Raw genomic sequence first — 72089 nt, forward strand, 5'->3', positions numbered from 1 at the left:
TGCCTTGGGTTTTTGTAAATTTTTATTTATTTTTTTTTTTTTTTTTTTTTTAGACAGAGTCTCTCTTAATCTAGCCCTGGCCTGGAATTCTTTAGTAGACCAGGCGGGCTTCAGACTCAGAGATCCTCCTGCTTCTGTCACCCAAGGACTGTGATAAAAGGTGTGTAATATCACATCTGGAAGTTTTCTGTACTTTTTAATGAAAAGTGTACATTTTCACTGCTGCTGCTTACATGTAATACTAGTTCATGAGGCCAAGGCAAGAGGATGTCCCTGAATTTGAGACTAGCCTAGACTCCATAATGATTCCCATGTGGGGCTCAAGAGTGAAACCCCCACTCCCAGCCCCACCAACTCAGAAAACAAAGGTCAAAATTCCATGTTAGAAGTCTCTCAATGACTGGGTTTCTGTCCTCATTGAACTTTGAACTCTATAGCTGTAGCTCCCCAACCCTAAACAGCCTCCTTCTACAAACTTGCAAAGTCATTACCCCCTTCCTTTCTAGTGTTTCTCTCTTGAAAATAAGTGTACTAAGGTAATGCTATCTTATCCCCAGGAATCTACCAAACATGAACCAAATGCTGCCCAACTCCATGACACTAGTCCTAAGACTAAGATGAAGCTTGCTTCCTGCTGCAGAGGACCCGGGATTGATGCCCAACACTTACATAGATCGCCCAGTCATTTGTAACCCCAGTTCCAATGGATGCAGGGCTCTCTTCTGGCATCTCTGAGCAGTGCATGAACATTATGATATAAATAAGCAAGTTAGGCTGGGAATGTGACTCAGTGATGGAGCAATTGCCTACTGTGTCAACCCAACTTTATGAACAATCCCTGGGTAGATGTGAACTAATAAGTTGTCACCCCAGGTAAACCACCAATGGTGACATGGGAGCTTCCCTCTGAAGTTCAACTTGGCCAGCCAATGAACTTATCAGATTTTTATACAAGATCCTGGGTGAGGTTATATACAGAAGCCTAAGTGACCCCCAAATAGTGACAACACAGTCCCACCCCAACATGACATCCCCATAGCTGCAAAGATGGAACCCTTCCTTCAGTGAACCATCTGCTCCAACATACTCAGCCCCCTGATAGCAGGAACAGTTAGGGCAGAAATGCATACAGCTGGCATGGGTGCACCACAGGTGAGGGGCTAGTGTCCCTCCCAGAATGGAAGGTCAATAGACATGATCAAGTAACCACAGCTGATATGATAAAGAGGTTAATGGCTCGTGGGCACCAGGGCAGCATTTCACAACATACCTCTACTATTTTTTTTTCTAACATGAGAGTCTCCCTATTTACTTTGTGCTGGCCTCTAACCCATATTTTTCCTGGCTTGGTTTTGCAAGTTTACAGGCCTGTGCCACTAAAGTCTTGCTTTAAATTTAATGTAAATATCCAGGTGTGGGGGGTTTGTGTCTTTAACCCCAGCACTCCAGAGGCAAAAACATGATGATCACATGGAAGCCAGCCTGGTCTCCCTAATGAGTTCTAGGACAACCAGGACTATGTAGAGACTGTGTTCTCAACAAAATGATAATAATAATAATAATAATAATAATAATAATAATAATAATAATAATAATGTAAAATAAGCGAAAAGCAGAAATTAAAATGATTAGGCAAGGCTGAGCATGTTTGTAAATGTTTTTAACCACAGCAGTGCTTGGAAGGCAGAGGCAGGCTGATATCTTTGAATTCAAGGCCAGGCCAGGGTAACATAGTGAGACCTCAAAAACAGGGGTTCGGAAAGTGGAGGGATAGGTCAGTGCCTAAGTGAATTGGCTGCTTTGAGAACTTGGGTTGAATTCTCAGCAGCCACATGATGGCTTACAGCTCTGATTCTAGGACTCTTCTAGGCTTCACAGGCTCCAGGCATTCATGTGATACACAGTGCAGGAAATCAACCATTGTAAGATTCAGGTTAGCCTGGGATACATAGCAAGATTGTCCCCAAACCAGGGAAATATTCCATTTACATAAGGGTCTGAATCAAGATCATAGCATACCAAGTGAATACACACTTGGCTACCAGAGATTGGCTGTAGACAGTGCTGAGATCCTCCAGCACCCCTTGCAGCCCAGCTATATTGCTCAGTCTAGCTTAGAACTCCTGAGCTCAAGAAGTAACCTGACCCTCCAACCTCAGTGGAGCAGGATTCTAGGTGGCACTACCAAGGGCCTCATTTGGGGGAAAGAGAGAAGAAGGGTCTCAGTGGAAGTGAGTGACTCACCAGATGGGACAGAGAACTTTCTATCCAAGCCAGGCTGCCTGCCTGTGACTCCAAGTTCCCAGAAGTCTTCTCTAGTTCTGCTGTAGCCTTAACAGCTTGCTACTCAAATCTCCCCTTCACAGCTGGAACTCAGAGGCAAACTGCTACTAGCTGATTAGAAGTTGGAATCTCCACCCAGCAAACCTCTTAAGGAGGTTTGGTTTTCCTTGTGTTTAGTAATTAAAAGGGAAACTGTGAAATTCAATTGTAAAATCCAAGTGAGTTTCAAAACCTTTGGGAATTCACACCACAAACACCTACACTTCCCAGTGAGTGAGCACTGCCTTAGGCCTTAGGGAACAGATGTAACAAAGCATTTAGTCTGTTTACCTAGACTGAAACCTGAAACCAAACCAATACCAAACAACAGTGGACTTGCAGGCTCTGGCCTGTAGTCCTAACACTTTTGATGTAAAAGCTAGAGGAGTAGAAGTTTGAGACAGCCTGAGCTACATAATGAGAGGACAGTCTGGATTACATGAAACCCTGTCTCAAACACAGAGTTAAGAAGATGGCTCAGCTAGAAAAGATACTTTATGTCAAGCCCGATTACCAAACAATTCCCTTAAATAGAAATAGAGGCTGAGAAATGGCTTAGTGGTTAAGAGCACTGGCTGTTCTTCCTAGAGGACCCAGGTTCAGTTCCCACTATTCACATGGCAGCTCACAACCTTTTATAACTCCTGTTTCAAGGGAACTAACTTTTCTGCAGACACACACACACACACACACACACACACACACGGTGCACAGACATACATGCACACAGGTAAAACACACACACACACAAAGAAATAAATCTAAATAATAATAACAAAACCCCAAACCTTTCATTCTTTGACATCAAAAGGTTACAAATATTCCATAGAGAAACAGGTCTATGAAGACAGCCATTCTTCATGCCTTCCCTCCACAGAAAGGCACCATGCAGCCAGTGTCACTTGATTTGATTCCCTTCAGACAGGACACTGTTATATCCAGACTTGGATTTGCTGTTGGGTTAATAGCAGCTGCTACTACTGGGTAGAGAATGTCTGTTGGTGGGTCTGTAAACTGCTTGTTTGTCTTCTGGCCTCACCATTCAGCTTTGCTGCCATTTTGGCATCTCGAACAGAACAGCTGTTCCTATGTATCTGTTATCCCAACATGTAGAACCACAGTTTCTAAGTCTGAAAGTACAAAAGGTGAGTTATGTTTAACATCTGATTTAATTATCAAGGATTCAGATTTTCTGTTCTCTCTCTCTCTCTCTCTCTCTCTCTCTCTCTCTCTCTCTCTGTCTCTCTCTCTGTTGTCTAGTGTGGTGTGGTGGCATAGGCAACCCAATTTCAGCACTCAGAAGGCAGATGGACCTATAAATTCAAGGCCAGCCTTGTTTATATAGAAAATTCCAACCTGCCTACATAGTGAAGACCTGTCTCAAAACACCACCACCTAAACTACACATTCTGTGTGCTGTATGTCATGTATGGTTGTCAGGTAGGAGTGGTAAGCCTGTCACTCCATGAGAATAGGCATCAAACACATTTTGCACCTTCTACTGTTACTTGGGTTCCTGAGATTTCACTCTGGTTGTCAGGTGTGGGCCTTTAATCCCAACATTCCAGAGACAAGCACAATTGAACTTCTGTGAGTTCCATATCAGCCTGGTCTACAAGTGTTGAGGCCTTTACTCTGCCTCAAGGCTCTTGGGGGCTAAGTGCTTTGGTCAAGAGAGAGAGTGGGGCTGCAGGGGCAGGAGACGCAAAGAATGGAGACAAGACAGAAAGTCTGATCAAGTCTCAAGTCTTAAGTCTCTTTTTTATTGAAGGGAATTCTGAGGTATTTATAAGCTTTTGCCACATGCCTTGCAGGTGTGGATATGACCTAAGCCTTACAGGTGTCTATAGCATGGATAGCACGTGCACCGTGTGCCTTACAGGCATGTATGGTGTAGATAGTTCCTGGACAGCACGTGAACTGCATGCCTTGCAGGCGTGGCTACCACGTGCGCCTTGCAGCTGGGGGCAGTAAACAGCAACACAAAATATGTGGGATATCAGAGTGTGCTTCAGCTGTTGTAGGCTATTGAAAACCAAATCTCTTATCAGGGTATATGGTTCCAGATGGCTGCAAAGATAATCTAGCCGCTTTCTGCTAAAAGTCGGCTCTCAACATACAAGAGCTTGTTCCAGGACAGCCAGGGTTACACAAAGAATCTCTGCCTTGAAAAACAAAACCACAAAGAAAAGAAATCCATTTCTATACTTAATTAAATCAACAAAAACAAATGCAATGCTATCTCAGCTAGTCCAAGAACGGAATTTGACAAGATTCATCTACACATTCATGATTTTCTTTGCATTACCCCACTCACCCAACCACCCCAAAGCAATGTGTCCAGTGGCACAATCCACCTTTAAACTTGCTGTCTGGCCAAGGATGACCTTGAATTCCTGATCCTTGCCCCCACCTCCACTTTCACCTCCTCAATCCTAATCCTGCAGCCCTTTAAGACAGGTGGGGCAACCTCCCAATATAAAACTATTTTGTTGTTACTTTACAACTGTAGTTCTGCTGCTGTTATGGAACGGAATGTAGATAGCTGACGTGCAGCACATTTGGTATTTGATCACAGGTTGAGAACTAGTGCCCTAAATGATGGGATTAGATGCTAAGAGCTGCTGTGTGTTTTCTTTAGTGCTGAGGATTGAACCAGGTGTCAGGCATGCTGGGCACATCTCCAGGCAATGTGTATCATTGCTTCAGGTAACCCAGACTGTCCGTAGACTCTCTGTGTAACTAAACGTGACTTTGAACTTCTTATACTCTTGCTTCTGCCTCACAAGAGTTAGGACTATAGCTGTGTCCAGTGCACATGACTTTTAGTATTCTTTCCATCTTGTGTAATAAGCCTAATTAGCTTAATACTGCTCTTTTAATTCTTTGGAGAATTTCTGAGACTCTTCATTCAAGGTTAAAAGAATTAGATGAAGCATTTAACCTTGGGAAAGTTGGTCAAAAATGTCAAAAGTTTTAAATCACTTAATAAAAACAAGTAGACCCAGATCATGATGAAACAAAAGCCTTTTCATTTACCAGAGGGATAACTAGAAGGGTTTAAAAGTGAAGACAGGAAGTTATATGTTAAAGGAAATAAAAGACTGTCTCTGTTTGTTCCTCTACCCAGAACTATCACTAGGTAGTCTGGAAGGGACAGGAGTGCTTACAGCTCAAGACAACACTCTGTCTCAAGAAACAATGCTCATCCTTTCAGAGGCCTTCATGATATGGTCCCAAATGTTTAAAAAAGAAAAAGGTTTATTTTGCTGTGTGTGTGTGTGTGTGTGTGTGTGTGTGTGGGTGTGTGTGTAGGTTACCTGTAGAGGCCATAAGAGGACATTCGATTCCGTGGAACTACTGTTTCCAGAGTCATCCCTAATGTGAGTGGCAAGACCTAACCTCTGGCTCTTCAGAGAGCAGTAAGCCCTCTTAAGCCCTGAGCCCTCCATCTCTCAAGCTCTGGTCCCTTCCCATCTTAGATCTTCTTCTTAACCATAGTTCTGGGACTCCCAGAAGGCTATTGCTCTTTAACATGACCTTTGGTGTAATTTCCTCCATAGTTAGGACTATAGCTGTGTGCCACTGCATATGACTTTTAGTGTTCTTTCCATCATATGAAATAAGGCTGATTAGCTTAATGCTGCTCCATTAATTCTTTTGAGAATTTCTGAGACTCTCAGTTCAAGGTCAAAAGGATTAGATGAAGCATTTAACCTTGGGAAAGTTGGTCAAAAATATCAAAAGTTTTTTTTTTTTTGTGTGTGTGTGTGTGTGTGTGTGTGTGTGTTTCGAGACAGGGTTTCTCTGTGTAGTCCTGACTGTCCTGGAACTCACTCTATAGACCAGGCTGGCCTCGAACTCAGAAATCCACCCGTCTCTGCCTCCCAAGTGCTGGGATTAAAGGAATGCACCACCACTGCCTGGGCCAAAAATGTCAAAAGTTTTATTTAAGTCATTTAATAAAAATAAATAAACCCTGATCATGATGAAACAAAAGTATTTCCATTTACCAGAAGGATAACTAGAAGAGTTTAATTGCTCAGACAAGAAGTTACATATTAAAGGAAATAGAAGACTGCCTCTGTTTGTTCCTGTCCCCAGTGCTAGAACTAGGTAGTCTGGAAGGGCAGGAGGAGTGCTTACAGCTCAAGGCAGCACTATGGGCTTACTTTTTCTCCTAGTGGCAATGTTGATCAAAAGTGGGAGGGAAAGAGACTATGCCCAAGACAGAGTGACCCAGGAATGGCAATGAGCTCCCAGTTCACCCTGTTAGAGTTGTTTTCTCAAATCACTCAATTGTAGACTGATGAGTGTCACCATCAATGTGGGAGTGTGTGAGTGCACAGTTGTCAGCTACACTGATTCAGTGACAGGCAGACACCCAGAGCTGCCCCTAGGACCACAAGGGTACACAGGAAAGAGCAATAAAAGCCACCACAGGATCATATTGAGTCTGCCCCTGGTGTATGTCCATTCTGTAAATGTACCACAGTTTCTGTTTCCATTCTTCCATTGAGGGACTTCTGGGTGGATTCCAGCTTCTGGCTATTTTAAATAAGGCTGCAATGAACATAGTGGAGCATGTGCCCTTGTAGTATGGTGAAACATCTTTGAGTATGTGCCCAGAAGATATATAGCTGTGTCTTCAGGTACAATTAGTTCAAGTTGTTTTTTTTTTTTTTTTTTGAGGAACTGCCATATTGATTTCCAAAGTGTTTGTACCAGCTTACAATTCCAGAAGAAATGGAGGAGTGTAGCTTTTCTCAACGATCTCCCCAGCATCTGCTGCTACCTAAATTTTTGATATTACCCAACGTGATTGTTATAAGGTGAGATCTATGAGTAATTTTGATTTTCATTTCACTAATGACTAAGGGCTTTCACCATTTTCCTTAAGTGCTTCTAGGCCATTCCAGATTCCTACAAGAGAATTCTCTGTTTAGCTATGTATTACACTTTTTAATTGGGTTATTTGGTTTTCTAGAGTTTAACTTACTCAGTTCTTTGTATTTTTGGATGTTAGCCCTTTATTGGAGGTAGGGTTAGTAAAGATCTTTCCCCAATCTGTTGGATGCTGTTTGGTCTTATTGATGGTGTCTTTTGCTTTACAGAGGTATTTCAGTTTCATGAGGTCCCATTTGTCAATTGTTGATCTTAGAGACTGAGTAACTGTTGTACTGTTCATGAAACTTTCCCCTGTGTCAACATGTCCAGTACTATTTCCCACTTTCTGATGTATTAGATTCAATGTATTTGGTTTTATGTGGAGGTCCTTAATCCACTTGGATGCAAGCTTTCTATAAAGAGATAGAAATAGATCACTTTACATTCTCCTACTGGCAGACATCAAGTTAGACCAGCACCATTTGTAGAAGATGCTTTCTTTTTTCATTGTATGGTTTTAGAGTCTTTGTCAAAGATAAAATATCCATAGGCATGTGGGTATATTTTTGGGTCTTCAATTCTATTGCATTGATCAACTAGTCTGTGTCATTACCAATATCATGTGGTTTTTATCACTGTTAATCTTTAGTAGAGCTTGAGGACAGGGATAGTGATTCCAACAAAAAGTGCTTTTATGGTTCAGAATTGTTTTTCAGTCCTGGGTTATTTTGTTATTCCACATGAAGTTCAGAACTGCTCTTTCTAGCTCTGCAAAGAATTGAGTTGGACATTTCATGGGGATTGCACTGAATCTGTAGATTGCTTTTGGTAAGATGGCCATTTGACTATAGTAAACCTACAATTCTATGAGCATCAGACAGCTTTCCCTCCTCTGAGATCATCTTCAGTTTCTTTTTTCATGGACTTTGCATTATTCTCATAAAGACCTTTCACTTACTTGTTTAGAGTTTCAAGAAGATATTTTACATTATTTGACTATTGTGAAGGATTTTGTTTCACTAATTTCTTTTTCAGCTGATGTGTCCTGTGTATGGAGGAAGGCTACTGGTTTGTTTGAATTAATTTTATATCTACCCACATTGCTGAACCTGTTTTTCAGTGTAGGATTTCTCTGGCAGAATTTTGGCGGTCACTTATGTATGCTATCATATCATCCACAAGTAGTAATACCTAGAATTCTTTACTGCTTGTATCCCGGTGACTTCATTTTGTTGTCTTATTTGCTCTAGCTAGAAGTTCTAGTATTGTATTAAAAAAATAGAGACTGGGGAGTATTGACTTGTCTTTGATTTTAGTGAGAATGTTTCAAGTTTCACTCAATTTAATTTCATACTGGCTGCTGATTTCATCTTTATGGTCTTTATTAAGTTCAGGCATGTGCCTTCAATTCCTGATCTCTTCAAGACTTTTAACATGAAGAAATCTCGAGGGCGGGGGGAGGGAGTCCGGCGGCAGGGTCCCAGGGCGGTCTGGCATCAGGGTCCAGGGCGGGCTTCCCACATCACCAGCGGAGGTCATGCAGCTGTCGGTGGGCGGGCCGGCGGCTACATCAACAAGGTTCCAGGGTTCCAAAAGCTGGGAATCAGGCGGAGAGACCATGCAACACGTGGAGTCAGGTTTTCCAAAGCTTTATTGTTCATGACCTGGTTATTGGATGTAAGTGGTACACACTTCTCCCGCCAAAAGCCAGGGGAGACCAATCTCTTAAGGGAGAAAGGGGAGGGAATAATTTAATTAGCTATGCCCCTGGCCTTTTGATAATTCATTAATATTTAAATCTCTGGATGTGATCAAGCCCTCTACCTGTGTCCTACGTGACTAAAGGTGGCAGGTTAAATGAAGTTACCTCATCCAAGGCCCAACAGAAAATCTCATTCTTTGTTGGGTCTTTGTGTGTCTTAGTTATCAATGTAAATGTGACATCATGAAATGAATTGGGTAGTGTTTCTTCTGTTTTATTTTGTGGAATTGTGTGAGGAGTGCTAGCATTATGTCTCCTTTGAAAGTCAAAGAATTTTGCACTAAAACGGTCTGTCCCTGTGCTTCTTTTCATTTGTAGACTTTTAATGACTGCTACTATTTCCTTAGGTGTTATGGGTCTGTTTAGATAGTTTACTTGATTCTGATTTTACGTTGGTATGTGGTATCTAGAAAATTATCCATTTTTTTCCTATCTTATAGGTATGGATGTGCATAAATGGAGAAACCACTTAATGATGCAAAATGAACTCCCAGGGTTTTGGCAGAGCAGCAATGAGGCACAGGAAGATAAGTGGGGGCTCTCCAGGAATATGATCAAAGTTATTTTAAATATTTAGGGAAAGGCCATGATACCCATCATTTCACATGTAAACCTCATTGTGCTTCTTGTGTTAGTTTTGCTTTTTAATTTGTTTGTTTCGTGTTGTATTTGTTACTTTTCATTTTGTGTTGTTGTTCTTATTGTGGTTGTTGTTATTGATGGTTTTTGTTGATATTTGTTTTGTTTTGAAACATGATCTCTATGTGTAGCACCTATTTTTCTGGAATTTGTAGAAGAGGCTGATCTTGAAATCAGAGATCTGCCTGCCTCTGGCGCCTCAAAGTTGGCCTGTGAAACAGTGTCTGAATGCAGATGTGATTAAAAAGTCCTAACATTCTTTCTTTTTGTTTCCCCTATATGGATGCCTGTCTGCCTGCCTGTATTTTACATTTTTGCATTGTGTGGTTGGATGGATCACATGGAAGCTAGCAAAGGGCAATAGGTTGGTGGAACTGGAGACAGATTTTTGTTTTAGTTAAATAAAAGCAAATTTTTTTTTCTTAGTTTTGGGATTTGGTGCGTGTGACCATTCCATGACACTCTCATGGAGGTCAAGTATATATTTTATGGAATCAGGACCCTCTTTTCAGAGATTAAAGTCGGGTGATGATGCTGATGCAGGCATCAACTTTACTTGCTGAGCCATTTCAAAGAAGCCCCTTATCATACATGTACATAGCATACATGTCTTTGTGTCTAGGTTACCTCACTCACTATCTTATATTCTATTTGAATCAATTTCCTTGCAAAATTCCCGATATCCTTGATTTTAATCTCTAAATAGTAGTCCAATGTGTAGATGTACCACATTTTTTTATCCATTTTTCATTTGAGGGACATGTAGGTTTCTTGTGATTCCTATTAGAAATTAACTTGCCATGAACATTATTAATGAAGTGTCCTTATGGCATAGTGGAACATCTTTTGGGAATGTGCTAGGAAGTGATACTTCTGGGTCTTCCAGTATAAATCCCCCAATTTTAAAACAAAAAATAATTGATTTACATCACAGTTGGTTCTCAAATCAGTGATGGCTCAAAATGTAGAGAAGCTTCAAGCATACATTCTATACTTGTTCTGTACCCAGACTACAGCTTGGCTTCCTGTTTCCCATTCTTTTTTGGATTCCTCTTTCATAGTACTGATAACTGCATCCAGGGCTTTCATTGGGCTAGGGAACAGCTATTCTGCCAGCTCTGGTAGTACACACTTTTAATCCCCACACTCAGATTGCATGTGAATATCATGACCTGGAGGCTAGTCTTCTTACCATGAGTTCCAGACAGGCAAGATATAGAGCTATAGAGCTACACATACATACACACACATGCGTGCACACACACACACACACAAGCACACACACTCACACAAAGAAAGAGACAAAGAGACAGAGAAACAGAGAAAAACATTGACAGAGTCAGAGAGAAAAAGAAAGAAGACAAAGATAGACAGAGACATAATGACAAGGAAAGAGAGACAGCCAGCAAGAGAACATTGCTGTGGAGCTTTTGTTATGAGGCATTCAAGACAGCAGGGACTGGGATGAGATTTCTGTGTATGTCTTGTCATTTCTCAAGAGTAAAAAGTTGCCGGGCGGTGGTGGCACACGCCTTTAATCCCAGCACTTGGGAGGCAGAGGTAGGCAGATTTCTGAGTTTGAGGCCAGCCTGGTCTACCAAGTGAGTTCCAGGACAGCCAAGGCTACACAGAGAAACCCTATCTCGAAGAAAACAAAAAAACAAAAAAACAAAACAAAACAAAAAAAAAAAAAGAGCAAAAAGTTGTGTCCTGCATCCTAAATGCACTAAAAGTCATCCTTCTTCATGGAGGACATGGCTAGAATTTATAAAATCCTCATCCAGAGAACATATTCATTCTTGAGTTGGAACCATAGCCATTAAGCACAAACATATATTCCTCACCCTCTGTCCTGAAGATTACACAGGTCCATCACCAGCTAAACTACCTTTAGATTTTTGTATTTTGTAAAAAGTAATCGCAATATGTTTAACCAATGTATGAAGAAATTAACCAATGTTTGTTTTGATGCATTAACTTACATTTTAAAATATTTATTTCAATTTGTTTCTAATTAGATAAATGAGTTTGTGTTTTAGCATGTGTAGGTGACTCAAGTGTTCCTAGAGAATAGAGGAAAATGTCAGACAGCTGTAATTGGAGGTACAGGTACTTGTGGGTACTGGGAATCAACCCCTCCTTTTCTGGAAGAGCTCCAAGCTTTGTATGCCCTTGAGCCATATCTCCAAATGATTCCATATAGCATTTAGGATAGGGTCTCATGAGTCATAAGATTATAAAGTCTTTCTGGGGAAAGAACATGTTGGGTCATTATTTACTCTGAAAAATCCAGGAGGAGGAAGGGGCAGAGACAAGGGGACACATGATTATTGGCCCACGGTAAGCACAATACCCAAGTATGAATTTGTCAAAAAACTAACTCAGTAAAACAAAACAAAAATGCTCATATTCAGAACTGATTATTGGAATGTATGACAAATTATACTTCGAATGGTTGTGGGAGAAGAGCAAATCAGGCTGCAGGACCTCCCCAAGAAAGAGACACAGCTTAAAAATCATAACACTCTAATACAAAGAGACTCCTGGGTAAAGTCAGAATTATATTTTATAAAAATGTGTCCATACAGTGCAGAAGAGTATCTAAGAGGACAGGCAAAATGTGGATGCCATCCAGAGGCAGAATGACACAGAGTCCTCCTATTTAATTGCATTATGCTCTTTATAATGTCTTCTTTATCTCCTGTGCTTCCTCTAGCGTCCCTCATTCTATGAAAGTGCTGGGAGGAAAGCTATACAAATTTCATATATTGCTGCTCTCCAATGGTGTGTTTTTCCTGTAGACATAAGGCTGAAAATAAGCTTATGGTTCTCCATGTCTACACAATTATTTTAAATCTGAAGACTTTTATTAGAATTAAAATGAAATGAAATAATTATCTTTCCAAAGTCCATCCAGAAATGGTTAAATACACATGGCCAATGCCTCTAATCAATCACTTGACTCCTGCCTTCCATTTCTCAGAGCCCAGAAAAGACCTCACTTTATATATCCCCAACAAGAACATTGCCTGGCCACCAAATTATAAAGAGCCTAACAATCTAGACATATTAATTACAGAGCAGACCTGTTTTGGCTGCCTTATATTCGGGACAGTGTCCATAAGCTCAGAATAAAGTTGTATAAATCTGTCTGGAAGAAGACCCATGTTATTATAGATCTCATCTGGGGGAGGGTACTTCACCAGGGTCAGCTTTGTGAGGTTGGATGTATGCTGCAGCAGCTTCTTCAGGCTGCCCATGGACAAGACATTCTTCCCAAAATTGACTTCAGTGAGCTGGGAACACTGGCTCAGCGCAGGCAGGAGGGCACTCATTTGCGAGTCCATGATCATACAGCCCTTCAGTTTTAATGTCTGCAAAGTGGCTGTCAGTCTTTGTAACAGGCTTCCTGGAAATGCATCATTTAAATGTATGAAGGTTACACCACTCAGGTCCAGGTGTTTGAGCTTTTGGATGCTTGGACACTGAGACAGATAGTTCATATCTGATTGTGACAGCAAGCAGTGAGTGATAGCAAGCGTCTCTAATGGACTCTCCAAAAACCTAGAGAGAAAGACAAAGATAAAAACTTTATATCACTCAAGATCAATAGTGGCAGAAGATAACCTGTAACTTCAAGGTAGCAGAGTCACCTTATTCCTAGGTCATTCTCAGACCATTATTAACATCAAGGCAGGAAGCTCCATTAAGAATGGCTAATGATTTAATGTCATGTTCTTCTAGGTAGGACATTAGCTATCACTGTGTGTGCTCAGCTCTACAGTTCACTCTCAGCTGGTAAACAGAAAACATGTTTGGAGACAGATGATGGAAGCATGAGAACACAGTAGAATCAACTGGGAACCACTCAGAACCATCCTCAGCTCTGTCACCATGTGCTCCAGCTTCCACACACAGCCTCTGATCTGTTCATAGGGTTTCCCTATGACCACAGTCATTCACTCATTCCCATCTACTGTGCTCAAACTTCCTTTGAACCATTGGAAGTCAAAGAAGGTGGAAACTGTTCATATACTTTTGAGGACAGAGTTGACATGAGAGGACATGTGGTATAAGATCTCATACCTTTTATAGATCCATTTTCCTGTGATCTGGGTTTTTCAAGAAACCTTTTCTAATTCATAGACAGTCATGACAGTTTGAATTTATTAAAATGAGAAATCAGGATGCAATAGCAGCATAAAGTACTATATCAATTATTCTAAGCTCACATTTATATACATTTAACACTGGCTGGCAAACCATTATATAAACTGATGTTTAATGTAAAGCAACCCAACAACAAAATACTTTGCTCACCCCAGGGTAATGCTCACTGTTCTTTCTTACCTGAGCACTTGGTCTAGGCGACCATTCAGGAAGGAGACATCATTCAAATAGAGATGCTGGAGCTTATTCAGTTTGGAGAAATGGGAAAAGATCTCTGTAAAACAGGCTTCCATCTCTAGGTCCCCAGACAAATGCACAGGTACATAGATTTCCTTGAAAGTGAGTTTCTGAAGGTTTTTCATCTGGCCCAGGCCAGGGGCTAGCAGTGCTAGTGTGTGAATGTCCCACTGTGTCCTTATTTCTACTTCCTGGATTGAGTCTGTATCAAAAACCTCCAAAACATCCCGTGGGTCACAGGTAGGATAGTCCTGAAACTCTAACTTCTTACAGATGACCTGTATCACATCTTTCCTCTGCTTGGCCCACTGATAAAAATACTTTAGATAATTAGAGGGATGGTGGTATGTGAAGAAATGATTCATCAATACAGTCATGGGCTGTTTCTTGTCTAGAATGGGATGATTTCCCATAGCTTGGTTGGTGCCAATGACATCCGGAGAGCAGTCCATATGCTGTCTTCCAGCCCAACCCTTCCAGAAGTCGAGGTGGGCATCTCGTAAATCAAGCACTTGTAGTTTGCACCTCCTGTGAGTAAAGTAGAAGGAAGTTCATATGGCAGTAGACAAAAAGTGTAATCTGCATCACCCATAATTCAACTTCTTCTAAATAAATTCTTTGAACACACAGCTTCCACTTCTATCTAGTGCTGGGGAAGAGGCAGGGAGAGACTCACTGCATATTGGCCATTTCTCTTCTCAGCTGTCCTACATACACCACCGTTCTGTTGCTTCATTTCCATTCTAGAAGATACTGACTCCTACAATCAGAATCCTCTGATTCACTTTGGACATTTTGAATACTATATTCACTTCCATTCATACAAACTTCCTCCAATACTACCAAGGTTTTACTTACTTGGGTCGATCCTTTTGTGCCATCAGCAAATCAAGGCCATCTAGCACAGCTTTGAAAGACTCCAGGTGGAGAGTCTTCTTCAGGGCTTTTAAAGGTAGGCAGGGGAAGGGCCATGCTGCCACCATCTGCCTCAGGATGTTAGGTTGTTTGCTGGTAAATGCATCCTTGAAGAGTGGTGGGAAGAAATGCAAGGGCAGGTCCTCCAGAGCAGAGATAGCCAAGGCTTCATCTTTCAGCAGGCTTCTTCTTGCCAGCTGCTGGAGTGTTGGTGGGGCCCTGAAGCTCATCACGACTTTTAGGTATGCAGATGCAGTGGAAATATCCAAAGAAAAAAATAGTTCATTTAAAACAACTTCATCAAGCCTCTCCACACCCCACCCCCCACTAATTACATAAACCAGGCAGGGGTCCAATCCCTGGTCTGGTGACATTGCAAATCCTGTAATTCAGATTACTGGATATCTGTCTTTCTCATTGCCACAGTTCCTTCAAGGTCCTCCTGGTAACATATAAGCACCATGTAAACACATCTTCCCTGAAATCTGCACAATCTGACATAATGTCCCTGTGACTCCTACACTAAACTGTAACAGGAGACTCACACACGAATCTGACACTTTTCTGGGAAACAATTATTGTTTTACTAAAATCAATGGAACAGTATATTGTATTAAATGGATAAAATTTTACTTAAATACTGTTTAGAAGCAGGAACCATAACTGGGGCTCTAAACTGTTATCTAAATATTGAATGCACTGAGGCCCTCCACAGTTTTTTTCTATTAAAGGCTTCCTTCATTCTTTCCACAACCTATCCTCCCACCTTCATCAGACCTGGGGAACCTGAACCATTCAGGTAACCCTCCCTTCCCCACCATCTTCCCTGCTCATTGAGTCCTCTCAGGCCTCCTAATCTGCCCTAAGCACCCTGTGTTCCCTCTGAATATGCAATCTCCTAACACCTTCAGCAGACCTGTGGATCAGAAACCATACAGGTAAGCATCAATTCCCTCTCACATCTTTTCTGCTCCCTAAGACCTCTGGGACAAATCAAGCTTCCTGGAGCATCCTTCTATCTCAGGGGACCCTCATTTCCCTAGCCCTTCTTCTCTCATCTTAAACAGACTTGTGTGTCCTGAACTATACAGATAAGCCATTTATTTTCTTCACATGATGAATCCTCTGGGGCAAGTTAAGCTGCCCTGAGTGGAATTCTCTCCCAATGTAATGTACAATCCCTGGTGACCTCAAACATTTTTTGTCATGGCACAAAGACACCTGTTCAACTATGTTTATAGAAGATTTCTGTTAATAGTCACAAACTGTAAGCAGCCAGAAATGGTCACAGCTGAAGACTGACAAAGACATTGTGGCACATCTACACAATGGAATATTATCCAGCTATTAGAAACAAAGGCAGAATAAATTTTGGAGGCCAATGGATATCACAGGAGAATATCATGCTGAGTAAGATAACCCGGTCAGAAAAGAATATACATGGTATATACTCACTAAAAGGTAGATAGTAGCCTCAATATACAGGATAAGCATGCTATGCTCTACAGACACAAAGAAGCTAAACAAAAAGGAAAGAACAAATGAGGATGCTTGAATCTCACATAGGAGGATAAAATACTGATCAGAGGCAGATGGTAGTAGGAAATGGGGTGGGAGAGAGGATGGGGAGCATAATGTTTAGGGTCAGGACCAGTTGTGGTCAGAAACAAGCAAAGATGCAAATTGGCCATGAGAATGAATGGAAATCTGACAGGGATGGGTAGTTGGGGTATCTCCAGGATCAGACATAAAACTGAGATAAGGCAGGTACCCAATAATATGGGGTTGAATTTGTCTGTTACTCTTAGTTTAGGGGAATTTGATCCTGAAGTAGCCACCTACTTTAGCCAGGTGGAAACTCCAGTAGAGCAATAGGGACAATGCCCAACTACAAGATCATGACTAAAAATTTATCTTGTGTCCAAGAAATACCAGGATGGTACATAGCTTTAATGCAGCTTGATTTCACATAGTCCCAAACATGGTTAAGTGGTCTATCTCAGGCAGTTGACTATATGTATGATTTATTCATCTGGCTGCTCTGCCTCATGGGACCACAGCAGGGGAAGAAGCACCCAATCTCACAGACTTGATGTGCCAGGGTGGAGATATACCTAGGACAGGCCCACCTACTCATAGCAGAAGGCTAGGGGAGTAAGGGAAATGCTGAGGGAGGGGTTAGTGAATTGGAGTCAGAAAGAACAAAGCAATCAAAAAACAGATTGAATGCTTAAAATAGTCAATTTGATCCTTTCCAAGAACTCATACCCAGGTGTTCTCGCATAGAGAATTTTCTTCCTTGTCATTTCATAAATCTGTTATGTTCATTTTGAATGAAAATCTTTGTAAGGTAGATTAGAGTAGTTCAGGATATGTGGTGTTTTTTCAGTATGGCTGAATCCTTGAATATTGCCTCCTTTACCCACTATACACAAGCAGAGCAGGGCAGCCTCAGGTCTCAGGAGGTAGAGGCTGAACATTTAATGTTTCATGACACTTGGGTACATATGGACTTCAGTCTATCTGGGGCTAAATGAGGTTGGCTGCTTTAAAATAACCAAAGAAAGCAAGCAAGCATGTGTCAGGCCTTGGATGAGGTAACTCCATTTAACCTGCACCTTCAGTCACAGTAACACACAGGTTGAGGGCATGATTAGTAGGTCTCCACCTCCAGAGATTAAAATATTAATGCTATTATTATTATTATTATTATTATTATTTTATTAATGTTATCTAAAGGCCGTGTCGAGTGAAAAATTATAAAGACCATTTTATGAAATATATATAGGCTTTTTCTTTACCCTAAACCTGAGCAAAAGAATGCAAGTTCCAGAAAGCCAAACTGGATGTAAGATTTCAGGTTTTCACTGCCCTGGGACACATTCCGGAAGGAGGGCGGCATTATTCCTGAATCAGAGGACACTTGCTGGATTAACATTCCTCAAGCCTCAGGGTGGGGCTATGGCAAGTGAGAAATAGTTAACCTGAACTAGTTGGTAATGACAGGGTAGGGCACAGTGACATGGTAAAACTACATTTTTGAGAAGAATGAGTATGCAGAGTGATTTTCACGTGAATCTATATCATTTAGGGTGGGTTCCTCTGAAATGTTCCACTGTTCTTGGTTACCTCCCCTTGAGGCTTTCCCAGTGTTACAGCCTGCTTCCCTGTCTTACCACAGTTATATTCATGTCTGAGGCCTACTTCTTTGTTCTAACTTAAGACTTGGATTTTTGACTGAAATAACTTCTCTATTTTAGCCTAAAATTAGATTCCTGCCTGAACTGACTTCCTTATCATGGCCCAATGTCAGATTCCTAGCTAAAGTACTTTTCCTTGCCTTTGGCCAATGTTGTATTCCTTCCAAGCAGCCCCAAAAGCGCGCTCTCTCTCTCTCTCTCTCTCTCTCTCTCTCTCTCTCTCTCTCTGTCTGTCTGTCTCTCGTCTTTCTTTCTGGTTTTGGATTTTATAGTTCAACAATACTTTGTTTTGATTGCAGACAGGAGTTTAGAATGCCTATACCCTGAGAGGCTTCACCCAGAACCTGACTAAGACTACTGTGAGAACAAAATTTGAAAGCAGCATTGTAACAATAACAAAAATTCATGGTCAGCAAAGACCACCAATTTGTTAAATATAGTCATAATAAAAATATTAAGCCCCTGCAGGAGCAGGGTGACACAAATGAAAAGGCATGCTAAGATGTGCCCAGAAAAGTCCAAACAAGCCCAAGTGAGTAGTGGGCCATCTGGTGTTTACTTTTCTCTCTCCCTTTCTGAGAAGTCCAAGGTTTCATGGTCAAAAGTAACTAGTCATCTGTCAGCTCACACGCAGCCACTTCTGCAAGTTGCTGATGTTTGAAATATCCAATCATATGTAAGCGTGCCAAATTTTCCTGCTCTCCCCAACCCCTACCCATAAATATCCCAAATTTCCTGGGTTCTGGGCCGGAACCTCTATCTCCTGCATGAGATATGTTCCGGCCCGTGGGCCCTCGTCATTAAACCTCCTCTGCAATTGCATCAAAAAGGTCTCTCGTGTGTCCTTGGGTTTCTGCAGTTCCGGACTTGGGTGACGGTCCCCTTGTGTGGGGGTCTTACAACACTCACATACAAATAGTGGATGGAGCTTGGGGACTCTTAGGGAGTATAGGGGGATTGCAGGCTTTGAAGGGAATAGGAACTACATAGGAAGACACACACATTCAAAAATCAGACACTTAAGGCTCTCAGAGATGGGACCAGCAATCAAAGAACATACAGGGTCAGGGCCTAGGGCTCCCACAATCTATATAGCTTTAATCCAGTTTGATTTCACATAGTTCCCAAACAAATGGAGAAGAGATTTATCCATGATACTTTGCCTGTATGTGGGATATATTCTTCTAGGTTATCTGCCATCTTGGACCACAATGGGGGAGGGAGCACCTATGTTTATAGACTTGATGTGCCATGGTCTGGGGATACCCAGTATGGGCACACCTACTCCGAGCAGAAGAGGAGGGGAGTGCAGGAAGGGTTGTGGGAAGGGGTTAATGGGAGGTCTTACTGATCTGAATATAATGTTAGTAAGTAAAAAATCAAGCAGAGAAACAAAGAGACTGAATGCTTCAGACTATCAATTTGGTGCTCTCCTAGAACTCAGACTTGTGCTTTCTATAGAATTTTCTTTCAAAATACAATTAGAGCATAATTATGCCAATTTGTACCAGTGAGGTACAAGATAGTCCTAATACCCAGTCCATTTTGTTGACTAACCAGAACCTCTGTCATCTCTCTGAAATAAAAGATTTAGTTCTGAACCTGGCTTTTTTCTTGGCTTTACAATGAATGTCAGCTGAAAACCATCCACTCAAATCTTTTCTCTCAAAGTAAATAGCCAAGATTGGCTATGAGACTATAAGTTTTCAACCCCAGAAGAAATCCAGAATGACTGAGTTAACCAAAACTATGGGAGGCACAAAGCATAGCTTCTAAAACTTAGACAATTTATAGAGACCACTGAACACCTGGACAGTCCCTATACTACAAAACATTGGAGCCTCTGATCTTCAGCCTTCTGGCCCAGGACTCTGTATTAGGACTATCTTGTACCTCAATAGTACAAATTGGCATAATTATGCTCTAATTGTATTTTGAGAGAAAAGATTTACTTTAACAGGAAGGGTGATATGTAGGAGGAGCTCAGGTGGGAGGAGTACTGAGAGGAAGAGAAGGAGTAAGGAGAGGAGAAGGAGAAGCTAGGTGATGAGAGAAAGTGGGGGGGGGAGGATATGGAGGCAGATGTCCACGTGTCTCCACTAGTCAAAGATTGTTGAAATATCTAGGTTGTGTATTCGGTTACACTTCTGATTGAGGATTACTAAACTTATAAAGCCTCTGATTCACATTTTTATAAAGTGTATAAAAGCAAAAAGAAAAAGGGGGTATGGGATAGGGGTTTTCCATGGGGGGGGGTAATGGGGAAAGGGGATGGAATCTGAAATGTAAATAAAATATCCAATAAAAAAAACAAAAAAGAATTTTCTTCTCATGTAATCAATATATTCACTTTGAATGAAAATTTTTGTAAGTTAGATTAGAGTAGATCAGAACATGAGGTGTTTGTCCAGTGTGCCTGAGTCCTTGAATATTGCCTCTTTAGCCTGTTGGGGGTGGGCTGTGAGAGGCAGCTGGGTACTTTGGTGAGTGCAGGCCTAGAACCCCAGAACTCTAAAAAGCAGGGAGTTTGGCCTTGCTCCTGGGCCATGGTTCCTTTAATTTATCTACAACCCCTCCCAAAGAAAGGTTTGTGACCTTAGGTCAACTTGCACAGGTAGTACAGGAAGAGGGAATGACTACAGGCCATAGAGCCTCAAGAAATCTGCATATTAATGAGATACCTAAAGGCCAGAGGGCAAAGCCAATTAAACATTCCTCCCCAGACCCTCCTCCTTGCAAAAGTTATTTAACCTCAGGCTTCCCTTGGGGACATGGGGTACAGCTTTATTCACTTTCTGCCATGACAATAAACGTTTTAGAATCATGGAATTCCTCTTGACTTTGGGGCCAGCCATAGGGAACTGTTGAGGCCCACACTGGCCCTCACTTGGGGGCTAAGTACTCTGGCCTGAGGGGATCAGACAACATGATCTAGCAAGAGTGAGGGTGGAGTGGCAAGAGACACAAAGAATGGAGACAGGACAGAAGGTCTGATCAAGTCTCTAGTCTCTCATATTGAAAGGAAATCCTGGGTATTTATACAATTTGCCATGTGCCTTGTAGGCGTGGATTCTACATGTGTCTTGCAGCAGTGGATACCACATGTACCTTGCAGCTGGGGGCACTAAACAACAAAGTAAGTTATGTGGGATAAACAAGATGTTTATCAGAGTGTGTTCAGCTGTTGTAGGCTGTTGAAAACAAGTCTCTTGTCAGAGTATATATGGCCTGAGATGGCTGCCCAACAGGGAACTTTAAAGGGGGCCTTCAACCAATGAGCCACTGCTTAATCTCCTGCCTGATGACCTCTTTGCATTCCAGCCATGGAGGCCACCAACTCAAGCAAGCTAGCCTAGCCAGCTATGACCTAGCCAAGCAAGTCACTTAGACCAAGAGTCTCTACCCTGCAGGGTGCCACCAGAGCTTCTCTCCCTTGTCCCTCTGAGCTGCAGGCCAATCCAGCCCCAAGTCTCACCTGACCTCAGGCTCCCAGTGGTGCCTGGGAGCCCAGGAGTCTGAGGCCAGTCAATCCTCACATGCCTTCTTGCCCAGGGGCCACACCCAAGAGCTCTGCACCTCCTGGTCTCAGACTGCTTTCTCCCCACACCCTAAGCAATGTTCTATGACTTCTCATGGCTCTGCTTGGAGTGAATTCAGTCAAATTCCTGAGCTTCTAGCCCTCCCTGAGCTGTGGTCACAGACACATGGGAGACAGAGACATAGGACCACAATTCACCCAATGGGACCCATGCCCACGCACAAGCACCACATACCCAACTTAGCCCACTATAAACAAGCAGGACAGGAAAGACTCAGGTCTCAGAAGGTAGAGGTTGAACATTTAGTGTTTCATGGTACTTGGCTACATATAGACTTTTGGCTATCCTGGGCTAAGTGAGGTTTGCTTCTTGAAAATAACCAAACAAAGAAAGCAGGCAAACATTAAAGGAAACAAACAAATGCAAAAAAAAAAAAAACCCACTTCAGATGAAATGGACACTGTCAAGCCAAGTCATAAGGGGTATCCTGACGGGTATTAATGACTTACTTGCTTTGGACACTGCTCTCAAAAGCTTCAATCCCAGAGTGGTCAGGCTGGCAATCTAGACTCCAAGGCTCAGAGGGTTTTGTGCAGCCTTTTGAGGTCTTATATACTATTTCTCCCTCACACCTCCCCTTTGTAGCCACACCTCTCAGGCCAAAGCTGCCATCTGATAGGATGATGAAGATTCCACTCATTTTATCTTAGTTTGACCTAACTATAGTGTATCATGTCCTCATGTGGAAATGCACAAAATCTCATATTATGTTCAGGATCCAAGTCCAGCCAGGATCCTTTTTCTCAAACTCTGAGCTCTGTGATATTTCTTTGTCTGCCACATTAATTTGCAACCTGTTTCTCAGGTCTCCCTTAAGTATTATGTAGCTTGAGCTGACAGGTAGGTCCTAGTAACAGAATTCAGTGTGGTGACATGAGATAGGGTGTGTCCACTATGATTAGATCTCCAGGCAGAAAATGAAGGACCCATAAATGAAGCAGCATTCAGCAAGTCAGTGTGCAAACACTAAATATACCTCTCTGTTTATCTGTCTGTCATTTTCTCTGTCTCTATCTCTTTGTCTCTCTAAGTTTTTCTGCCTGTGTCTGTCTGTCTTTTTCGGTCACTTTATCTGTCTCTGCCTTTCTTTTCTCTCTGTCATTCTCTATCTTTGTCTCTGTCTCTCTCTTTCTCTTTATGTCTCTCTCTTTCCCCCACTGTCCCTCTCCCTCTCCTTCTGCCTCTCTCTCTCTCCAACCCTCATCTATCTTGATTTGATTTGATTTCTATACCAGCTTTGCCTTTGATGAAATCATTGAAGGAGATGAGTTCGAAACTGTTTAGGGACTGTATGGGTGTCTCAGACTTTTCAAGCAGAGGTCTTCTTCCATAGGACCAGTGTTCTATTCCTAGCTTCCACATGCCAGCTGATAACCATCTACAACTCCAATTATAGGAGCTCTGTCAGTCTCTTCTGCCTTCTGAGAGTAGTGCATGCTAACTCATAAGCAGGGATAACAAATATTCCTAAAATAATACAAAAACTGCTGAATGTGGTTTTGGAGATGTTATTGTGTTATATGCCTTAAATACGACTTTTTTGTGAAGCACAGAAAGGTTGATCTCTCTGAATTCAGTCCAGCATGCTCTCTCTTGAGAGTTCAAGGACAGCCTTAGCTACACAAAGATACCCTAACTGAGAATAAACAGAGATAAAAGAATACAGAAAACTGAGTGTTTACATTTAACACTTTAATACCAACACAGCACAGGAAGAAGAAGGGAGATCTCAATGTGTTTGACACCAGTCTGTATAAGATATTTGTCATTACCTAGATTAAAAGTTTTTTCTTAAGAAAAGCCAAAAAACTGAGACTGGCTTGATAGCCAAGAGCCCATTAACTAAACCAGTCTGATTCACTGAGTTTTAATTCTTCCTTAATTTTGTAGCTCGTTATACATTGCTTTTTACATTTATTTTTGAGGAAGAGCCTTTTATTCTAGCTGAAGTGATCTGAAACACCAATTAGCAACAATCCTCCTGCCTCAAAACTATTGTCTAAATAAAGATACCTACAGCAAATAGCTGGACAGAAGAGAGATGTGTGAGACTTTGGCCCAAGCTTGGGGTCTGAGGAGAGTAAATGAGGAGAAGTGGAGAAAAGGAAGAATCACAACAGCATGAGGGTTGGCCTGATAAAGTAGGAGCAGAGCAGAGACACCATGATAAGTTATCTCCTGGAGATAGTGACAGTGACATGGTCAAAATAGTATAGACAGTTATATGTGCCAAGCTCCAGTGTTATTAAGGCTTCCTAGAAATATAAAGGTTCTATGTCACTTATTTGGAATCTGAATGATCAAAAATGGTGTAAAAACTCCCAAATAATTTTTACTACAAATATCCTGGAGAGTTTAGCACTGGCTATTCATCATGGAATCATGGGCTGAGACTTAAATTTTCCTGGTGATCCTTTCCCAGCCAGATGTATTCACCCAAGTTATGGTTGGATTTGAATATGGTCTCTGGGAAGAAGGAGACTTTGTAGAGTTTTCATAGCCTAGAGAGGAGAATTTTGGCATTGAAACTATTGAGGCCAATTACTGGTGATACAGCCAGCCAGGGTCGATCCACACCTTTAATCCCAGCATTTGGGAGACTGAGGTAAGCAGATCATTGAGTTGAAGGACATTGTGATCCATAGGGCATGTTTCAGGATATCCAAGGGCACAGAATAATCCTATCTGGAAAAACAAATACTAGACCTACACACTTGAGAAACCCTGTTTGGGGAAACAAAAAAATAAACAAACTCTCTGTGGAGTCCCTATAAACAGAGCTCAAGTAGGCAATGTAATGAAGACCAACATATGGATGGAATTAACAAAGACACCTTCATTATGTAGGGTTTTTCTCATGCTTTTGTTAGCAGAAGCTCTTTTTATCTGTGTCTGCTTCAGCTAAACATTCCTTCACCAGTCTCCCTTAGCCTTCTGCCTGTTTCTGCATCAGTGAAACGTTCCTTCATATGTTTGCCACAGCGAAACACCATGCAGTGGAGTGTCTCAAGAAGGCTGAAGAAATGAGGACATTGTCTTAGGATTGATCTCTATCTCCTTCCTCACTTTAGTTAATCGAATTCACATCCAGGCTGGTGTTGCTGCTCTGGATTTAATGCCCTGAGCCTCTCCTTTACAGGTTTGTTATGGGTCCCTCTCCTCTGCAACATCTGGAATGCTGAGATTAAAAATGTGCACCACCATGCTGGGCTCTTTTTCTTAAAAGAGAACGTTTGTGCCTGGATGCTCTTCATGAAGCACTGTGAATGACCCAAGACAATTAAAAACAGGGGTTTTATGGTCAGGTCCATTTACAGAGAAAAACACTGTCCTGGATGGATTCAGGAATGAAAGAATGAGTGGTTATGCAAGGGTTACAAGTTGTATGCGTCTGGGACAGATATGTCCAGAAGTGAACTTACAGCTTCACAGATTTCCAAAATAATGAAAATAATTTCATTTACACTACTCAGTCCAGTTCAGGCTGATTTGGCCCCAAATTGAATGATACCCAGAAATGCTTACTTAGACACTTGAACAGAAATTCCCTATAATTGATTATTACTGGGGGCAGAGAAATGTAAACTATACTTTACAAGTTGAAGTATGTGTAGCTCTGTATAGGGAGGGCTGAAAAGTTTGTGCATGCTGTTGATGAATTATTTGTAAAACGGTGTGTGTGTCTTGGACATGCATATCAATGTGCTGGGATGCTAACTACATTAATGTAAACAGGGAGTGTGTACAACTCATACAATGGGGCTTGACTGGAAGTATTTTCTATGTTTTTCTGCCTTCAAACAACTTCAGCCTCTTATTGTCCCTGCAGGAAGACATGGAGGTGCAGTCTTAGATACCTTAGGAGCTACAGTTGTCAGATGTGTATAGCTCAGCCCACAAGCTGACTTTCTTTCAAAATTTGATCCTTTTAAACTTATGGTTTTTATTTACTGGGTGACTTTAAGATTGTAGAATAATTCAAGAACAGGAATGGGGTGTGCCCTTGTGCTTGTATGCATGTCTAGAAAGCCTGAGTCCCCATAATCCATCTTGAAGCTTCACACGTGCACACACACACACACACACACACAAAAACAATAAAATAATGTGTTTATTGGGAAATGCACTTTCAAAGCAAAGGTTACATGTAGAGCACTCATATTGATGTGTATACTATTTATATAATTAGAAGAATAGACAATTATAAACCTATATGTGTACCTTCTCCCCTAATTAAGGCACTGGTGTTCCCATTATGCTCTTTCTAACATTTAATCTCTATCTTTCTCTAACCACTTGCAAAAATGATCAAGAAGAAGCAAGATTTGGCCAGGCTGTGGTGGTGCACACCTTTAATCCCAGCACTTGGGAGGTAGAGGCAGGCAGATTTCTGAGACATTAATGGCCAATATTTTCTTTCTTTCGTTTTCTTTTCTTTTTTCTTTCTTTTGGTTTTTCGAGACAGGGTTTCTCTGTGTATTTCTGGCTGTCCTGGAACTCACTCTGTAGACCAGGCTGGCCTGGAACTCAGAAATCTGCCTGCTTCTGCCTCCCAAATGCTGGGATTAAAGGCGTGTGCCACCACTGCCTACTGAAAGACCCCAAAAGGAGACCCTCACCCAAGTCTGGACCTGCACCAACCCAAGGACACATGAGAACCCATCTTGATGCAATTGCAGAGGAGGTTTAATGACGAGGACCCTCAGGCCGGAACATATCTCATGCAGGAGATAGAGGTTCCGACCCGAAACCCAGGAAACTTGGGATATTTATGGGTAGGGGTTGGGGAGAGCAGGAAAATTTGGTGCGGTTACATATGATTGGTTGCACTTTCACGCTGCTACACATGATTGGATATTTCAAACATCAGCAACTTGCAGAACTGGCAGAACTTGCAGAACCTCGGACCTCCCAGAAAGGGAGGGAGAGAGAAGTAAACACCAGATAGCCCATTACTCACTTGGGCTTGTTTGGACTTGTCTGGGCATACCCTTGCATGCCTTTATTTTTGGTCACCCTGCCCCTGCAGGGACTTAATATTTTATTATGACTAAATTTAACAAATTGTTGGTGGTCTTTGCTGACCATGAATTTTTTTTGTTATTGTTTCAACGCTGCTTTCAAATTTTATTTTCACACCTACCACGGCCAGTATTTTCTAATTCCTGGTATATTTTTGGTGCTAGTACTGTAGGAATTTGGTTAAACTTAATTTTTAGTTAAAGGTAATTTTTAACTGCTCCAGGACACATCCTGGGAGGAACACATTCCTTAGTAAAAGGACACCTGCTGGATTACCCAGCTAGATTACCATTCAGAGGAAGAAGGGATTACCATTCCTCAAACCACAGGGAAGAAAACCCACCTGCCTTTGGGGAAGGCCCAGAGTATATAGATAGAACAACCCTTGGCACCTCATTCCCCAAAGACCAATTGTAGAGTGAAAAAGTATAATATATATATATATTTTTTTTTTCTTTGCCCTTAGACCTGAGCAAAAGAATGCTAACTTTCCACTGTTCTTGGTTACTCCCCCTTGAGGTTTTCCCAGTGTTACAGCCTGATGTTCAAAATTTGTAAAACAACAAATCATGTGTAACAAAACGAAAATGCAACCGCTCATGTGTAATCGTGCGAAAATTCCTTCCTTTCCCCACCCCATGCTACTAAAAAAAAACCCCTCAGCTTGCTGGCCCTTTGTCAAAATTCTGTTCCTACGTGGATGAGCAGTTTTGACCTTGGCTAGCCAACTCCCCAATAAACCTCTGCTGATCACATCCAGGTATGGTTTCTTGTGATTTTGGGTGTTCGTGATATCCCAAGACTTGAGGAAGGGTCTCCTGAGTTTGGGGGTCTTCACAATCAGTTTAAAAGTCACGCTTCTCAGCCAATCATATCATGCCTAGTTTCTATTTCTCTCATCCACACCTTAAACTGTATAAAAACTGCTCTTAATCTCAACTCAGGGTTCTTCTTGTCTGTGTGTGAGAGAACCCCAGTGCACTGGATTATTATTATCATTAAACCTCATGCTATTGCAGCGAATCCCATCTGTGTGAGTTTCTGGGGGAGGATGTCCCCTGGTTTTAGATTTTAGAGTCCAAAAGTATATGTATGTGTGGTTCTCTTCTTTTGATTTTAGTGATGTGAAATCATTTATTCCTTGTATTTTCTTCAGTGCAGTTAGCCTCTTTGTATTGGACTTTTCCTTCTAGTATCTTCTGACTGGCTCCCTCTTGGACATTTTTTCCCCAAGTAATTTCTCCTAGTATACCTAACAGCTATAAGCAACTCATTATGTAGCCTATGCTAACCTGTATGTCAAAGTAATCCTCTGGCCTCAGGGTAGGGTACTGTTATAAAATAGAATGTATACAGTTTTATTAGATCTCTGTGAAGACAATAAAATAAACTGAGACCTCTTGAATATGAGAACCCTTTCACAGAGTCACTGCAGAGACACTAATGCTTTCTTCTTCTTTTTGCCTGTTATAAGTTTGAGTAATTTTATATTTACATCTATATATTTAAATGAGTACATTCATACACTATATAGTTAAGGACATTTATATCAAAATGAATACAAACACAAAATTTTAGTATATCTGGTCTTGATTTAACTTTAGTAAGTGTTATTTACCTAGAAAATGATCCATTTCTTTTAGATTTGCTAGGTTTGTCACTGCATGATTTTAAATATAACACAATTATTTGTGATTTTGCTTAAGTATTTGTTATGTTCTCATTTTCTCTTTTGATTTTATCAATTTGAATATTTTCAGAGCATATTTTAGGAGGTTTTGTGTGCATGTCTAATGTCAGGAACAGAGTAAAGCCAATGTGGTACTCACTCAGAACCATGAGAAATTCACATGTGAAGAAAACTCAACCAGGTGTGTTGGCTTACAACAGCCAGCTCACTGAGTAGAATGTGGAGGCAGGAGGATTTTTTGCTAATTGGAGTTTCAGATCACCTATGCTAGAGTGAAAGTCTCTTCCTCAAGAATTAATTTAAAAAGCAGTATATAAAGAACTACTAAATTAAGAAACAAATAAAACTAAGCGAATCAGACTGGGTTAGATAATGGGCTCTTGGCTATCAAGCCAGTCTCATATTTTTGGCTTTTCCAAAAGAAACTCAAGTTAAATAAGGAAAAATATCTTATACAGACTGGTGTCAAACCCATTGAGATCTCCCTGCTTCTTCCTGTGGTGTGATGTGGTTAAAGTGTGAAATGTAAACACTGGGTTCTCTGTTTTCTTTGATTCTTGCTTATTTTAAGTTAGGGTGTCTTTGTCTAACCAAGGCCATTCTTGAACCCTCCAGAGAGACTATGAAGGACTTGAACTCAGAGAGACCATCCTGTTTGTGCCTCTTAAGAACTTGTATTAAAGGCATATAACATGATAATAACTGCAAAGACACATCAAGCAGTTTTGTATTATCTTAGGCATATATGTTTCCCTGCCGACATGTTAGCATACCCTACCCTAAGAAGGCTGAAAAGAGTGAGAGGAGAGTTGTAGTTGGTTATGAGCTGGCATTTGGAAACTAGGAATAGAATCCCCGTCCTGTGGAAGAACAGATCTTCTTGAAAAGTCTCAACCATTCATACAGTCCCTAAACAGTTTAAAACTTACTTCCTGCAATTATTTCAACAAAGGCAAAGATAGTACAGATAAAATCAAAGAAAGAGAATCACAGGAGAGACAGAGAGAGACAGACAAAGAAATAGAGAGACAGAGAGGGACAGAGAGGGGGAAGAGAGAGGCAGAGATGAGGCAGAGAGACAGATAGAGACAGGAAATGGCAGAGAGACTAACAGTGATATATTTAGTGTTTGTACATTGTCTTGCTGAATGGTTCTTCATTTAGGGGTCTTCCCTTTCCTCTCTGGAGACCTAATCATACTGGACACACCCTATCTCATATCACCACAGTAAATCCTGTTACTGAGACTTACCTGTTAGTTCAGGCTACCTAATCATTCCAGAGAGACCTGAGAAATAGGTTGTAAATTGATGTGGGAGAACAAAAAAAAATCACAGAGCTCAGAATTAGAGGAGACATATCCTAGCTGTGCTTGGATTGTGACCATAAGTTCAGATTTTATACATTCCCACATGAGGATCTGATTCACTCTAGCTGGGTCAAAATAAGATTAAATGGCTGGAATCTTCATCATCCTATCAGGTGGCCACTTTGGCCTGAGAGGTGTGGCTTCAAAGGGGAGGTGAGAGGGGAAAGGAGTATATAAGGACTCAAATGGCCTCACAAAACCATCTGAGTCTTGGAGTCTGGTGTGGTTGTCTGACCTTGCTGAGATTGGAGCTTCTGAGAGCAGTGTCCAAAGCAGGTAAGTCACTTATGCCCACAAGTCAGGACACCACATCTGACTTGGCTTGACAGTGTCCATTTTATCTTAATTGTTTGTGTGTGTTTGTTTCATTGTATGCTTGCTTGCATTCTTTGTGCGGTTATTTTGAAGCAGCTGTCCTCATTTAGAGATAGATAGCCACAAGTCCATATGTAGCCAAGTGTCATGAAACTCTAAATGGTCATCCTCTACCTGCTGAGACCTGATGAAGCCAGGCCTGGAATGTGTATAGTGGGCTAAGGAGGTAATATTCAAGGACTCAGGCATACTGGACAAGTACCACATATCCTGATCTACTCTAATCTACCTTACAAAATTTTCACTCAAAGTGAATATAAATTTATAAAATGACAAAGAAGAAAATTTTTATATGGAAGAACACCGGAGCATGAGTTCTTGGAAATCATCAAATTGACAATTTTAAGCATTCAATCTGTGTTTTGATTTAATCAAGTGATTAATTTTTACTTTCTGACTCCCACTCAACCCTTCTCCCACTCCTCTAGTCTTCTGCTCTGAGTGAGCAGGCCCGTGGTAAGTATCTTCCCAAGGTGATACATCAAGTCTGTGAGATTAGGTGCTTCTTCCCCTGCTGTGGTCCCACAAGGCAGAGCAGCATGATGAATAAATCACACATACGGTTTACTGCCTTTGAGATAGATGGCTTAACCAATTGTTTGGGCCTACGTGAAACAAGCTGCATTAAAGCTACACATATGTGTAAAGCCCTAGGTTTTGTCTCTGTATATTTTTTTGATGGTGGTTCAGTCTCTGAGAGCCCCAAGGGTCTACATTACTTGGCAGTGCTAATCTTTCTGTGGCTATTCTATCCCTTTTGAGGCCTGCAGGCCTAACTCCTATTCTTCTAAGAGTCCCCAAGCTCCATTCACTGTTTGTCCATGAGTCTCTGAATCAGCTGCTGTGTGGAGCCTCTCAGAGAATAGGAATTCTCGCCTCATGTCTGCAAGCAGAACACAGTATCATTAATAATGTCAGGAATTGGTGGTTGTCCATGGGAATGGTCTCTGGTTGGGGGACATTGTTATTTTGCTATTCAGTCTCTGTTCCATGTAGCATCCTGGCATTTCTTGTACACAGGATACATTTGTAGCCATGTTTTTGTAGTTGGGTTATTGTTCCCATTACTGGTGTTTCTGCCTGGCTAAAGTAGATGGCCACTTCATGTTCAATTTCTCCTATGCTGAGAGTAACAGCTAAGGTCAACCCCATATATGATTGGGCACCTGCCTTATCTCAGTTTACTGCCTGATCCTGAACATATCCCAACTTCTATCCCAGTCAGCTGAAACTTCCATTCATTCTCATTGACATTTTATATCTTTCCTGTCTCTGCCCACACCTGATCCTGACCCCAAGCATTATCTTCCCCACCCTCACTCCCACCCCATTTCCTCCTTCATCTGCCTATGATTATTTTATCCTCCTTCTATGTGAGATTCAAGCATCCTCACTTGTTCCTGCCTTCTTGTTGAGCTTCTTTGGGTCTGTGGAGGATAGCATGAATGTCCTGTATATTGTATAATGTCCACTTTTTAGTGAGTATATACGATGCATTCCCTTTTCCAACTGGGTTATCTTACTCAGCATGATATTTCCAAATTCCTTTGACTTTCCTGCACAATTTGTACTGTCTTTGATTTTAATAGCTGAATAATATTCCACTGTGCAGATGTACTACATTGTCTTTGGCAGTCTTCAGCTATGACCATCTCTGGCTGTTTCTAGTTTGTAGTTATTAACAGAAAGCTGCTATAAACATAGTTGAACAAGTATCCTTGTGACATGGGGGAGCATGTTTGAGGTCACCAGAGAATGTGCATATCATTGGGATATTACTCTGCTCAGGATGGCTTAACTTGGCCCAGAGGACTCATCATGTGGCAAAAATAACTTGGCTTATCATGTGGCTTCTCTGTATAGTTCAGGACACCCCAGTCTGTTTAAGTGGAAGGAGAGGTGGCAAGAGAATTGAGGGTCCCCTGAGATAGAAGGATGTTCTAGGTATTTTGATTTGTCCCAGCTGTCTTCTTAGTGAGCAGGTGTTGGGGACCACACTGCCCCATGCTTTGGGGCTACTATGTTGCTGTCCACACCGCTCCATCTTTGGGGCTAAGTGCTCTGGTCAAGAGAGAGAGTGGGGATGGAGTGGCAAGAGACTTGAAGAATGGAGACAAGACAGGGTGTGTGGTCAAGTATCGTTTACTGTCTCCCATAGACTATATTCACCACCTTTTATCTCTCATTGACCTCTCCTATTGACTTCTCCTATTGACACTATTTGACTTCTTTTATTGACCTCCTACTATTGACTCTATTGACACAATTACAAGAAAATCCTGGGTATTTATAAGCACAAGCAGGAGAACACAGCTGAAGGCATTTTACCACATGCACCATGCAGGTGGGGTCACTAAACAGAAAAACAAGCTATGTGGGATAAACAAGATGTTTGTCAGAGTGTGCTCAGCTGTTGTAGGTTGTTGATAAGCAAGTCTCTATCAGGGTATATGGCTCCAGATGGCTGCAAAGATGATAGCTGCTTTCTAGGGGCTTTCTGCTAAAAGTCGGCTCCCAACAAGCAGAGAAGATGTGAGAGGGAATGGACGCTTACCTGTATGGTTTCTGATCCACAGGTCTGCTGAAGGTGGCAGGAGATTGCATATCCAGAGGGAACACGGTGCTTAGGGCAGATTAGGAGGCCTGAGAGGACTCAATGAGCAGGGAAGATGGTGGAGAAGGGAGGGTTACCTGAATGGTTCAGGTTCCCGAGGTCTGATGAAGTTTGAAGGAAAGATGGTGGGAAGAATGAAGGAAGCCTTTGATAGAAGGCTGCTCAGGGCCTCAATGCATTCAGTCTCTCAAAGAACAGGTTAGCATTTAGCATGGCTCCTGCTTTTAAATATCATGGAAGAAAAATTTTATTCATTTTATACAATATATTGTTCCACTGATTATAGTAAAACTTTAATTGTTTCCCACAAAAGTGTCAGATTCATGTGTGAGTCTCCTGTTACATCTTAGAGCAGGACTCACAGGAAAACTACACTAGATTGTGTAGAATATCAGGGAAGATCTGTTGAAATGGGTGCTTACATATTACCAGGAGGACCTTGAAGGAACTGTGACAAGGAGAAAGACAGATATCTAGTAATCTGAATCACAAGGTTTGCAATGTCACCAGACCAGCGATTGGTCCCCCTTCCTGGTTCATGTAATTAGCGTGGGTAGGGTGTGAAAGGCTTGCTAAAAGAGTTTTAAATGAAATATTTTCTTTCCTTGGATATTTCCATAGCATCTGCATAACTGAAAATCATGATGAGCCTCATGGCCCCACCAGCACTCCAGCAGCTGGCAAGAAGAAGCCTGCTGAAAGATGAAGCCTTGGCCATCTCTGCTCTGGAGGACCTGCCCTTGCAACATTTCCCACCACTCTTCAAGGATGCATTCACCAGCAAACAACCTAACATCCTGAGGCAGATGGTAGCAGCATGGCCCTTCCCATGCCTTCCTGTGGGATCCCTGATGGAGATGCCTCACCTGGAGACCTTGAAACCTCTGCTTGATGGCCTGGATTTGCTGTTGGCACAAAAGGATTGACCCAGGTAAGTAAGACCTTGGTAGCATGGGGGAGGGGGAAAGTTTGTATGGATGGAAGTTTATACAGTACTCACAATGTGGTCCTAGGTGAAGAAGAGGATTCTGATCATAGTGGTCAGTATCTTCTAGAACAGAAATGAAGAAAAAGGACAGTGGTGTATGTAGGACAGCTTAGAATAGAAAGAGTCAATATGCAATGACTCTGGCTCTGCCTCTGGCTCTGGCACTAGAAATGGGACCTGAGTATTTTCTTTCTTTCTTTCTTTCTTTTTTTTTTTTTTTTTGCTTTTCGAGACAGGGATTTTCTGTGTAGCCATGGCTATCCTGGAACTCACTCTGTAGACCAGGCTGGCCTCGAACTCAGAAATCCACCTGCCTCTGCCTCCCAAGTGCTGGGATTAAAGGTGCAAGCCACCACCGCCATGCAGACCCAAGTATTTTCAAGGAATTGATTTAAGGGAGTTTGAATTATGGGTTATGCCGATTACACATTGTGTCTCCTGTCATATGAACTTCCTTCTACTTTACCCACAGAACGTGGAAACTACAAGTGCTTGATTTACACGATGCGCACCATAACTTCGGAAATGTTTGGGCTGGAAGACAGCATATCATTTGCTCTCCAGATGTAAATGGCAACAACCAAGCAGTGGGAAATCATCGCATCCTAGGTGGGAAACAGGCCATGACTGTATTGATGAACTGTTTCCTCATGTCCCACCTTCCCTCCAAATATCTAAAATATGTTTATCGATGGGCCAAGCAGAGGAAAGATGTGATAGAGGTGATCTGTCAGAAGGTAGAGTTTGGAGCGTTTCCTGCCTATGACCCACTGGAGATTTTGGAGGTTTTTGACACAGGCTCAATCCAGGAATTGGAAATAAACACATGCTGGGACATTCACACCCTTGCTTTGCTAGCCCCTGGCCTGGGCCAGATGAAAAACCTCCAGAAACTCACTTTCAAGGAAATCTATGTCCCTGTGCATTTGCCTCGGGACCAAGAGATGGAAGCCTGCTGTTTTACAGAGATCTTTTCCCAGTTCTCCAAACTGAATAAGCTCCAGCATCTCTATTTGATTGATGTCTACTTCCTGAATGGTCATCTGGACCAAGTGCTCAGGTAAAAAAGGACAGAGAGCTTTTTGCTGGGGTGAGCAAAGTATTTTGTTGTTGGTTTGTTTTACATTAAACATCTGTTTATATAGTGGCTTTCCAGCTCATCTTAAATTTATACAAATGTGAGCTTAGAATAATTGATATAGTACTTTATGCTGTTGTTGCATCCTGATTTCTCACCTTAGTAAAGCAGATTCCATCTCCTCTCCCCTGACTTTCCATGTTTCAGAGGAAATTTGAGCACAGGAAGGGGCTGAGTAGATGGGAAATGAGTGAATGACTGTGGTCAAAGAGAAACCCTATGAACAGAACAGAGGGTGTGTGTGGAAGCTGGAGTACATTGAGATAAATTTTAGCAGGATTGTTCTGAGTGGTTCCCAGTTGATCCTACTGGGTTTCTGTGCTTCCATCATCTGTCCCAAAATATGTTTTCCACTTACCAGTTCAGAAGGAACTGTGTGGAGCTAAGGCAGTAGCAGACACAGTGATTGCTTATGTCCTACCTAGAAGAACATGACATTAGTTGTTAGCTCTTCAACAGGGAGCATCTTGTCCTTGACCTTAATAAAGGTCTGAGAATGACCTTGAGCTAAGGAGACTCTGCAATGTTGATTTCACAGCCTTTTCTCTGCAACCGTTAAACTTCAATGTTGTAAAGTCTTTTAACCCTCTCTCTTTCTCTCTAGGGGCTTGGAAAGTCAATTAGAGACCCTTGCTATCACTCAATGATTGCTGTCACAATCAGATATGAAGTATCTGTCCTAGTGTCCAAGCATCCAGCAGCTCAAACACCTGGACCTGAGTGGTGTCACCTTTGTACATTTATTTTATTTATTTTTTATTTTTTTATTTATATATAATTATTTAAATGAGTACACTGTATCTGTCTTCAGACACACCAGAAGAGGGCATCCGATCCCATAATAGATGGTTGTGAACCACCATGTGGTTGCTGGGAATGGAACTCAGGACCTCTGAAAGAAGAGTCAGTGCTCTTAACCCCTGAGCCACCTCTCCAGCCCCATCTTTGTACATTTAAATGATGCATTTCTAGGAAGCCTGGAACAAAGACTGAGAGCTACTCTGCAGACATTAAAGTTGAAGGGCTGTATGATTATGGACATGCAAATCAGGGCCTTCCTGCCTGCACTGAGCCAGTGTTCCCAGCTCACTGAAGTCAATTTTGTGAAGAACTTGTTGTCCATGGGCAGCCTGAAGAAGCTGCTGCAGCATACTGCCAACCTCACACAGCTGACCCTGGAGAAGTACCCTGCCCCTGATGAAGTCTATGGTGACATTGGTGATGTTATTCCATACAGATTTGTACAACTTTGTTCTGAGTTTATAGACACACTCAAAGTTATAAGGCAGCCAAAACAGGTCTACTTTGTGAGTAAGAGATGCTTAGATTGTCGGAAATTTTTTACCTATGATGTGGAGGCCAGGCTATGTTCTTATTGGGAATATACAAAATAAGGTCATTGCTGGGCTCTGATAAATGAAAGACAGGACTCAAGTGACTGATTAGAGACATAGGCCATGTGTACTAAAGCATTTCTGGATGAGCTGTGGAAAAATAATTATTTCATGTCATTTGAATTCCAATCATATTCTTCAGATTTAAAGTAGTTGTGTTGACAAGAAGAACCATGATCTTATTTTCAGCCTAATGTCTACAGTACAGACCCACCATTGGTTAACAACAGTATTCCATAATTGTAGCCCTTCCATCCCAGCACTTTCATAATATGAGGGACCGTAGTGGAAGCACAGGTGATAGAGAGGACATTATAAAGAGCATAATGGAATTGAATAGGAGGACTCTGTGCCATTCTGCCTCTGGATGACATCCTCCTATTGGCTGAAATGAACCTAGGAGTATTTTTGTATTAGACTGCTATCACTTTTAAGCTGTGTCTCTTTCATGGAGTGCTCCTGCAGCCTGATATTATCTTTTCACACCACCATTCAAATTATAATCTGTCATAGATTGCAATAAATCAGTTCTGTAAGAACATGTTTATTTTCTTCTTTTACTGAGTTAGTTTTCTGACAACATTATACTTGTGTATTGTGCTAACCCTGGCCCTATAATCATGTGTCCCCTTGTCTCTGCCCCTTCCTTCTCTTGGATCTTTCAGAGTAAATAAAGACCACCATGTTTTTTCCTAGGGGAGATTTTGTAATCTCATGATTGATTCATGAGACCCTATTCAAAGTCCTATATGGAATCATTTGGAGATGTTACTCAGAGGCAAACAAAGCTTGCTGCTCTTCCTGAGGAGCAGAGTTGATTCGCAGTACCCACAACCACCTGTATCTCCAATTCCAGGTGAATGACATTTTCCTCTAGTCTCTGGGAGCCCTTGAGTCAGTTGAGGTGACTAAAAGGTTAGCCTCTCATAATCCAGTCATGGCAGTCTTTTTAACTAGGAGCCTGACTTCCCAGCTCACAAGGTGTGAAAGCGGAAGTACAGACAGGATCTTAGTAGGTATTTTAGTGCAGGGCCATGGAGATTTGGAGAGCTCAAGTGGTTGGAAATGGGGTTGATTTAGAGGAAGAAGAAGCATGTGGTCTGAGTGCTGACTAGATGTATAGTTGAGGCACATCTTCCAAAGAGAAGAGTGAGGGGCTGCTTGGAGAGATGGTCTCAGCAAATTCTGTTTGTCTCACACATCTCTCAGGGAAAAACATGCAACCTTCAAGCATCTTCCATGGTCAGCCTGTCTGAAGAAAACACCTAACATTTTAAACAACTGTTCCCACAAGGGTTAGGACCAACTGCAAGTTAATGTGGGTCGTAAATATTTCCCTAACTTGTTTCTTCTGAGGAAAAAAATCTTTTTATTCCCCTGAATAAAAGAGAAAGAAAAAAGGAAAGAAAGATATAGTATGAGGCCAGCCTGGTCTACATTGAGAGATCCAGAATAGCCAGTGGTATACAGAGAGCCTGAATGTCAAAACAAACAACAAAACAAACAAATTCCCATGTTTTCATTTCATTCATATTAATCTCATCACTCCAGAGTAAGAAACAGGCAGATCTCAATGGACTGATAGGATAGTGTCTAGACTGAATGATTTCCTTTTGGGAAAACCACAAAACTAAAACTAGAGTGGAACTCAAGTGCCCATTAACTAAACCACTCCCCCAATATAAGGTTTTTGTTCATTAATTTAGTAGCTATTTATCTACTCATTTTTAACTTGTGTTTGGGTAAGGTCTTGATCTGTAGCTAAGGTTGATGTAAAACCCCAGTTCCCAGCACTCCTGCCTCAGCATTCCATGTGATAGGATGACTGTTGTAAACCAACACACCTGGCTGAGTTTCCTTTGCATGTGATACACATGGTCCTGAGTGTGTGTCCCATTGGCATGGTTCTGTTCCTGACACTAGACATGCACACAGATTCTCCTAAAAATATTTTCTAAGGACTTTGTGACAAACACATCGTCACAACTGTGCATTCTTTCCTGTAATGTGTAGCTGACTTGGATGCTCTGTCATTCTCCAGTTGTACTAGCTAGCTACTCAAGAGGGCTGAGTCAGGAGGATGGCTTGCAACTGCTGTTGTGAGGCAGAAGTTCTGGACATGCAGTCTCCAAATGGACTTAATTGAATTTGGTCATAGGTGCAACAGTAGAGAGAGAAACTCACTAAGATGCTAAGCCTTCATTACTGAAGGAACAGAGGACTACAGCCTCTCAGGGAAGACTGACACCTAGCTAGCTCACTCTAGTTAGTTTATTCAAACATCATACAAAGTTAATTGGGAATGGGAAAAATTCCAGCTACCAAGATTATCTTGCTCTTACTGCTCATTGTAACAGACAACCCACACCAATCTCAGTCCCCTTTGACTTTGGCTAGCCATAATCAAAAGAAAGAACTTCAGGTTTGCCAGAAGTGTCTCAGTACCAAGATGAATGCAGCTGCATGCTCTCACATAGCACCACGTGCTGACATTCTAAAGAGAAAATATTTCTTCAAGGGTCATACCTTCTCAAGGCAATTTCTCAGCTTCTCCTAATTGACCCAGACATACCAAAGTATTATGGATCATTTAAAGCAGTTTCAAATTTACATCATTTACACAGATGGTGTCCTTGTCTCCTAGTAAAAAAAAGCATGTCTCAGAAGAATCCATCTAGGAAACTAAGTGGTTGATATCAATAATTTGTGCTAAACCAGGCATGGACAAACACACACATGTTTAGAGCACAGGCTAGTCTTTCAAAGGACCCAAATAAAATTCCCTGCACACATATTAGGTAGCTCACAACACCTAAAATTCCAGATCCAGAGAGATTCTACTTCTTTGGCCTCTGGGATCTTTGATCCATGTTAACATTTCTCATTAAAGACACACATACACATAATTAAATATAAGAAAAAAATTTAAAGTGTGATAAATGAGATTATTACTCCAGCAATTTAGCAAATGAATGATTGCATAAATAAATAAATAAATGTATATATACAGATGTATACAGTAAAATTAAATTGAAGATGCTTTCTAAGCACTATTTTATTTATACACAGCAGCCAGGAAAAATCTTGTAATTAAATACTCACAAGTACTTTTCATTTAAAAAGCATATTTTTTTATTTTGGCTTTTTTTTTGTTTTTGGTTTTTCTCCTTTTTTTTTTTTTTTGACAGTTTATTCGTTTAGTGCTGGCTGTAAAGGAAACTGCTATATAGAAAAGGCTGACCTCCAACTCTGGGATATCCCTGAATCTACCTCCCTTGTGAAGAAGAAACTAGTGTCTCTGGAAAGTTAGTTATAACAAATGATGTTTTTCTGGGCCACACAGGTGAAAGGATATCTTGGTAAAGCAGACACGTGAAGAATATTTTCCTGAAGCAGGCACAAGTGAAAGGATGCTTTAATAAAGCAGACATGTAAAGGTTGCTTGATAAAGGAGTAATTATGGCCCTACAGACAGTAGGAGACCAGCACTGATCTTTGGTTTGGATTGCTCTTCCCACTCTTTTCCACTATACAGCACCCATGTATTGGTTTGCTTTACATAGCAATGTTGAGCTCAGCTTGTAATAAGGCTGCTATTGAGAGAAACTTGCCAAGAACTGCTTGTGAGATTCCTGTGCCAGCTTCTGCTTCTATGGCATCTCCTGAAGCCAATTGCCAAGCCTGGTGGTTTCTTCAGGATTAAACTACAGCTACAGGTTCCTGCCTAGTGTCTGCCTGCTGAGAGGACTTGATTGAAGACACTGGTTTCTGCATCTTGGGCTGCCTTGGGTTGCCTTTAGGCTCTGTGCATCCAGGAGCTCAGGAAATCATTCAGCACACCTGTCCACAGGGACATGTCTGAGTCAGAGGGGTCTGGTAAAGCACTCAGGTGCCATATATTCATGCTATGCCTTAGGAAGTATAAGTCTCCCCCATTCCAGGCACCACCACAAGGCCAGAGTCCCCACTCTGCAATAATAGAGGACTCAGTGTGCCCTGTTGTACTCTCTAGAGGTATCAAGTCCAAACACTCATCAGTCTCAGCAAATGGAGGCTCTGATGACCCAGGTACAATTAACCTTTGTCCCACCAGGGGCCAAACCCTGCTCCTTTGAATCTCATTTCCCTTTGGAAAGGTTATTCAAAAGAAGGTGATGTGAGCAGCCTCTTCTGGCAAAAAGACACTGATCACCTATAAAGGCCCTCAAAAGAGACAGTCCTACTGTCATAGGCCCAACAACCCAGGTTCTGCTTTCCACACATTGAGTCTGCCAAGCACAGACTGAGGAGAATCTCTGAAATGTATGGCATTACTCTTTACTTTTAAAGTTGTTACCAGGTCCTTTGGGACATTGGCCTTTAGGATACTAATTTGGAGAGTGAGGTAGAAGTTCTGTGAAGTAGTGACCACCTGGCTTCACACCCAAACTGTGTCTGAAATTTGAAAGTGAACAAAGACATGTAAGTTTCCCATAAGCAGCTCTGGAGTCATGTGACTACACAAGAGTACTCTGAGAGACTGTGAATCTGAGAAAGACATGCCAGCGAACCCTTCTGCTTACATCACTTTCCCTCCTGTCCTTTCTCATTTCTCTTTCTGTGGGTAGCTATGGACTATGCATACTGAGACAGGATGGTTTTGACTTTAAGACCAGTCTGGGCTATATGGTGAGACAAAGAAGAAGGAATCAAACAAATATGAATGTTTGGAAAGCCTTACCCAGGAGAGAAGAGTAAGAATTTCCAACTTTGTTTTTTCGATCTCATTTTCCATGAAGTGCTGGAGCAGGGAGTACACGTAGGAATCACTGGGTGGGGACCGGGATGAGGAGACATGCTTATGGAGGATGCAATAGACCTTCCTACATGCACCATGTTGGCCTGATATAGCCATTGATATGATTTCCAGCCATGTTCTTAATCATGTCCACGCTGATACTCACAGGCCTCAGACTAGAATATGAATTGTGTGAGCACACAAGAGAAGGCCATGTCCTGGGAGTTGACCACAATATATAGGCAGAAAGAGATTGGATAAGTGCCCTATGCTTGTAGACTCAGAGATCCACCTGTCTCTGATTTGCAAGTGCTGTGATTAAAGGCACGAGGCACAACCACTTGACTTCAATAGATAAGTTCTTAACTATCTCTCTCGTCTAAGAATCTTCCTGTGTACAGATCTGATCCAATTTACCTACACCATCCAAATCTGAAGATAAGGAATTGGGTGGAGACTCAATATTTAATCAGAGACCTACTTTTGTGGTGAGGGTGTGGCTACAAAGGGAGGATACAGCTGAGAGGTATATAAAGAGTCAGAGCAGGCAGAGAAACCCTCAGTCTCTTGAAGCCTGGAGTTACAACCTTCTTCTGCCTGAATATGGTGATCTGTTTCCAGTGTCCAGATGAAGTAAGTCCCTCAGCTCCATGAGGATACCTCATCTCATGCAACCTAGTCTAGCCTTGTCCTCACTTGAAATTTTGTTCATATAATTTTCTACTTGGTGGTTCTCCTTTTTTAAGATGAGTTCTCTCTAAGTAAGTTTGCCTAGCTGGTATCCTAGATATTCTGTACTTTTTGGTTAATATCCACTTACCAATTAGTACACACCATGCATGGCATTCTGGGTCTTTGGTAACTCATTCAGAATGATATTTTCTAGTTCCAGCCATTTGCCTAAAAAATTCTTGCTGTCCTCATTGTTTTATTAGCTGGATTTTATTCCATTATGGAAATGAACGATATTTTCTATATCCATTCTTCAGTTGAGTGCTATCTGGGTTGTTTCCAGCTTCTGGCTATTACATATAAGGCTGCTATGAACATAGAGGAGCAAGTGTCCTTGTGATATGGCAGGGCATCTTCTGGGTATCTGACCAAGAGTAATATAGCTGCCTATTCAGGTAGAAGTGTTTCTAATTTTTTTGCCAAACAACCAAATTGGTTTCCAGAGTGCTTGCACCAGTTTGCAATCCCATAGAAATGGAGGAGTGTTCTCATTCTCCACATCCTCACAAGTAAGTGCAGTCATTGTAGGGTTTGATTTCAGTGATTCTGATTATTGTAAGGTGGAATCTCAAGGTCATTTTGATTTGCATTTCTCTGCAGACTAAGGACTTTGAACATTTCTTTAAGTGCCTCTTGGTCTTTAGAGATTTTTCTACCTTTGAATTAGGGGAAGGATTGAAGAAACTGAAGGGCAGGGCAACCCTATGGTAATCCCACTAGTCTAAACTAACCTGAAAGCCTGGAAGCTCCCAGAGCCTGAGCCACCCAACCTGTCAGCATACACAGTCTGGTCCAAAGTCCCCAGTACATATATATAGCTGAGGACTGCATGATATAGCTTCAGTGGGAAAGACTTGAGGCCCTAGAGAAGAGAGATACCTGAAGGTTTAGGGGTGGGTGAAGCATTCTCTTGGAGGAAACACTGAAAAAAATTAGATGAGGGTCTGGGGGAGGGAATCCATGGCTGGAATGTAAATTAATTAAAAAAATATCACCAGGCCATAAACTCACAGAAATTCTCCTACCTCAGCCACCTGAGGCCTGTTTAACCAGAATATCCAAGTGTGTTCTCAATTACATCTAATTATTAACTGGGTTATTGTGGTTTCTGTAGAATTTTTTTGTTTTATTAGTTTTGATTCTGTTTTTTTGAGACAGTTGCACTAAGAATGTCAGGGTGATCTTGCATTCTCGGCACTCTAGTCTGGAATGTCAGATATGAGTTACTCAAGTGCCTTGAGTGCTGATCTTTCTGTCAGTTTAAGCCTGGCATTCTTTGGTGTGCTTTCAATCCCAACAACAGGGAGGCAGAGGGAGGCTGTGAGTGTCAAAATAGCTGGATATTACATATATTTTTTGAAAAGGCGAAACAAGGGGCTGCAGAGAAGGCTCAGTGGTTAAGAACACTGAGTGCTCTTCCAGGGGTACTATGTTCAATTCCCAGTAAGTAAATGGTGGCTCACAACCATCTATAATGTGGTCTGATGCCCTCTTCCTCTTTGGGTGTGTCTGAAGACAGAGACAGTGTACTCATATACACTAAATAAAGAAATAGTTATATAACTAAATAAATAATGTAAAACAAGCAAACAAACACAAAATATCAAAAAACAAATGGTATTTGCATTTGCTCACTGATAAATAGCCTCTCATTATAATCGAACCCAGGATGTCCTCAAACTTGCAGGAAGAAATGTATATATACACATACATGTGTGTATATATGTGTGTGTTTGTGTGTGTGTATAATATTCATTATATCACAATAACAGTCTTGCTCTCTCCTCTCTACCAATACCTACTCTTGACTGCAACAGAAATGCAGAGGCTGGATACTCATTAAGTTTGATGACAGACTAATATATATATAGAAAGTTTAAAAACAGCTATAAGATCATGTCTCAGAGAAGAAAAAAATTCCAAACCAATAAAATCAACAACACACACAAAAGATATTTCTATCTGCTGATTGATACATGGACTACTCTTTTCAAGGAAATCAGTATGTCTTCAAAGTTTCAGAAAGAATCCAGGTTTTTGTTATTATTAAATATTCAAACAGAAAAATCTAAATATTACTTAATATCTGCTCCATTTTTGTTACATGTTGGTCTTCATTTAGTTTCTGCTGGTCTCAGGATAGCTGGTCTGGTGCTGTATAAGTAACCAATTATGACATGGAGCTAGTGAGCCTCCTGGCTTCAGCATGTGAATTATAATCTCTACCTCATAGTCTCTTTATTTTGGATGCTTTATAAAGGGTCACCAACCATGTCAATGGCTACTGAAGGATAAGTGACTTTAGTGTTTCTTTCCCACTCTGTTAGCTCTGTAGTTTGCAGACCTCAGGCTTGGAACTTTACCAACACCTTCTCCAAAAGACATGTAAGGGTCACAATCAAAGATTGATGTCAATAACTAATGATGGGTATTTCAAAGATGAGGTGACTCAATCTATGCACTGTAGCTGGATAGATAAAGATTGTAGACAATTTGGAAGCTGATTTTCTTTGCTTTCTCTGAGGGCCTGGAAAGCTAAGGACAATCATCATCCAACAAGTGGCTGAAGCTTCAGAGTTCCTCGTGATGCCTCCCCAGTGGGATGAATTCACCCCATCTCTGGCTGCGATTGGATGTGGCCTTTGGGAACTAGGATACTTTGGAGAAAAATCATAGCATCAGAGAGAATTATGGGTTTAAAACCAGCACAGGCCAGACCAAGCAGTGCTTGATTAGTCATGCTGTGGTGGCCCAGGCTGAACAGAAATGGAAAACACATGTAATGTCAACACTTGGGAGGTACAGTCAGGTATTTCTCTGTGGGTCCAGACCACTGAGATCTATAAAGCTAGTTTTAGGATAGCCAGGGATATAGGTAGTTCTGTAAAGATATTATCTCAAAGAACACATGAAAAAAAAATTGGTTATTCAAAGTGACAAACTGGGTTCTCTGCCCTCATCTTTAGTAATCTAGCTCTCACATTTCCTTGTGTGTACAGAAGGGCTTCCTAAGTTTCTTGTCATTCATGGTATATTTTTCCTGGCTTCCCTAGGATGACTCTTCAGAAGACACAAAGAAAGTCTACTCTCCACTCACCCTTGAGAAGCTGGCAATGCAGAGGCTACTGAGGGAGGAGGCCTTGGCCATTTCTGCTCTCAAGGACCTGCCCCATCTTCTGTTCCCAGTGATGTTTGAGGAGGCCTTCATTAATGGGCATACAAAGGTCTTGACAGCCATGATACCTGTGTGGCCTTACCCATACCTTTCTGTAGGAATAATGATAGAAAACCGCAACTTGGAGACTTTGAAGGCTATGCTTGAGGGACTAGATATACTGATTACACAAAAGGTTCGCTCCAGGTAGGCAAGATTGGCTGGGGTTGGAGGGTGGGTCTCTTAGTGCTGAGGATAAACTAGGGTCTCAGAATATTTGGCCAACTGTGGATCAGAAGCTTCTGATCATCAATTCTTTCTTCAACCCACAGTCTGAACTGTTACCTTCTGAATGTAGAGGCTGAGAAGGTGTAAAGGTTTGTGCTTAGTCTCAACTCTCTGGGCAAATAATAAATAATGTAGAAGATAGAAAAGAATAGACACACCCAAGAGGAGTGGGTCTTTTCCTGCATCCCTCAAAGGTACAAGAGAAATGACATTAAGATTAAGGAGCTTGTTATGAAGGGAAGTAAGACAGGGCTAAAGATGCCTGTCTTGCAAAGAATGCTATTCATTCACTGAGCTTAAGTTTCAGGGTTTGATTCTAGACACAGGAAAACAAAGTTTTGAAAGAAGCTGCTTAAATGTAATATGTAGAGTAGAATCAGACTATTAAATGTGTCTTCTTTTACCATCTGATAGTTATACTCATTTCTCCCACAGTAGGTGCAAACTCAGAAAGATCAATTGGAGGAATGAATACCACGATGTTACTGGCATATGGGCTGGATCCCATGAACTCTTACCAAGATTAATGACACAGAAGCAGCCAGTGCAGAATAGTCCTGGCTGTGGGGTGAAGAAGGAATTGAAGGTGACAACACAACTTGAAATCACGGAGGGCAGACTTGATGAATCTGACAGATACTTGTTTCAGTGGGCCCAGCAGAGAAAAGATTCCATTCATCTGTGCAATAGAAATCTAGAGATTCAGGGTTTAACCAAAGCTACAGTCATAGAAATCTTCAAGTTTTTACATGCAGACTGTGTACAAGATCTAATGCTATGTCATCTTTCTATAGAAGATTTTGATTTTCTTAATCCCTACCTGAGACAGCTGAACAATCTTCTCAATCTCACAGTATGTCACATCACAGATACCCTAAGGATGGGTGATTCTGACATGTCTCTACTTCCCCCATTCCACTGTCTCCAGAAACTCTCTGTAAATGAATCCCCTTATATATATGGCAACCTAAAAGGATTCCTCAGGTAAGGAAGGGTCCCATAGTAGACCAGAAAAAAACTAATCTCTTTTCTTTTGCCTTGATTTTGATGTGGTTTTGTTTTGTTTTTTGCAAGTTATAGAAGATTTTATCATCTGGCAAACATAAACCTATCACTCTCAGAGACCTAGCATATCGAGGCAATGAGCCCTGTGCCAAGATCTGTATGACTAGACACAAGCAACCTCTTATTGCTTATGTGTAAATAGTTTTAAGTTCAGAAGAAGATTGAGTGGATGAGAAATATGGGACAATGGGTTTCAAGGTGAAGACAGGATCATGGAACTTGGAGAAACAAAACCTCACAGAACTCTTAAAAATAGTACTAGGAAGTTGTTGAATTTTGTTTTGGGTAGCTAGTCCTTCTTACATAGACCATGTTACCCAGATATATCCATTGTTTTGGTTTTCTATCAGGCCCTGGGTCATGACTATAATGATATCTTAAGGACTCAGACTAGAATGTTGGGAGGTATGTGAGCAGAAAACAAAAGGCCATGTCCTGAGGGTTGTTCTCAATATACATTCAGAATGAGTTGGGGGGGGGATGTCATCTGCATAGCTGTCAATCCTATCCACCCTCTTCAACACAATTTGACAGAAAGCAATAATGTTTTCTCTCCTCAGGTGCCTGAAGAAACCCTTGGCGTCACTCAGCATCACTGACTGTAACTTCTCACAGTCAGACTTGGATTGCCTGTCCTATTGCTCAAATATTTTTGAGCTCAAATCTTTAAACCTTGACAGTATTAATTTATGTGATTTACTCCTTGAGCCTCTTGGGTTTTTCCTTGAGAGAGTTGGACATACCTTGAAATACCTGGGATTAGAGTCATGTGGTATACAGGACTCTCAGTTGAATACCCTGCTGCCTGCCCTAAGCCAATGTTCCCAGCTCAGAGTTGTCAATTTCAATGATAATGACTTTTCTCTGCCTTTCCTGAAAGAACTTTTACACCACACAGCCCAGCTGAGCCAGCTGGAAAGTGAGGCATACCCTGTCCCTCTAGAGTGCTATGACAGGGATGTAATACTTAAACACAGATTAGAAAAATTTTGTCCGGAGCTCCTGGATATACTCAGGGCCAATAGAATGCCCAAGGAGGTCACCTTTGAAACATCCCAATGCTTCAATTGTGGTGGGTACTATATTTATGATCTGGAGACCGAAAGTTGCCATTATGAAATATAACTACTGTAAAGTTGATTGTGGAAGACAGAAATGGAAGCTGATTATTGGAGATTGATGAAACCCTAAGTGAATGTCCACTGCTGATTGGAGCATGGAAATGCTAATCACTTACAGGCCTGAAACACACTGGAAAGGCAAGATCTTTCTCTGAGCTGGTAAATGAATGTAGCATCTACAGAAAATGTCAAGCACTCTTTACTTTTCTAGGATTATTGTAGGTTGTGTGTATTATAATAGAGGTAACCTTCCATGAGGACATTGCCTCCCCTTTTGATTTATGCAATGAATATTTTGATATTTAATAAATATTTTGGGTTGATGGTATGTCTCTATTAGAGAACAGAACATAATCATCCTTAGCATTTCTGCACCTGTATCTGGTTTCTTCATTCCTCATCACCATAATTAGAACAATCTCAGATTTGTGCAGTTCCTTGCATCCCAGGAACAGTCTCATAAATGGGACCCAAACACAGAGCTTCATAAAGTGCTCAATGTTTTGGAAAGAAATTAGTATGTAGTACACTCAGATCACAACAACTGAGTTGGTTATAGAGAACAATGGGATGAGGGGAGAGGCATATTTAGCAAGCATGAAAAATGAGGACCAAGACATTTTAGGACAGATGTCCTTGTATTTAACCTTTGCTGAAAAAATATTTGCAACAAATGAACCCTCAGAGACCTGATATCAAAATGAGAAGAACATGATGTTACCTTAATCCTTAATCTAGTTCTTCATAGTTTTTTTTTTTTTTTTTTTTTTTGGTTTTTCAAGACAGGGTTTCTCTGTGTAGTACTGGCTGTCCTGGAACTCACTCTGTAGACCAGGGTGGCCTCGAACTCAGAAATCTGCCTGTCTCTGCCTCCCAAGTGCTGGGATTAAAAGACGTGTGCCACCAACTCAGAGCTCTTCATAGATTTAAAACAGTTTTTTTTGTTGGCTAAGAAAAGCTTCACTCCTTAGGTAGAGAAATATGTCCTAACACCTGCCCTGGTTCCCTGTGACATGTCTTTGTGGGGGACTCCAACCTTCATGTGTAGTGCAGCTTCTTTCAGATAGTGAGGTGACTCACAGTAGGCTGAGGAGAAGAGGATGTTCTCTATGGAACTTCCCACAGTCTCCTTATACTCTTCAGTTCATTTTATTAACATCCAGGCTGGCCAATGTCTCTGGACCTAATGCCCTGGGGCCCTTCCTCACTGGCTTGTTATGGGTCTAATTTTCCACTATAGAGCCCCCTGGAAAGATGAGATTAAATATATTCACCTCCATGCCAAGCTGTTTTCTTTAAAAAAAAAAAAAAAAAGTGCCAGGCTGCTCTTCATGAGATTCTATGAATAGCCTAATACAATTTAAAAACATACGTTTTTTTTGAAGGGATGCCCATACAGAATGAAAGGTGTTTATGGCTGGAGTCAGGAATGAATCATGTTCTTATCCTCAGAGTCTGCCTAAGATACCCTAACACCTACTTCTCAGCACAGAGAAGATCTATGTGCCCCAGAGGGACAAAGGTTAAGGGGAAAAACAGGGATTAAAAATAGAAAGTGAAGGTGACAGGGGAGAGGGTAATAGACTGTTTGTCCCTGAGGGACAGGGCAGGAGCAAAGAACTGCCTCAGGATAAAGAAGAGACAGAATGGCTAGCCTATAGGAGGAAGGCTTGTTATAAAGGTAAAAGGTAAACTCCATGTGAGAATGAGGCATTTAATTTTAATTGGGCTTCATAATTATGTAAGGCAAATGACTGGAAAGCTGGGCCCTGGTTGGGAGCCTCAAGAAGAGGAAGCTGCCAGAAAAAGAAATGAACTTTGGGGGATACCTTTCAAAATATAAACTAATAGTTTTCAGTCAGGCACAGTGTCAAGGAAAAAGGAAAAGAGTTGCCACGGCCATGTTTGCTATTGTCAGGCTGGCAACAAGTTCCATAACTGAGGCAGGAGGATTGATGAGAGTTGAAGTTTCAGAGCAGAGACTGCAGGAAAGTGCATCCAGAGACTGCCCCACTGGGGGATCCACCCCATATAAAGTCACCAAATCCAGACACTGATGTGGATGCCAAGAAATCCATGCTGACAAGAGCCTGATATAGTTGTCTCCTGAAAGCCTCTGCCAGAGCCTGACAAATACAGAGATAGATACTAACAACCATTTGACTGAATATGAGGTCCCCAGTGGAGGAGTTAGAGGCAGTATTGAAGGAGATGAAGGGGTTTGCAACCTCATAGGAAGAACAACAATGAAAACCAAAAAAAGCCACCCAGAGCTCCCTGGGACTAAACCACCAACCAAGGATTACACATGAAGGTACTCAAGGCTCCAGCCACATATGCAGCAAAAGATGGCCTTGTTGGACATCAGTGGAAAGAGAGGCCCTTGGCCCTGTGAAGGCTCAATGTCCCACTGTAGCAGAATGTGAGGGCAGGGGGGAAGGAATGTGTGGGTGGGTGGGGGAACACTTTCATAGAAGGCAGAGAAGGGGGGATAAGATAGGGCATTTCGGAGGGTAAAACCAAAAAGTGGATAACATTTGAAATATAAATAAACTATCCAAATAAAAACAATCTTTGTGCAAAAGAGGCAGATGTAGGCAGATATCTAATCTCTGGACCAGCCTGGTCTACAGGGTGAGTTCCTGGACAGCCAGGGATACACAGAGAAATCCATAATCACAGAGACAGTGCTTATGATGTCAAGTCTATTATATAAGCACACGCACATATTTGTATATACATACGTATATATATGTGTATATATATACACACACACAGACACACACACAGGTATATATATATATATATATATATATATATATATATACATATATATGTATATATATGCATGTATACATACATATATATGCAGGTTTCTTTCTGCCAGTTTGAGAACTTCGTGAGCACCTTGAAAATAAGACACTGTGTATCAGGGAGGAGATGCAAATGCCATTTGTTTTTGGTATTTTGTGTTTGTTTGCCTGTTTTGCCTCATTCATTCATGTATTGTATGTGAGTACATTATTCCTGTCTTCAGACACACCCAAAGACGGCATCAGATCCCATTATAGATGGATGTGAGCTATGAAGTATTTAGTGGGAATTGAACGCAGGACCTGTGGAAGAGCACTCAGTGTTCTTAACCACTGAGCTTTTTCTCCAGACCCTTCTTTTGCCTTTTTAAAGACACATATAATACCTGGCTGTTTTGACAATCATTTAGGCTCCAAACTTAGAGATCAGCCTCACTCTGCATGCTTGTTGCTGGGATTAAAGGCACACCAAAGAATGCCAGACTTAATGTGACATAAAGATCAGTATTCAAGGCACTTGTGCAACTCACAGCTGTCATTCCACCATGGATTGCCTTGAATTCAAGGTCACCCTGAAACTCTTAGTGAGACTACCTCAAAAACCAAAACCAAACCAAACCAAAACAAAACAAAACAAAAGTACCCCACGGAAACCACAATGACCCAATTAATACTTAGATATAATAGAGAACTCACTTGTATATTCTGGTTAAACAGCCTTCAGGTGGCCAAGATAGGAGAATCTCTGTGAGTTTGAGGCCAGACAAACTATTTTATTTAGTTTAATTCTATTTACATTCCAGATCTTGCCCCCCCCCACACACAGTTTTTCATCTAATTCTTTCTCCCCTTTGCCTCCAAGAGGGTGCTTCCCTTCCCCATACTCAGGTATCCCCCTTCCCAGGGTCTAAGTTTATTAAAGGATTTGATGCATCTTTTGCACCTGAAGACAGAACAGGCAGTCCTCTGCTCTATATGTGCTGGGGGCTTTGGACCAGCTTGTGTATGCTGCCTGGTTGAGTGGCTAAGTCTCTGGGAGTTCCCAGGTGTCTAATTTAGATAAGACTGCTGGTCTTCCTAGAGGGTTGTCCTCTCCTTCAGTTTGTACAATCCTTCCACTAATTCAATCATAGAAGAATCTCAAATGGCTCAGAAGCATTAAAAAAATGTTCAAATCCTTAGTCATCATGGAAATTACAATGAAAATGTGTTGCGGCCTTTACTCTACCTCAAAGGTTTTGCCTCAACACTTTTGGGGCTAAGTGCTCTGGTCAAGAGAGAGAGTGGGGCTCTTCGGGCAATAGACAAGAAGAATGGAGACAAGACAGGGTGTAATCAAGTCTCTTCTATTTTCTCAAGTCTCCCTTCTTGAAGGGAATTCTGAGGTATTTATATACACAAGCAGGAGAACACAGGTGAAAACATTTACCACGTGCACCATACAGCTGAGGTCACTAAACAGCAAAACAAGCTATGTGGGGTAAACAATATATTTATCAGAGTGTGCTTCAGCTGTTATAGGCTTTTGACAACCAAGTCTTTCATCAGGGTATATGGAATATACCTGATATATTGGAATAACTTCAAAAGTAAAGAGTAATGCCTTACATTTCAGCGATTCTCCTCAGTCCATCCTTGGCCAACTCAACCTGTGGAAAGCAGAACCTGTGTTGTTGGACATATGACAGTAGTAGTATTTCTTTTTAGGGCCTTAGTATTTGTTCAGTACCTTCTTGCAGTGACAAGTGTCTGGTCACATTGCTTTCTCCTGTACAACCTTTCCAAAGTGGAATGGGATTCAAAGGAACAGGGTTTTTTTCTGGTGGGATAAAGGTTAATTGCTGTGTTGGTTCTTGTGAGAGCCTGCATATATTGAGACTGATGAATGTTTGGAATTGAGACCTCTAGTACAACAGGGCACAAAGAGTTCTCTACTATTGCAGAGCAGGGACTCTGGCCTTCTGGTGGTTCCTGGAATTGGTGAGACTTACAATTCCTAAGACATAGCATGAATATATGGCACCTGAGTGCTTTACCAAGCCCCTTCTGACTCAGGCATTTCCCTGTGTACAAGTATGCTGAATGATGTCCTGTGCTCATGAATACCCAGTGCCTGAATGCAGCCCAAGCCAGTCCAAGACACAGGAACTGAAGACCCCCCAAACTCGGGAGACCCTTCCTCAAGCCTCTGGATTGTGACCACCCAAAAATCACAAGAAACCATACCTGGATGCAATCAGCAGAGGTTTATTAGGGGAGGAGCCGGCGGTCAAAAAACAAGCTCTTTAGCTCCAAGAGCAGGGTTTTTGGCCCTGAGTGATGGGTACCGGGGTCTTTTAAAGAGCAAAACCACAAACCAGGGGAGTGGGGGAGGGGGTAAGAGGCTACCAAGGATACATAACATGAGAATAGTGATACATTACAAAGAAACCCACCCTAAAAGGTTAATGGCCATGGAAAATACCCAGTACAATCATTTTCACAAAAATCTGGTTTCACCAAGTCACTGTCCTACCTTGTCATTTATCAACTATTTATTCTCACTAGCTCCAGCTGTAAAGCCACAGTCCTGTCATTGTGTTTTTACCACCTGAATGACTTTCACTCCTTACAGCCAGTTCCTGGAACTGGCCTGGCTTGTTTCAGAGAAAATTTTCCATGTCCCTAAAAGAACTTGAAAGGCATCTATATATGTATATATTCTATAAAAATGATTTTTATAATTTTTCATTCTTCAGAACCAGCAGCTTCAGTCCAGGCCTTTTGCAAACATATTGCAGACAGAAATCTTCAGATGTAGTTTGATACTGAAGGAACCACCAGGCTTGCAAATTAGCCTTAGAAGAGGCTACAGAAGCAGCAAGCTGACACAGGAATTTCAGGAGCATTTCTTTGTTGGGAGCCGACTTTTAGCAGAAAGCGGCTAGATCATCTTTGCAGCCATCTGGAACCATATACCCTGATAAGAGACTTGGTTTTCAATAGCCTACAACAGCTGAGCACACTCTGACAAACATCTTGTTTATCCCACATAGCTTGTTTTGCTGTTTAGTGACCTCAGCTGCAAGGCCTACATGGTATCCATGCCTGGAAGACATGAGGTACACGTGCTATCCACTCCATACAGGCCTGTAAGGTGCAAATGCTATCCATGGTATATATGCCTGTAAGGGTTATGTCATATCCACACCTACAAGGCACGTGGCAAAATCATATAAGTACTCCGGACTTCCCTTCACTAGGAGAGACAGTAAGAGAGAAGAGACACAATAAAGGAGACTTAAGACTTGACCACACACCCTGTATAGTCTCCATTCTTCTTGTTGCTTGTCCCTCCATCCTCTCTCTCTCTCTCTCTCTCTAGACCCTGACCCGAGGACCAGAGCAGCAGCTTGGGCCTGGACACAGTGGCCGCCAAGTGTGGAGCAGAGCAGGCCTCAACATTTTTGGCCCCCAAGCTTGGAGCAGAGAGGGCCGCAACATTTTTGGCCGCCCAAAGTGAGGCTCCAGCTTGGGCCACACAACATTTCTTGACAAGTTTTTCTCCCTGGGGATATTTTCACATTGGGTGCTGTTATTCAAATACAATGAGGAAGAAAAAAAAAAAAAAAAAAAAAAAAAAAAAAACCAAACCTGTCCTCCATGCTGGTCTCCCGCTGTCTGTGTCCTCTATTAAGCATCCCTTCACATGGCTGCTATATCAAAACATACTTTCACACGTGTGTGCTTCCAGAAAACATTCTTTCTAGTGTCTGCTTTAGCAAGACATTTTTTTCACCTGTGTGCCCCAGGAAAGCATCATTTGACAGGAGTAACTTTCCAAAGAAAGTCCAAGTTTCAACTTCACTTGGGAGGTAGAGGCAGGGAGATCTCTGAGTTGGAGGCCAGCTTTTCCTACAGAGCAAGTTCTAGGAGAGCCAGTACTACAAAAATAAACTGTCAAAAGAAAGACAGACAGACTGAAGACCAAAACCCAAAAAAGCCACAATAAAAAATACTTTTTAACTGAAAAGTGCTTGCGAATATTTAATCACAAGATTGGTTGAATCCTCTGTGCACACACAAAAAACATACTGCTTAGAAATCATCTTCAAGCCAGGCAGTGGTGTCGCATGCCTTTAATCCCAGCACTTAGGAGGCAGAGGCAGGTGGATTCCTGAGTTCAAGGCTAGCCTGGTCTACAGAGTGAGTTCCAGGACAGCCAGGGATACACAGAGAAACCCTGTCTTGAAAAACCAAAACCAAAACCAAAACCAAAATCAAAACCATCTTCAATATAATTTTACTGCATACATCTGTATATATAAATTTATTTATTTCTTCATTCATTAAATTGATGGGTGATTGTCTTATTTTTGTTGCGCTTGCTTACTGGAGCCCGATGTTGGACACCAAACTGTTGCGGCCCGTACTGCCCGTTCCAGTCCGAGGGTCAGGGTCTAGCGAGAGAGAGAGTGGGGATAAAGGGGAAGAGATGCGAAGAATGGAGACAAGACAGAGATTCTGATCAAGTCTCTCTTATTGAAGGGAATTCTGAGCTATTTATAGGCTTTTGCCACGTGCCTTGTAGGCGAGTGGATACCACGTGCCTTGCAGGTGTTGATATGACGTAAGCCTTACAGGCATCTATAGCGTGGACAGCACGTGCACTGCAATGCCTTGCAGGCTTGGATAGCACATGTGCCTTATAATCATGTATGGTGTAGATAGCACGTGGACAGCACGTGAACTGCATGCCTTGCAGGCGTGGATAGCACATGCGCCTTATAGGCATGTATGGTGTAGATAGCACGTGGACAGCACGTGAACTGCAATACCTTGCAGGCGTGGCCACCACGTGCACCTTGCAGCTGGGGCCAGTAAACAGCAACACAAAATATGTGGAATATCAGAGTGTGCTTTAGCTGTTGTAGGCTATTGAAAACCAAATCTTTCGTCAGGGTATATGGTTCCAGATGGCTGCAAAGTTGATCTAGCCGCTTTCTGCTAAAGTCGGCTCCCAACAATTTTTTACACTTTAAAGTTTTTTCTTATGTTTAATTATGTGTACATGTGTGTTTTTAATGAGAATTGTTCAGAGGGATGAAACTTCTGAGAGGCCAGAGGAGTTAAATCCCTCTGGATCTGGAGTTTTGGGTCTATGAGCTACTGAAAATGATTGCTGGGAATTTTAGTTGGGTCCTCTGAATGTCTGTGCTCTAAACATGAGTCATCTTTCTTGCCACAAATATTAATGAAGATGAAGTCTCACTGTGTAGTCATGACTGGGTTGGGAGTTCCTATATAGAACAGGTTGGCCTTGAACACTGAGATTAGCCTAGCTATTCCCTTGGAGCACTAAAATAAAAGAGTCACACAGACAAGCTTGACTAACTGTTTGCTCAGAAGAATTGACAACCATTTCTGGTCCTGTTGTGATAAGTGTGAGCCAACATCCTGTCTCAAGTCTGTGTTTTTTAAACAGGGTCTGACCATGCAGTTCTGACTTTTCTGAAGCTTTTATGTAGACCAGGCTGGCTATAAAAACACAAAGATCAACCTGCCTCTGTCTCCAACATGCTAAGATTAAAGGTGTGTTTGACCATGCCTGGTTCAGCTCAAATTATTGACATCTATTACTTAGTGTCCTGGCTGATTTGTTCTGAGGAGCCCTCTTTTGACTGAGAGTTCAGGACATAATCTCTATCCATCATGTAAATTTAAAACTGTTTTTAAGGACAAATAAGTCTTTGGTACGTTTCGGTCAGTCAGTAGAAGCTGAGAAATTGTCATGAGATTGTTTGAACCTTGAAGAAATATTGTCTCTTTGGAATGTCAGCACTTGGTGCTATGGGAGAGCTTGCAGCTGCACTCATCCTGGTTCTAAGGCACTCTGAGTAAACTTAGAGTTCTTTCTTTTGATTATGGCTAACCAAGGTCAAATGGGACTGAGATTTGTGTGGCGTGTGATCTCATAAGCAGCAAGAGGAAAATAACCTTGGCAGCTGGAACCAATCCCACTCCCAATTAACCCTATATGATGTTTGAATAAAATAAATAGAGAGAGCTAGCTAGGTGTCAGTCTTCCCCAAGAGGCTCTTGCCCTCTGCCAAGCAACTTAAGCAGCCATTCGAAGGCTAGCCCCACAGTACAAGTTCAAAATGATTACTGTATTTCTCCATGGGCCAAACATGGTCAGATGCTGCAGGCTGTTGGGGAACATGAGTGGGGGAGGCCTCAACTCCAAACTCAAGACAGGTAGAAGTCATCAGTGAGAAGTCACAGTAGAAACAGTGGAGGCTGTTTCCTGCCTCCACCTTCTCAAACTATTTTATAATGAGTTTTTCTTTTATGAATGCAGGTGCCTTTGCATTTGGGGCATAGATATTTGCAATGGAGAAGTCCTCTTGGTGTGTTTTCCTTTAATGAACATGAAGTGTTCTTCCCAGTCTCTTTTGCTTGAAAACTTTTTAGTAGATATTAGACTGCTTTCTATATTTTCCCTTTTGGTCCACTTGCTTTATAACCTTTATTTTCCAGCCATCTACTCAGAAGTAATGTCTATCTTTGTTGCTCAAATGTGTTTCTTGTATACAGCAGAATGATTGGTTCTGTTTATACATCCATTCTGTGAGCCTGGGTCATTTTATTGGGGAATTGAGTTCATTAATCTTGAGAGATATTAATGTCCAATATTTTCTAATTCCTGGTATATTTTTGGTGCTAGTATTTTAGGAAAATTTAAAGGTAATTTTTAGTTAATGCTTAACTGCCCCAAAACACATCCTGGGAGGAACACATTCCTTAGTAAAAGGATACCTGCTGGATTACCCAGCTAGATTAATATTCAGAGGAAAAAGGGATTAACATTCCTCAGACCACAGGGAAGGGAACCCACCTGCATGTGGGGAAGGCCCAGAGCATGTAGACAGACTAACCCTTGACACTTACAGACAAGGGAGGTCCTTGCCACCTCATTTCCCAAAGACCAATCAGTTTAAAAGTCACACTGCCCTGCCAATCATATTGTGCCTAGTCACTGTTTCTCTAGTCCATGACTTAAGGTGTATAAAAACTGCCCTTAACCTCAACTTGGGGCTCTACTTGCCTGCATGTGAGAGAACCCCAGTGCACTGAATTATTATTATCATTAAACCACATGTTATTGCAGCAAACCCTGTCCATGTGAGTTACTGGGAGAATACATTCCCTGGTTTTGGATTTTAGAGTCCACAAGTATATGTATGCGTGGTTGTCTTCTTTTGATTTTATTGATGTGGTATCATTTATTCCTTATATTTTTTTGAGTGTAGTTAACCTCTTTGTATTGGACTTTTCCTTTTAGTAATTTCTGACCGGCTTTCTCTTAGACATTTTTTTTTCCCTAAGTAATTTCTCCTAGTATACCTAACAGCTATCTGAAACTCATTATGTAGTCTATGCTAACCTGTATGTCAGAGTAATCCTCTGGCCTCAGGGTAGTGTTATAAAATAGAGTGTGTACGGTTTGATTAGATCTCTGTGAAGACAATAAAATGAACTGAGACCTGGTGAATATGAGAACGCTTTCACAAAGTCACTGCACAGACACTAATGCTTTCTTCTTCTTTTTGCCAATTATAAGTTTGAATAATTTTATATTTACATAAAATAATACTTTCATGCATTATATAGTTTAGTACATTTATATCAAAATGAATACAAACACAGAATTCAAGTATATCTGGTCTTGATTTAACTTTGGTAAGTGGTATTTATCTAGAAAATCATTCATTTCTTTTAAATTTTCTAGGTTTGTGTACTACATGATTTTAAATATAATTATTCATGATTTTGCTTAGGTATTTGTTATCTCCTCATTTTCTTTTCTGATTTTATCAATTTGTATATTTTCTTTCCATCACTCAATTAGTTTCATTAAGGATTTATTGATCTAGGTGATGTTTTTTAAAGAACTAACTCTTTGTTTCATTGATTACATGTACTTCTCTCTCTGTCACTCACTCCCTCTCTCCTATCTTTCCCTCTTCCTCTTCTTCTTCCTCTCCCCAACCCTCTCTCTGTCTATGTCTCTCTCTCTTTGTATTTCATTTATTTCAACCTTCTGTTTGATAAATCCCTGCCATCTACTCCTGTTTTATATGTTTACTTCTCTATATTCTATAGTTTTCATCTGTGTTGTTATTATGGTAGTATGGGATCTCTTTATATTTTATGTAAGCATTTAGTTCTATTTACTTCCTTTTAGCACCACTTTCATTGTGCCCAGAAGACTGGTTATATTGTGTTTTCATTTTTATTGAATTTTCAAAGTCTTTCTTTATTCCTCTCTTGACACCGTTTCATTGAGTAGAGAGTTGTTCAGTTTCTATGAGTTTTTATGTTTCTGGTTATTTTTTCTTGTTCTTGAAATCCAGCTTTAATCCATGGTAATTTGGTGAAAAGAAGGGATTTTTTTTCAATTTCCAGTATCTGTTGAAAATTGCTTTGTAAACAAGTATGTGATTAATTTTGAAGACAGTTCTCTGAGGTGCTGAGAAACATGTATATTCTTTGGTTTAGGGTGAAACGTTGTACAGTATTTGCTATGTCCATTTGGTTAGTATCTGTAAGCTTCAGTGTTTGTTTGTTAACTTACCTGAAAGCATAACAGAGTATCATTGATAAAGTCAGGAATTGCTGCTTGTCCATGGGAATGATCTCTTGTTGCTATCATTGTTACTTTGCTGTTCCTTCAGTCTGTTTCATGTACCAACCAGGTATTACTTGTACTTGGATAAATTTGGAGTCATGTTTTTGTAGTTGGGTTATTTATTGTCCCTATTGCCCTACTGAAGTTTCTGCCTGGCTAAAGTAAGTAGCACTTCATGCTCAATTTCCCCTAAGCTGAGAGTAACAGCTAAGATCAACCCCATATTATTTGGCACCTACCTTATATCAGTTTTAGGTCTGATCCTGGAGATCTCTCCAACTACCCATCCCATCAGCTGCAGATTTCCATTCACTCTCATGGCCATCTTGCATCTTTCCTGTCTCTGCCCACACCTGTTCTTCACCCCAAGCATGATCCTTCCCATCTCTCTCCCACTTCATTTCCTCCTACATCTGCCTCTTAAGAGTGTTTTCTCCTCTTTATATGTGAGATTCAACCATCCTCATTTGATCCTTCCTTCTTGTTCAGCTTCTTTGTGTCTGTAGAGTATAGCATGCTTATCCTGTATATTGAGGCTACTATCTACCTTTTAGTGAGTAATACCATGCATATTCTTGCTGACTGGGTTATCTTGCTCAGTATGATATTATCCTACGCCATTCATTGGCCTGCATAATTTATGCTGTCTTTGTCTTTGATAGCTGAATTATATTCCATTGTGTAAATGTACAACAATGTCTTTGTCAGTGTTCAGCTGACCATCTCTGGCTGTTTCCAGTTTATGGCTATTAACAGAAAGCTGCCATAAACATAGTTGAACAGGTGTCTTTGTACTATGGGAGAGCATGTTTGAGGTCACCAGAGAATGTACATTAAATTGGGATAGCACTCTGATCAGGGCAGCTTAACTTGCCTCAGAGGACTCAACATGTGGTGAAAAAAAAGTGGCTTATCTGTATATTTCAGGACCCACAAGTCTGTTTAAGTGGAATGAGAGGGGGTTAGATAATTGAGGGTCCCATGATGTGGGGAGTAGACAGAAGTCGGTATCATCCTTGCAGCCATCTTGAGCAGTGTATCCTGATAAGAGATTTGATTACAGTAGCCTGCAACAGCTGAGCACACTCTGATAACATCTTGTTTTAGATACCCAGGATCTTCCCTTGGGTGTGTGAGACTTAAAGCTGTGATTTAGAGCTGAGACTTAAGGGTGTGACTTAGAGATCAGATTTAGAGATAAGACCTTAGGGCGTGACTTAAAGGCGTGGCTCACAGGTGTGGCTTAGAAGTGAGTCATATAAAAGGAGAGAGGCAGACAGAAGAGTTCAGTACAACTTGGAGTACAACTTGGAATGAGTTATTAGGCATTAGGTGGAAAACACTTGGACAAGAGAACTCAGAAGAAAGCAACAGATTATTAGGCATTAGATATTAGGCACTTAGCACTTGGGAGAAGTACCTTGGAACTTGGAGGCACTAAAGTCTAGAAACCAGGGACTAGGAACTCAAGACCTGGGTCTTGGAGAGAAGAAGAGAGATTGAAGAATAAACGGGATTGAATCACACTCTGTCTGGTCTCCATTCTTTGAGTCTGTACTCACTCTCTCTCTCTTGCTGAACCCCAACTTTCGGATAGGAGCTGCTTGGGGCAGTGTGGGCTAACAAGTTAGTTCCCAAGGCTTTTGACAGTACAGGTTCCAACATTGGTACAGCAGTACCTGACATTTTGGCCCCAAATGTGGGGCAGCTCGGGCCACAACACCCTGAGATAGAAGGATGCTCCAGATAACTTGATTTGCCTCGGAGGTCTTAGTGAGCAGAGAAGACAGGAGAGGAAATGGATGCTTACCTGTATGGTTTCTGATCCACAGGTCTGCTGAAGGTGGCAGGAGATTGCACATCCAGAGGGAACACAGGGTGGTTAGGGCAGATTAGGAGGCCTGAGAGGACTCAATGAGCAGGGAAGATGGTTGGGAAGGGAAGGTTACCAGAATGGTTCAGGTTCCCCAGGTCTGATGAAGATGGGAGGAAAGGTTGTGGGAAGAATGAAGGGAGCCTTTGATAGAAGGCTGCTCGGGGCCTCAGTGCATTTAATCTCTTAAAGAATAGGTTAGCATTTAGCATAGCTCCTGCTTCTAAATATCATGGAAGTAAAATTTTATCCATTTTGTCAATATATTGTTCCATTCATTGTAGTAAAGCCATAATTATTTCCCAGAAAAGTGTTAGATACATACATGAGTCTCCTGTGACAGTGTAGATTAGGACTCACAGGAACATTGTATCAGATTGTGAAGATTTCAGGGAAGATGTGTTTAAATGGTGCTTATATATTACCAGGAGGACCTTGAAGGAACTGTGGCAATGAGAAAGATAAATATCAAGTAATCCAAATTACAGGGTTTGCAATGTCACCAGACCAGGGATTAGACGCCTGCCTCGTTTATGTAATTTTAGCGGGAGTGGGGTGTGAAAGGCTTGCTAAAATGTTTTGAATGAGTTTTTTCTTTCTTTGGATATTTCTTTAGCATCATCATACCTGAAAGTCATGATGAGTTTCACAAACCCACAAACACTCCAGCAGCTGGCAAGAAGCCTGCTGAAAGATGAAGCCTTGGCCATCTCTGCTCTGGAAAACCTGCCCATGGAACTCTTCCCACCACTCTTCAAGGATGCATTCACCAGCAAACAACCTAATATCCTGAGGCAGATGGTGGCAGCATGGCCATTCCCATGCCTTCCTGTGGGAGCCCTGATGGAGACGCCTCACCTGGAGACCTTGAAAGCTCTGCTTGATGGCCTGGATTTGCTGTTGGCACAAAAGGATCGACCCAGGTAAGTATGAACATGGTAGCATGGAGGTGGGAAGGTTTCTATGGATGAAAATGAATACAGTATTCATAAAGAGGCTCAAGGTGGATCAGGATTCTGATTGTGGGAGTCAATATCTTCTAGAACAGAAATGAAGGAACTGGGCGGTGGTGTATGTAGGACAGCTTAGAACAGAAATAGTCAATATGCAATGAGTCTGTCCCTGCCTTTTCCCCAGGCTCTAGAAATGGAAGCTGTCTCTGTACAAAAAACTGATTTAAGAAAAGTAGAATTATGGGTCATGCAGATTAACATTGTGTCTCCTACCATATAAATGTCTTTCTACTTTGCCCACAGGAGGTAGAAACTACAAGTGGTTTGCGACATGCTACCTCGCCGATGAGGAGCACGTCACACTCAAGATTCTTCTGACAGCGTCTTTTATTGTTACAACTCTCTTAGTTAGAAGGATGCAAGATGGATAACAAAGGAAGGACCCCAAGCCCCAGAATGTACTGACTTATATACTATCAAAGAGACATGATCTGTCCTCATTGGCTTACAGACTGGGGTCTCATTTACATATCCACTGATAGTACTATCAGCGGGAGAATTCGCGCCTACACCTGCACACAGCTGCAGACACCAAGGCCAAGAAGAACCAGGAACAGGAAGCCAGCGCCATCTTCTAATGGTGAGCGTATAGCTACTTCAGCAAACACAGCATGGCTCCTAACATCTCCCCCTTCTTTATAAATAGCATAAAGTGACTAGAGACCTTTTGTGCCTTAGTCCCGTGCAATGGGAACCCGAGCCCTGGGAGGCATCAAAAGGCTGTCCCGTCTACAGCTTGGTGCAATGGGATCCTGTGCCCACAAGCATGCATAAATGGAACAGCGTCTCAGCACTTTAGCATATTCAACCAAGCTTGAGGGGATGCTCCAGTCTCAATGGCCATAAATGCCTGAGCAATAAGTACTTTATCACGTTGTTGTTGAGTTTTCATTTTACAGAACAACCAGAGTAAGATCAATGTCCCTCAAGTAGCATACAGCCAAACAAACCTACCCCCACCCACTCCTTAAAGAAGGAAAATGCAGAAAAAAGCCAAGAGGTAAAGTCTTTAAAACTGATTATATCAAGGCTTGTATTTTTGAGGTCTAATATCTTCAACTGTAATTCTTCTTGAAGGAACTCCAACTTCTGGGTCCAATTCCCCTTCAGATATTCTGAAATAATAGAACTGTTAACAAGGGAAGAATTATCAAAAAGTAAGGGGGTTATACATAGGGAACGTGTGGAAGCCACACAAGAAAGTTGTACGAGATCTCCAAGCGCTTGTAATTGTTGTTGTAATAAGTCAATGCACTGATTGACCAGTAAGACCCCTGAGGCCAAATGAGCATCAGTTCTTTTCACTGTCTCAAGTGCATCAGATGCCTTTTCAGTAATATGACTAATAACTGAGGCTGTTTGCACTAGATTGGCCATGGCAATACCTGCAGTCACTGCAGCTGCAGCAGAAACAGTAATGGCAGTGATTATAGCTGCTGTAATTCCAAAATCTCTTTTTTGTCTCAATAATTGTATGATAGGAAAATCTTTGGGGTCAGCTTCAACAGGTACTGGTACAAATGTGGGAATATTCACCACAATTGCTGTCCGGTTTTTTCCATTCCAGCATTCTGTTAAGTAACATGTAATATTAGGACTATGGCAATTAATTATTGAGCTGTTTTCAAACAACTCTTCATCACATATAAGGAAAAAATATGGTGCTTGAACACACACTAGTGATGGCTCAAGCATATAATTAGAATATTGTTGATTAATCTTCAAATTAGATAAACTGATCTTTGTTTTATTACTTTGCGTGGTCTCCAATCGTGTACCACTGACATTATTAGATGTATGGAAGCTTCCTTGTAGATTAGCAAAAGCTGATATACTAGTAGATGCCTCATTTATAATTAGAGATTATCATTTATAATTATCATCATTTATAATTATCATTTATAATTATCCATTAATAATTATCATCATTTATAATTATCATTATTTATAATTATCTATTCAAAAAATGGCCACTCACTCCCAGGGCCAGAGTGAGTGTTATTTGTTTTAAATCTTTTTAACTTTTGATTAAAATAGAAACCCTCCGATAGTTTAAATTTCCATAATTCTGGTGGTTGACATGCTGTAAATGTCGGAGGAAAATCCAATAATGGATAGCACCATGGTATCTGTCTTTTAGTGGTCACATTAAGAGGAGAATTATCAGATAATGGTATAGTCATATTGCTAGTGAGCATAATGGTAGTGATATTAGAAGATGTGTTATCACCACCAGTTCCACTTCCACTAGTTGCTCCAGTACTTATTTGTGACAGGGCATTCATTAATATCCCTGTGGGAATTTTATTAGCAACAAGTGGATCTTCCCAATATCCCAATTTCTTTTTTGTAATTTTAATACATGGCCCTTTCCCAGAGCTAATAGTCTCATTTTGGAAAGTAAAACATAATGCCGTATTTAATTTTATTGAGGTGGCATTATATGGTTCTGTTTCAAACTTAGGCGTTTTGATGCATGGTGCTTCCATGGCACAACTTGTGGATAAGAATAAAGGAAGTTTAGTCGAATTAGCATGTACAGGCATTGGAACGGGCCATGTTCTCACTATTGCCCACAGAGGTAGGCTGCTCCTTATGGGAGTCCAAAGAGTTAATATCAGAAACATTGATGTCCACAGCCTCTGGATCCGGATTTTCTTTTTCTCCATCCTTCACTATTCTTGTCAATTTTGTTGGTACCCAGATCGGATTTTCTTGCTCCTGTGGGAAAACACAAATAGCTCCCCTGGCCAGTTAGCATATCAAAGCTCCATTGGGGGTGATTTTGTGCCATGTTATCTCTGGCCTGTGTAGCACACAAATCATGATAAAGAGATTTCCATTCTAAATATTTGCCTGTAGGGACAATTGCCTTGATAGTACTACACCAATCCCCAGGCGTCATAGCACTTTCTGCAAGTCTCTCTATTAAGGCTTGGGTAAAAGAGGCATTTATGCCATATGTTTGCACCGATTCTGCCAATGACTTTAATTGTTTCAAGTCTAAACTTCAATGGTATCTCTGCTGATTCTGATCTTCAAAGACCGGAAAGGCTAGGCTCTAATCCTTCTTCTCTCCTTTTCTGGATTCAAGGAGGTGGCTATTTGAATAACATGTCTCTTAGCCTGTTCCTGTTTTGTCTTCCGCACAAGCAGCTGCGGCGCCGATGGCAAACTGCCAGGTGCATAAGGAGGATCCGGATGATATCTTCCTTTCTCATAACGAGCTGCCTCCTCATTAATTCTGTTTGTTCGTCTGAATCCAACCCATCCTGGGACGAAGTATCGTCCTCGTTTTCTCCATCCTCAGAGGACGTCTCCTCTGACGTGGAGTCATTCAGTGTTAATTTTCTAAACCCAGACAAGGCTGGATATTTTTTATATTTCTCTGACTGAGCTATTTTCTCAGCTCCATTCTCTTTTTTCTTTTTTCTTTTCTCCCCCTCCTTCTTCTTCTGACATGGAGGGCTTAAAGGCTGTTTATCATTGCCTTTTTTTCTGCTAGCATTCCCTTCCTTTTCTGCTTCTGATAGGCTATCCTGACCTTGGCATTTCTCATCCGCTATGCATGCCTGAATCATCTTAAAAATAGGTAACGTGCCTGCTCTCAATCTTCCCTCTTCCTTTTCCCGGGCTAAATCAGCTCCTAACTTTTCCCATGATCGCGTGGTAAGGGATCCTGTAGGACCATACCACGGAGCAACTCTATCTACCTCTTTAAAAAACTTCAAAAGAACCCCATCTAAAATAGTCAAGCCGCTTTCCTGCAGCAGCACCTGCACTGCCACAAGAGCTGGCTTAAACTGTTGATTGCCCATAATTCTTTATCTACAGAACTGGGCGAACCTGCACAGTTATCTACCTGTGATTTACGGTTCACTTTGAAAAGGAGGACATGTACACTCCCGTCCCTTAATAGGCCAATTAAGGCAAAAGCAAAACACGAGAACAACCACCGCTCAGACAGGGATAGCAAAAGCAAGGCCAAGCATAGGATTCACCATATCTTACAGAAAAGTGTCTAGACTTACTGCACTGTCAGTTCTGAATCTTGTTTCTGCGAGCTAAGCAGGGTCCTTCAAGGTAGACGATCCTCGGGGACGTTCGGCTTCACTCCCGGGTTTCGGCACCAAAATGCGACACGCTACCTGGCCAATAAGGAGCACGTCACACTCAAGATTCTTCTGACAGCGTCTTTTACTGTTACAACTCTCTTAGTTAGAAGGATGCAAGATGGAGAGCAAAGGAAGGACCCCAAGCCCCAGAATGTACTGACTTATATACTATCAAAGAGACATGATCTGTCCTCATTGGCTTACAGACTGGGGTCTCATTTACATATCCACTGATAGTACTATCAGCGGGAGAATTCGCACCTATGCGTGCGCACAGCTGCAGACACCAAGGCCAAGAAGAACCAGAAACAGGAAGCCAGCGCCATCTTCTAATGGCGAGCGTATAGCTACTTCAGCAAACGCAGCATGGCTCCTAACAGTGGTTGATTTACGAGATGCCCACCATGACTTCTGGAATATTTGGGCTGAAAGACAGCATATCATTTGCTCTTCAGATGTCATTGGCAACAACCAAGCAGTGGGAAATCATCCCATCCTAGGTGGGAAACAGGCCATGACTGTATTGATGAACTGTTTCCTCGTGTCCCACTGTCCCTCCAAATATCTCAAATATTTTTATTGGTGGACCAAGCAGAGGAAAATGTGATACAGGTGATCTGTCAGAAGTTAGAGTTTGGAGCCTTTCCTGCCTATGACCCACTGGATGTTTTGGAGGTTTTTGACACAGGCTCAATCCAGGAATCGGAAATAAACACATGCTGGGACATTCACACCCTTGCTTTGCTAGCCCCTGGCCTGGGCCAGATGAAAAACCTCCAGAAACTCACTTTCAAGGAAATCTATGTCCCTGTGCATTTGCCTTGGGACCAAGAGATAGAAACCTGCTGTTTTACAGAGATCTTTTCCCAGTTCTCCAAACTAAATAAGCTCCAGCATCTCTATTTGAATGATGTCTCCTTCCTGAATGGTCGCCTGGACCAAGTGCTCAGGTAAGAAAGAACAGTGAGCTTTACCCTGGGGTGAGCAAAGTATTTTGTTTTTGGGTTGCTTTACATTAAACATCAGTTTATATAGTGCTTTGCCAGCCAATGTTAAATTTATATAGATCTGAGCTTTGAATTATTGATATAGTACTTTATGCTGTTATTGCATCCTAATTTCTCACCTTAGTAAAGTCAGACTGTAAGCATGTGTCCATGATTTATAGAAGGTCACTTGAGAAACCCAGATGACAAAAAATTACATCTAGAGAATGTATGAGATCTTATACCACATGTCCTCTAATATCAACTCTGTTCTCAGAACTGTATGAACAGTTTCCATCTCCTCTGACTTCTCATGGTTCAATGGAAACCATTTGAACACAAGAAGGAGCTGAACAGATGGGAAATGAGTGAATGACTGTGGTCAAAGGGAAACCCTATGAACAGAACAGAGGCTGTGTGTGGAAGCTGGAGCACATTGAGATAAATGATAGCAGAGATGGGGATGGTTCTGAGTGGCTCGCAGTTGATCCTTCTGGGTTCTCCTACTTACATCATCCGTCCCCAAACATGTTTTCTGCTTACCAGTTCAGAGGGAACTCTGGAACTGCCATAGTAGCAGACACAGTGATAGCTTACATCCTACCTAGAAGAACATGACATTAGTTGTTAGCACTCCATCTGGGAGCATCTTGTCCTTGACCTTAATAATGGTCTGAGAATGACTGAGGGATGAAGGAGATTCTGCTATCTTAAAGTCATAGGTTTTGTTCTGCCACTATTCATCTTGAGTGATGTTAAATCCTTTCTCTTTCTCTCTAGGTGTTTGGAGAGTCCACTAGAGACCCTTGCTATCACTTGCTGCATGCTGTCACAATCAGATATGAAGTATCTGTCCCAGTGTCCAATCATCCAGCAGCTGAAACACCTGGACCTGAGTGGTGTCACCTTCCTACATTTAGATGATCCATTTCTAGGAAGCCTGCTACAAAGACTGACAGCTACTCTGCAGACATTAAAATTGAAGGGCTGTATATTCATGGACATGCAAATCAGTGCCTTCCTGCCTGCACTGAGCCAGTGTTCCCAGCTCACTGAAGTCAATTTTATGAAGAACTTATTGTCAATGGGCAGCCTGAAGAAGCTGCTGCAGCATACTGCCAACCTCACACAGCTGACCATGGAGAAGTACCCTGCCCCTGATGAAGTCTATGATGACATTGGTGATGTTATTCCAGACAGATTTGTACAGCTTTGTTCTGAGCTTATGGGCACACTCAAGGGTATAAGGCAGCCAAAACAGGTCTACTTTTTGAGTAAGAGATGTTTAGATTGTGGGAAATGCTTTTTCTATAATTTGGAGTCTTGTTGGGAATATATAAGGTGAGGTCATTTCTTTGCTCTGACAAATAGAAGGTAGGACTCAAATGACTGATTAGAGGCATAGGCCATTTATATTAAAGCATTTCTTGAAGGACTTTGGAAAAAAATTATTTCACTTTATTTGAATTACAATCAAATTCTTCAAATTTAAAGTAGTTGTGTTGACATGGAGAACCATGAGCTAATTCTCAGACTAATGTCTGCACTACAGACCCACCATTGTAAAGCAACAATATTTAAAAGTTGTGAAGCTTTTATTCCAGCACTTTCATAATGAAACACTATGAGGAAGTGAAGGGGATAGAGAGGACATTACAAAGAGCATAATGGACTTGAATAAGAGGACTCTGTGTCATTCTGCCTCTGGATGGCATCCACCTTTGGCTGCTACATTACATACTTTTCTGCAGTGTATGGACATATATTTTTATGAAGTATAAGTCTGACTGAACCTTGAAGTACTTTTGTATTAGACTGCTGTCACTTTTAAGCTGTGTCTCTTTCTTGGAGAGGTTCTGCTGCCTGATATCATGTTTTCCCACCACCATTTGAATTATAATTTGTAAAAGATTGCAATAAATCATTTCTGAATAAGAACATTTTTGGTTTTATTTTCTTTTACTGAGTTAGTTTTCTGACAACATTATACTTGTGTATTGTGCTAACCCTGCCCCAATAATCATGTGTCCCCTTGTCTCTGCCCCTTCCTTCTCCTAGATCTTTCAGAGTAAATAAAGACCAACATGTTCTTTCCTAGGGGAGATTTTATAATCTTATAATTGATTCATGAGACCCTATCAAAAATGCTATATGGAATCATTTGGAGACGTTGCTTAGAGGCAAACAAAGCTTGCTGCTTTTCCTGCATAGCAGGGTTGATTCCCAGTGCACACAACCACCTGTATCTCCAATTCCAGGTGAATGACATTTTCCTCTAGTCTCTGGGAGCACTTGAGTCACCCGCACATGCTGAAACAAAAAATCTCACACACCTAAGTGTATAAAATTTGAAATAAAAATTAAAATGAAAGTTAATACATCAAAATATTAAAACATTAAATTTCTCAATCCATTAGTTAAACCCATTGGGAACACTTGTGCAAAATACAAAAATCTAAAGTTAGGTTGGTTGGTGATGGATGTGTATAATCTTCAGTACAGAGGCTGAGGAATTCTGTGTTTGTGCTTCATGGCTGTTGTTCTTTCCCTATGAAGAATAAGTGCTCGCCGGGCGGTGGTCGCACACGCCTTTAATCCGAGCACTTGGGAGGCAGAGGCAGGAGGATTTATGAGTTTGAGGCCAGCCTGGTCTACTGAGTGAGTTCCAGGACAGCCAAGGCTACACAGAGAAACTCTGTCTCAAAATCCCTCCCCCCCCCCAAAAAAAAAAGAATATGTGCTCTACATGAAGATTTTAAGGATTCTAGACATTTCCTCCATGAAGAATGACAACTCTTAGTGCCTTTAGGATGCAGGATATATTTTTTTTTTACTCTTGAGAAATGGCAGGACATACACAGAAAACTCTTTGCAGTCTCTATCATCTTGAATGTCTCAGGAGACAAAACCTACACAGACATGATCTGGTCTTGCTCTCCCCCCTCTCTCTCTCTCCCTCTCTTTTGTTTTCATTACTTCTCTGTCTCCTCTCTCTGTCATTCTCTCTACTTCTCTCTCTGACTCTCTGTCTTTCTATCTGTGTGTGTGTGTCTGTGTGTCTATGTGTGTCTGTGTACCTCAATCTCAATAGCTCTGTTGCTCTGGCTGCCCCAAACTCATTATGATGACAAGGCTAAGACATAAGATTCATCCAAGACGTAAGATTCAGATGCAATCTGAGTATGGGGATTGAAAGTGTATACTGCCAGACCTTGCAGAATAGCTGTTGCCTGGCCCAATGAAATCCCTAGATGCAGTTATTAGAACTATGAAAGTGGAATCTAAAGAAAGAATGGAAAACAGTCACAGGAGGAAGCTAAGCTGATGTCTTGGGTACTGAAAAGTACAGAATATATGCTTGAGGCTACTCTACCATTTGAGTCATAACTGGGTTGAGAATCAACTGTGATGTAAATCGATTATTTTATTGTTTTCTAATTGGAATAGTTATACTGGAAGAACCAGATATATTACTTCTTAGCACATTCCAAAAAGATGTTCCACTATGCCAAAATGACACTTCCTCAACAATGTTGATAGCAGGTCTCTAGGAACCACTCTTTGTAGATGATACGATAGTATACATAACTGACTGCCAAAGTTCTGTCAGAGAATTCCTACAGTAAAAAACAGCTTCAGCAATGTGGGTAGATATAAAATTAATTCAAACAAACCAGTAGCCTTCCTCTATATACAGGATACAAAGGCTGAAAAGGAAATTAGGGAAAACAACACCCTTCAGAATAGTCAAATAATATAAAATATCTTGGTGAAACTCTAACCAAGCAACTGAAGGTCTTTAAGAGAATAATGTCAAGTCCATGAACAAAGAAATTGAGGATGATCTCAGAGATAGAAAAGCTGTCTGATAGCCAGGCAGTGGTAGCACATGCCTTTAATCAAAGCACAGGCAGAGGCAGGCAATTTCTGAGTTTGAGGCCAGCCTCATCTACAGAGTGAGTACCAGGACAGCCAGTGATAAACAGAGAAACCCTCTTTCAAAAAAACCAAAAAAGGAAAAAGAAAAAAGAAAAGAAAAGCTGTCTGATGCTCATAGAATTGTAGAATCACTATAATACAACGGCCATCTTACCGAAAGCTATCTACAGATTCATTGCAATCCCCATGAAAAGTCCAACTCAATTCTTTGCAGATATAAAAAAGCAGTTCTCAACTTTATATGGAATAACAAAACAACCATAAAAAAAAAAAAAAAACTTTTTGTGAGAATCACTATCCCTGACCTCAAGGTCTACTAAAGATAAATAGTGAAAAACCCACATGGCATTGATAATGTGACAAACTAGTTGATACATGGAATAGAATTGAAGACCCAAAAATATACCCACATACCTATGGACATTTGATCTTTGACAAAGAAGCCAAAACCATACAGTGGAACAAAAAGAAAGCATCTTCGACAAATGGTGCTGGTCTAACTTGAAGTCTTCCAGTAGGAGAATGTAAATTGATTCATTTCTATCTCTTTATAGAAAGCTTGCTTTGAATCTCATAGGTCAGAAAGTGGAAAATAGAACAGATTGGCACAGGGGAAGGTTTCCTGAGCAGGACACCAATGAATGGCTCACTCTCTAAGATCAACACTTGACAAATGGGACCTCATGAAACTGAAATGTTTCTGTAAGGCCAAGGACACCATCAATAGGACAAAACAGCAACCAACAGACTGGGGAAAGATCTTTACTAATCCTACATCCAATAAGGGCTAACATCCAAACTATACAAAGAACTCAAGAAGTTAGACGCTAGAAAGCCAAATAACCCAATTAAAAATGTGGTACAGAGCTAAACAGAGAATTCTCATCTGAGGTATCTGGAATAGCCTAGAAGCACTGAAGGACACAGTCAAAGTTCTTAGTCATTAGAGAAATGCAAATCAAAATGGCACAGAGTTTCCACCTTGTAACAATCAGAATGGCTAAAATCAAAAATTCAGGTGACAGCAGATACTGGGGAGAATGTTGAGAAAAAGATACACTCTCCCATGGCTTGTGGAATTGTAAACTGGTACAAACACTTTGGAAATCAGTTTGGTGGTTCCTCAGAAAACTAGAAATAATTCTACCTGAAGGCATAGCAATACACCTTCTGGGCATACACCCAAAGATGTTCTACCATATCACAAGGGCACAGGCTCCA

The 72089-nt window shown here is 41.3% G+C and overlaps 3 protein-coding genes and 1 pseudogene across 3 annotated transcripts; 3 read left to right on the forward strand and 1 right to left on the reverse strand.

Annotated features, from left to right (window-relative positions):
* Positions 1 to 12651: 12651 nt before the first annotated feature.
* LOC117696051 (PRAME family member 12-like) lies at positions 12652 to 15162 on the reverse strand. Its single transcript, XM_034486653.2, has 3 exons — positions 14876 to 15162; positions 13961 to 14545; positions 12652 to 13174 (listed from the first exon to the last, which is right to left on the reverse strand). The coding sequence occupies exons 1-3, from the start codon at positions 15160 to 15162 to the stop codon at positions 12652 to 12654; spliced, it is 1395 nt and encodes a 464-aa protein (XP_034342544.1).
* Positions 15163 to 33445: 18283 nt separating this feature from the next.
* On the forward strand, positions 33446 to 36321 carry LOC117696052 (PRAME family member 12-like; annotated as a pseudogene).
* Positions 36322 to 41701: 5380 nt separating this feature from the next.
* On the forward strand, positions 41702 to 47734 carry LOC117696074 (oogenesin-3-like). The gene is made up of 4 exons (XM_034486668.2): positions 41702 to 41731; positions 44884 to 45191; positions 45708 to 46256; positions 46898 to 47734. Exons 1-4 carry the CDS (start codon positions 41702 to 41704, stop codon positions 47460 to 47462), a joined length of 1452 nt encoding a protein of 483 aa, XP_034342559.1. The 3' UTR covers positions 47463 to 47734.
* A 13720-nt stretch (positions 47735 to 61454) lies between these two features.
* Positions 61455 to 68274, forward strand: LOC117696053 (PRAME family member 12-like). The gene is given in 5 exon segments (XM_076928159.1): positions 61455 to 61738; positions 63197 to 63336; positions 66324 to 66539; positions 66542 to 66893; positions 67710 to 68274. Coding segments are annotated over 5 exon segments (1557 nt in total).
* The last annotated feature ends 3815 nt before the right edge of the window (positions 68275 to 72089 follow it).

Source organism: Arvicanthis niloticus, unplaced genomic scaffold (assembly GCF_011762505.2).
Source record: "Arvicanthis niloticus isolate mArvNil1 unplaced genomic scaffold, mArvNil1.pat.X S10, whole genome shotgun sequence".
Taxonomy (NCBI): Eukaryota; Metazoa; Chordata; class Mammalia; order Rodentia; family Muridae; genus Arvicanthis; species Arvicanthis niloticus.

Bases quoted from the DNA above. Each gene is read 5' to 3' on its own strand.
- LOC117696074 (XM_034486668.2), top strand. From the start codon at position 41,702: ATGGTGATCTGTTTCCAGTGTCCAGATGAA. The intron at 41,732-44,883 runs GTAAGTCCCTCA...TGGCTTCCCTAG, and splicing joins GTTTCCAGTGTCCAGATGAA to GATGACTCTTCAGAAGACAC. The intron at 46,257-46,897 runs GTAAGGAAGGGT...TTCTCTCCTCAG, and splicing joins AACCTAAAAGGATTCCTCAG to GTGCCTGAAGAAACCCTTGG.
- LOC117696051 (XM_034486653.2), bottom strand. From the start codon at position 15,162: ATGAGCTTCAGGGCCCCACCAACACTCCAGCAGCTGGCAAGAAGAAGC. The intron at 14,546-14,875 runs GTAAGTAAAACC...CTTTACTCACAG, and splicing joins GCACAAAAGGATCGACCCAA to GAGGTGCAAACTACAAGTGC. The intron at 13,175-13,960 runs GTAAGAAAGAAC...CTTTCTCTCTAG, and splicing joins CGCCTAGACCAAGTGCTCAG to GTTTTTGGAGAGTCCATTAG.